This window comes from Eriocheir sinensis, unplaced genomic scaffold, assembly GCF_024679095.1.
Source record: "Eriocheir sinensis breed Jianghai 21 unplaced genomic scaffold, ASM2467909v1 Scaffold1204, whole genome shotgun sequence".
NCBI lineage: Eukaryota > Metazoa > Arthropoda > Malacostraca > Decapoda > Varunidae > Eriocheir > Eriocheir sinensis.
In genome coordinates this window covers 13,391-85,000 of record NW_026110524.1, presented here as the reverse complement: position 1 = coordinate 85,000, position 71,610 = coordinate 13,391, and the positions used below count along the sequence as shown (strand labels likewise).

The window sequence follows — 71,610 nt, the reverse complement described above, 5'->3', positions numbered from 1 at the left end:
CATTTAAAAACCCATACTCTGATAGGGAAGTTTTCATTTTAGCAGATGTTCCTCACATAATGAAACTAATGAGAAATAATTTTATTGATTCAAGCTTCATTCTTCACACTGGAGAACGTGTTTCTGACTGTGCCATTAGGGAGATGATGTCAATGCAGAAGACAGAGCTTTCCTTGGCCCATAGAATAAATGAAATACACTTAAATGTTCAGGGTCAACAGAGACAACGCGTAAAATATGCTACTCAGCTTTTGTCTGAAAGTTGTTCAAAGGCACTACTGTTTCTTGGGGAAAGAGGTTTTCTAAAGAGTTGTAATTTTAAAGAAACAGCAGATTTCCTGGCCCTTGTTGACAAATGGTTTGATGTTATGAATTCTTCTCAGAAATTTGGGGACAAACTGTCACGTAATGCTTTTGGAATTAACTTGGATGAACAAGGAAAACACTACAGAACATGATGTATATTACAAGAACAATGAAAGTTGACAATTCACGAAGGAAAGGCTTATATCAGTTTCAAAAAGGGATATTGTTATCCTCATTTTCTTTGATAGGCCTAAGTCAAATGCTTTCACAAGTATTTGGTATTTCCTACATAATGACTAGGAAGCTGAATCAGGATTGCCTAGAACATTTCTTTGGGTGCATAAGACAAATGGAAGGCACTTATGAGCACCCAAATTGTATCACATTCAAACATCGTTTAAAGAAGTTACTTCTAGGGAAAGAGGCAAAGTTACTCGCCCCCAAAACCTGTTGTAATGAAGAAGAATTTGAGCCCTTTGCATCTGTAAGGTTTTATGCTGGCAAAGGAAACTCAAATGAAGACCTTTCTTACGATCAGTCCGCGTTGTCCCAAGAACTCTGTTTAACTGCAATGATTTTTAAAGATATAGAGTTGGATGAAAATGAAGTTGAAGAATATCAAGATGAGAAAGACAGTAGTTTGTTGAGTGATGAAAATACGCCACAAAATGTAATGGAAGAGGAATCACTAATGTATATAGGAGGGTATATTGTAAAAAAATATATACACAAGTATCCTCATTTGGGAAACAAGGCTATTAACAGAGAAGCTAACTCTCTACAGCCATCATGGATTGATGTAAAAAACAGTGGTGGCCTTTATTTCCCTTCAGATTATTTTATGCTAGACTTAAAGGTAATGAGAAATAAATTTAAGGCAATGCATGGCTCAGGTCTTATTGCAGGAAAGAGATGTGTGCAAAATATTGTTGAAGAACTCAAAACATCTGTGCAAAATGTTCCTCAAGATGTCATTGTTTTTTTTGCTAAAATATCAGTTTATTTCAGAATGAGACAATTAAACAGAAATCTAAGAATGGAGAGGAAAAAAGCAAATATCTGTAGGAATGAAGACAAAAAAAGAATTTTTTTTTTAAATAAAACACCTGTTCATATGGTATCTTTACCATATTTTTTTTCACCCTTGGTAACTATGATCCTTATTGGTTATTAGTTATCTTCAAAACCATATAATTATAATTATTATTTGTATTAGTATTTTTATATTTTTCATTCCAGAGTCAGTTGCATTGTAAAACTATAGGCTAATGTATTATTTTTCATTAAAATATTTACCACTGACCATTACATGTATTAATCTATAACCAAACTATTAAAAGGTATTGGGTAGTAATATATATATATATATATATATATATATATATATATATATATATATATATATATATATATATATATATATATATATATATATATATATATATATATATATATTCAGTTGGATAAATACTTATATGAATAAAATTGATTTTAATATAATCGCACAGTCAGAAACTGGTGAGTAAATTAAAAAAATGAGAGAGTGAGCGAACGTGGGCCAGAAGGCAGGCAGGGCAGTATCACCCATCCATACCTCACGCCGGTCAATCCATGACTGAGGCACACACGACACGAGCGCCGTCAAGCGGTCAACAAACGAGGTGAAGCGAGCTGGGATGCTCTGACGTCCCCCCAAGTTCCCACCATTTTGTCCTGCTTTCCGTTTCCATCACAGCTCCCGTTTCCATTATTTTATTATTTTATTTATTTATTGGAGATACTGGATAATTCTTCATGTCCGATTCTTTTTCTTTTTTAGGTTGCTAATAAATATTTTTATTGTTATTAGACTATGATCGAGTAGTCGAGTACCCATATCACCGAGATATCCACTCACTGAGTGGTGATCTCTCTCTCTCTCTCTCTCTCTCTCTCTCTCTCTCTCTCTCTCTCTCTCTCTCTCTGAATGAAGTGAATATTTATTTTTTCGATAAAAAAATAGCATGTATAGTTATTATGGATGTACTCGATCATAGTCTAATAACAATAACAATATTTATTAGCAACCTAAAAAAAAAAATCGGACATGAAGAATTATCAATAAATCCAATAAATAAATCCGAGCAACTGGTACCGGTACCGAGCAATCTGGTACCGGTACCGTACCGTTTAGCTGGTATCGTTAGTACCGGTACTGGTACCGGTACCTGCCCACCCCTACTCCAAACCGGGAGTTCTTCCGGATAGGTCTCCATGCAGGGCAGAATCTATCGACTTGCTCAATCCACGAACCCTGTGGACACCTTAGCAGTGTCGAGTTCTGGGTAGGGTGCTACATCCCCGTAAAGCCGGAGCTGGTGTTCACGGAGTATGCAGGTAATAAGCTTCGAATCAGTTTCACGGAGTTATCACCGCTTCGACACCTTGTCATTCAAGCGATATCCCATGCTTCTGAATAGGCACTTGTTATCAAAAGCATATCAGTCCGCCTCTTCCTCACAGCCATACAGTAAGACATGGATGGACACATGTAACTAAGAGATTTGGATCTTTGTCCTTATGCACAGTTAACTATCGATAACGCCATACACCCGTGCTGAGCGAGGCAATGCGTGGCAAAGAATCCGTCGTAGATTTGACGAGACCTGCTGTAGTTCTGCACTGTTCTACCAAGGTATGTGAACCTTTCAAGACCACAATGTCCTCACCATAAGAATGAACAGACTTTAGTTTCATCTAGTAAGCCTCCTCACCTGTATCTTGATCTTGGCCCAGGGCCCTTCTCAAGAGTTTCGCCTCCTTGTGCAGTGCCTTGAGAGCCATCACGTACCTAGACCTCCAGTGACTCCACAGAAGTGTGATACTGCAAACAGATGCTCCACAATTAGGCCTACTGATCCACAACTCTGCCTAATAAGCAATTCATTTAAGTGTTGAAAAGTAATGGGGCAAGGACTGCGTTCAAGAGACAGTAGCTGGACCCCCACACACACACTCGCAGGAAGCCTATGGAGTCGATAAAGATCCCAGAGTGCCTCGTAATGCATTGCATCAAATGCCTTCTTGAGACGGCAACAAGTATAATATCTCCTGCCGAAACTCGCGGCGGCCCCACCACCAATTAAGAGATTCGCTGAATTTATTAAGTAATTATCCACTTATCAGGAAATACAAATATATTAAGCAGGCGTATATGTAGTGTTGAGTAATGGCTATGCTGTCATGAAACCCATTTATTTCATCATTTCTAGCTGCAGCTCATAAGATCGAACGTCTGCGTTAACTCTTCTGAACTTATCACCAAACTCGTCAAAGCCAGCTCTTACAGCTACTAGTCACAGAAGTGAAATCATCACACAGCGGCTTGCTCACTACTGTAAGGAACAAGATGTGAGACGCAGGATTTCGAGGCAGTGTCATCTGTGACCCCGGTCCCACACAGGATGGAAGGGTACCAAAACGTTTGGTAGTGCACGAAGACCAAATTACAAGTTATGTCATACAAATTAGTGACTTGAACTAGCAGGATACCACTCAACGCTTAACTATGTGATTGCTGAGACTATTCCATTCCCCCACCACCCTATTACTAAACCAATGCTTGCCTATATCTCTCCTAAATCTATACTTTTCTAATTTAAATCCATTACTGCGAGTTCTATCCTGCTGGCTAATTCTCAGTACTTTACTTATATCGCCATTGTTGTAACCCTTGACCCATTTGAATACTTCTATCAGATCTCCCCGCACTCTTCGTCTCTCTAGTGAATGTAAGTTTAGATGATTCAGCCTATTTTGATATGGGAGGTTCCTCAGCCCCTGAATCATCTTGGTTATCCTCCTCTGAACTGATTCTAGCAAGTTGATGTCCATTCTGTAGTGTGGCCACTTTTTTTTTTTTTATAGCAGTTGCAGCCCGGCCGCCCCTTACGGCGGGAGTCGGCCGTTCTCACTATCCCAATAAACGTGTCTATTCATCGCTGACCTCTGATTCCACCTTTCACCCCAACAGAATCTCAGTTAATCTCTCTCTCTCTCTCTCTCTCTCTCTCTCTCTCTCTCTCTCTCTCTCTCTCTCTCTCTTACACACCCTCTTTTTACTTTTTTATTAATTTTTCCTCTCCTTCGATGGCATCTTTTCCTTTCATACGTTTTCTATCCCATTCTTAATATTATTTTTTTGTATCTACACAATTCAGTTTATACTCTTTACCGTGTTTTATTCTCTGTCTTATTTTTTCACATTATTTAGTTTTCGTTTACGCTATTCATTCGCTGTGGCATTTATCATCTTTAGTAATCTTTATCTGCTTTGTATCTCTGTATCTTGTCTGCTGCATCTTTTATTATTTACATATTTCAAACGTTTATGAGATTATGGATGCGAATATTTCTGTAGTCTTATTGTAGTACCTTCATCTGTTTCCTCTTCTCCTTTAATTAATTCCTTCTCCTCTCTCTCTCTCTCTCTCTGTTTTTCATTCTTCTCTCGATCTTTCATTCCTCTTTTGTTTCCTCTTCTCCTGTCTCGTCCTATACTCTCTTTCTGCTTTTAATTCTTCCCTCCCTTTCATTCTGCTCTCCCTCTAACTCTTCTTCTCTTTCTCCTCTTCCTCTTTCGTCCGTCTTTCGATCCCCGTTCATGCTCTTCTTATTCCCGTTTTGTTTGTTTTTTTGTTTGTTTCTTTTGTTTTCTGAAGTGGCCATACTCAGAGCAACTTTCTTTTGTTGGTCAAGACGAAAACAAAAGAACAAGCATGCACACACTCGGAGAAACGTTTTACCCGCTGCTTGTGAAGTGTCTGACTCATCGATCCTAGCTCATTTAAATTATTATTCTCGATTATCCTCCGGCGCCTCCTCCTCCTCCTCCTTCTCCCGGATTTCCTTGCGCTTCGTCTCATCAGCTCTCCTCCTCATACTGATAGTCTTCTACCTCTTAAATTCCGCCGCGATGTTGCCTCTCTTTCTATCTTCTATCGATATTTCCACGCTGACTGCTCTTCTGAACTTGCTAACTGCATGCCTCCCCCCCTCCCGCGGCCCCGCTGCACTCGACTTTCTACTCATGCTCATCCCTATACTGTCCAAACCCCTTATGCAAGAGTTAACCAGCATCTTCACTCTTTCATCCCTCACGCTGGTAAACTCTGGAACAATCTTCCTTCATCTGTATTTCCTCCTGCCTACGACTTGAACTCTTTCAAGAGGAGGGTATCAGGACATCTCTCCTCTCGTATTTGACCTTGCTTTCGGCCACCTCTTTTGTTTCTTTTTTAGGAGCAGCGAGTAGCGGACTTTTTTTTATTATTGTTTTTTTTGTGCCCTTGAGCTGCCTCCTTTGTTGTAAAAAAAAAAAAAAAAAAAAAAACGTGAATCATGAATCATGAATTAAGGAATCATGAATGGACGTCGTAACAACGTCGTTTCGACATCGGCTATGATCAGCACTCAAGGGGATGGACTTACGATGGTCGTTACGTACGTCCGGCAGCGCGACATTCCAAAACTGGCAGCGCGTGGTTTGGTGTCGTGACTCGTGAGGACGCCGGGAGGCGGGAGTGTTTGTCGTGAATGTGTGACTGGGACTTAAGAAGCTGAGTCGTTCGTTCGTTCGTTAAGGATTTACCCCCTAAAAAGGGGGAACGGGCCTTTGTCTACTGACCGCCAACGGAAAACGACGTTTAAGAGAGTGGCAACCCGGGACCGGCAGTGCCCCGTGATCCGTCATGATAAGAGCAAGATATCGCACCGCTCCTTCATCATGACCATAGCCGGGAGTAGTGATCTCGAGGGACAGCAGCGAGGGGCGATGCACGGGAGACGAAAGTGCCTGTTCCTGATCGTCGTGGTGCTCGTCGTCGTGGTGCTCGTCTCTTTGCTGATCCACAAATACAACACCGACGGAGAGCCTACCAACGAGGCCCCGCACCCCAGCAGTACCGTCGGTCCCCCCATTATCCTCGGGACGGGAAAGCTCCAAGGGAACGTAAGTGAGCTGGACCTTGAGGAAGTGTGGCGTAAGCAGAGGGAAGAAGCGAGGAAAGCCGTGAAGTGTGAGCCGAGACTTCGGTACGTCTTCCCGGAGGAGGAGCTTATACATAATGACGAATATGGAGTGCCCGTGAAGAAGTGTCCCCGGGGGTGTGGTACATGCTGGAACCCCCATCACACCTGTCAGTCCACGGGGAGCAGGAACGTTACGAGGATGGCACTATTCAAGGAGAATCCAGACGACGATAGCTTCCAGTCCTACGGATACGTTACTGTTGTTGAAGACACTGAGTGCGAATGTGCATTATCTGGTAATTCATAAGTCATTGGATAAGAGATATATGCTTCGTGTGGACTTAATGTTAGCTGAAAAAAGCATAATGGAGACGCAGCAGACACCGAAGACTGCGTACGTGGTGGAAATTAAGTCTGTCACCCACCCACAGGAAGACGAAAGTGATCGACATTAATGGTGATTTTACGTATACCGAAACAGAGAATTACATGTGTGGTTATTATTATCGTGATAAGAGACGAATCCAGTAGAGATGGAGGAGTGTGGACACTACAGCTTCCCCCAAAGACCTAAGACGCCGAGAAAGAGGAAATAAAAGGAAGCAGTGAGAGAAGTAGGAAAATTAACATACAGAAAAAAAAAATATTGTCTGACGTTTTAATCATGTATAAGCCATTATGTGCGTGCCTGTTGCAGCATAACAAAATAATCACGTATGGCGGTTAAGGAGACAGACGAGTGGATTTTGACATATATCTGTTGCCATCCGAAATGAACACCACTGGGTGCCAGGATTCGAACTCATTGTTCATTTGGGATGTTTTTCACTGTGTTAATACAGTTTCTCTGATCTGTTGTCATGTTATCATTTTTACTCTCTGCTTTAATTGCGTTGAAATTTTGTTATGTGACCTTGACTTAATTGACTTGACCTTGTCCACATGAACCGTACTATTACTGTTCTTGGTGTTTGTGTTGTAGTGGGTGGTGGTGGTGGTGGTGGTGGTAATGATGGTGGTGGTGGTGATGGTGGTGGTGGTGGTGGTGGTGGTGATGGTGGTGGTGGTAATGATGGTGGTGACTGTGCTATATGCATTTTGTCATATCTGAAAGTTGTTTTGTCTCTGTTCACATTTTTTTTTCTTCCTCAAAAAAACCCACATATATAGCTGCCACTGCTGCTGCTGCTGCAATATGATTTTAAGTTAGTAGCTACAATAGACGTTTTGCTAATTGCTTACCAGTTTATTATTATTATTATTATTATTATTATTATTATTATTATTATTATTATTATTATTATTATTATTATTATTATTTATTTTTATTTTTATTGCATTGAAGTGTTTTGTATCTGTCTATCTTTATCTTATTGTCTATCTTATTCATTTTAACGACATCGAATTATATATACACTGTTTTTTTATCTCTGTTTTTCATTTCATAATCCAACACTATGGCAGACAACACTATATTAAGAGGTTATATATACTTTATATATACTTTTTCCCTATTCTTTCACCTATATCATTTTTCGAAGGCAGTCTCTCACCGAAAAACAAACAACCAATGAATTATATATATCCTACTTGACAGATAAGGCGTTTTAAGACAATATCCATCCACTGATTCATTTCAACGACATCAGGGCAAGGCGACGGAAATGGCGTAACCGAGGTCATACGTACCCAGCATGTCGTCTTAAGCAGAATAGTATAATTTCCTGTTACCGCCGATCAGAGAGACAGAGTGAGAGAGACAGAGAGAGAGAGAGAGAGACAAAGTGTGAGAGAGAGAGTGTCGGGTCAGTGGTCATTGGTTGATGTTTACACGTTCGCCGGTCTTATCGCTTAGGGTTAATGCAGGGTTAATGCAGAGAATGCTTACACAAGGTCCTGAGGGTGACTCACGTAAGGGGCGACAGAGGCCCTGAGGGTGAGCTACAAGGGAGAAAAGGGAGCAGACGGTGTCAAGAATTGGTACTATATATATATATCCACACGGATATCCTGTCTGTCCTAGTTTGTCCGAGTCCGAGAGCCCGAAACACGTAAGTTAACTCGCTCTCGTGTCGTATATGTATATACGTCGCCCCTGTTATGTCATCATAATGCCATATTAGTTGACTTGTTCTTTGTTCTAGTAGCCACAAATTGTGTTCCAGGTTTTGACCGAACAGGATCAAAATAAAAGTTCGTGTCGATGTGCGGGTGTCTCATTCTCCAGGTCAACATTATTGAAATCACCGCAGTTACGGTAACATTTCCCTCCCCTTATTTTCCATCCTGAGTCTTTTCCATCCTTTCTGAGTCATTTTAATCCTGGTTTTCCTATTATCCTTTATCTCTTTTCCTCTCTTCTCCTCTTTCTGTCCTCTCGTTCATCTCTATTCCTCCTTTTTCTCCTCTTTATCTCATTGTTTCCTCTTCCTTTTCTCTCTCGTTATAGCTTCAGGTGTTGCGAGAAATACCTCCTCGCAGAAATAAGTCGCTCTGCTGTCCACCACGTATATGCGCACTGGGGGATACACGACGGGAAAACATATTAATTTGCCCTTTTTGTTCTAGTTTGTGATCTTTGTGATGGTTGATATTACGTGCAAGACCAACACACCATGCCAACAGACCAAACCAGCAGGAAATGAGCGGACATCAACGTGGGGTTAATTCTTTCTAAAATCTCCCCCTATTCGGTTGTTATAAAGCCTTCTCTTGGTTAGAAGTATTTCTCTGATGTTTTCGCCATGTATTAAAGCCGAGACAGGACAAGTAACGATAGCAGTGAGTGAAATATATGTAAAGTAAGCAAGTTGAACCTCTCTCTGCCACCTATTTTGCGGCGGCGAGCTGATTCATACAACAACGAGCCTAAAATATTATTGATGGATGCTGGGCTGCCGTTTTTTTTTTTTTATTATCCTTATTTTCAGCTATTAACTTAAGCGTTGTCTAACACGAAGAAGTACAAATCTAAAGAAAGGGGCAAAGTTTTATTTCAACGGCTTTTGAGTCATATATTCGCCTCTGTCTAGTACGAATAAGGGATATTTTACCCGGCTATCAACATTTGTATTATATAGGCCTAGGTTCACCATGGATAATAGCAGATGGACTCGTAATAATAAGATAAGTAATTAAAACAGAATTCAGTAGGAGGAAGACGAGGATTGATTGATAGTTTATTGACAACAAGGGAGAAAAAGGAGGAACATGCCATCCCAACCCCCGAGCAGGACAGAGTGGGATTATACAACTAGTAGTAATACATGTAATGTAGGGAGCACCATGAAACTAAAAAGATACAATGGTAGGAATGAATGCACAACAAGGGAGGAGGACGGTACCTCCCCCGAGACAATAAGAAAATAAAATGTGGGGACGGAGAAGGACATTGCCCAAGCACTAGACGGGAATAAATACAGATAGAGTAAATAGTCCTTAAAGTAGACTACTGCAGAAATCACAGCCTAATTGTATAGCACGGCAGTAGTTCAGGCTGCCACACACCACCTTAAATTTGGTGCAAACTGAGGGTGTTCCTTGAGGATAGCAGGGAGGACATCATAGAGCCAACAAATTGTCTGGGGCAGGTCAAGGCAGTCCCGTGGTTTAAACTAATTTATAATAGCATCTTCCATTTAGCGTAACCCGTTTCTGGGTCGTGATCTGTAGAGTCCCTCATAGAGTCCCGACAACCTAAGATTTGGACGCCATTATTGGCCCTGTGTTTTCGCCGCGCTTTTCAAACACTAGCACACGGTTTCGCGGCGAAGACAGGGCCAATAATGGCGTCCAAATCTTAGGCTGTCGGGACTCTATCTATCAAGGGACTCTACAGATCATGACCCAGAAACGGGTTACGCTAAATGGAAAAGGCTATTATGAGAGGGCATGCCATGATCGACATATATAGTGATGCAGTGTGTGGCCCATCGGCCTGGCACACAGCGTGCAGCGGGGGAGTTACTAACCTAGTTGATAGATAAGATAGTAACTGTAATGGTAGGAAATGTATGTGAGGAGTTAGGAGGAAGTGTGATGGGGCGGTGAATGACAGTGAATGATGTCATGCCTCCCATAGCCTAGCCTAAGGCGCATTGCTACCACATCCTGAGGGACACTGTGTCGCCCATAGAGGTAAACACAGCGCTGGGAGACACTAACATAGTGGAGGCTGCTGGCGCTGCCAGTGTCACAGCAGTGTCTGAGTTGGGTAGCAATGCTGTCACGGAAATAATGCCTAAGTTTATTCTTAACATAGCTAAGCGTATAGTCAGTGCCAGGGTCCACGTACCGTGTCATCCTGAAGGGCACGTCGAGCAAGGCAGTCTGCCTTCTCATTGAGCTGGATGCCCACATGGGAGGGCACCCAGGTGAAGTGGACCGTGGCACCTGCGGCCTCAAGGGCACGGACGGTAGTCACTATAGTCAGGCACTTAATTAGGAAGAGGAGGAGGAAGAAAGAAAAATAAATATAACAGGAGGAAGAAGAGGAGGAGGAGGAAGAGGAGAAATGAAAGAAAGAGGAGGAAAATAAGATAATACTGAATACCGTAACAACCAAGTAATAATAAAAAAAATAATAAAAGGAGGAAGAGGATGATGATGATGATAATAATAATAATATTTAATATGAAAGACAAACCACAGGAGATAGCAGGGATACAGGTTAGGGATAAGATGAAATATCTAGGTATTATAATAAATGACACCAGAAATTTATTTAAAGCACAGAAAGAGTCTATGATACAAAAAGCAACCAGAATGGCAAATATGACTTACTCAGTTGTGGCAAGGAGCTGCTCAAGACTACTGATAGGGAAAACATACTGGAAAAGTGTGGCTCTTCTAGCAATATTGTATGGGGCCAACATAATAGATTTCACAAAGCAAGAGATAGACAGGTTGCAAAGAATAGAGAACAGTGTGTGCAGGAAGATACTGCAGGAGCCCCAAGTTATGCCCGGGTAGCAGCTATATATATAAGAGAAGTGGGAGTATGTATGTTTTGAGAGGGGAAGGGAATGAACTGCTACAAAGTGTTGTTGAAGAGATGAGAGGACAGATAAAGAAGAATGGAGGGATGAAAGGACTAATAGAAGACAGAAAAAGGGTGGGAATAAGAGGAGGCACAAAACAAACGACGAAATAAGAAAAGAAGTTAGAGAATGGGACACAAAAATGTGGAAACAAGAAATGCAAGAAAAAGCAACCCTGAAAATATATTGAACCTGGAGAGAAGAGATGGGAGGACAAGAGGAAGTGTACGACAACAGTGAAGCATCAGCCATCCTTTTCAACTGCAGAACAAATAACATGAGGCTGAGAGATAGGAAAAGATTTAACAACGAGAGTACGCCGTGCATCATGTGTGGAGACGAGCTGGAGGACCTGGCACTTCATCTTGCTCTGCCCGGCCCACGACGAGGAGAGGAGCAGCATCCCAGCGTCCATACCACCAGGACGAAGAGGACACCATTGGAAGAGCTCTTTTTGAAGACACAGAAATGGAGACAGTAAAGACAATGATATATAACTTTTGGCAAAGAAAGAGGAAAGAAAATAAAGGAAGAGCTAGGAGACGTATTAATAGTTGTATAATCACACTCTGTCCTGCCTGGGGGTTGGGATGGCATGTTCCTCCCTTCTCCCTTGTTGTTTACCTGCAACAATAAACTATCAATCAATCAATCAGGAATTTAGAAACTCAAAAGACCCAGACCAAGAAAGACCACAGACCGTTACAAAGGCAAAACTCCCGACCACCGACAACTCAAGGAAGAGGAGGAAGACAATAAGAATAATAACAATAACGTAGTAATAATAATAGTAATAATAATGATAATAATAGTGATAATACCCCTCATGAGACAATAATAAATGAAAAAACACGGCCAAATAAGGAATCCAGAGGCGACTTGAGAGCCCTCGAAGGAGAATCCAAACCCTTTACATAGAATCCGATCCTCCATAAAACCCTCTGGATTCTCTTTAAAGGGTTCGAATCCCCCTAAATCTGTCAAAACAGAACCCCTTATGGCCAGGTAATTAAAGTTCCCTCTCACCTGGACGAGCGAGGTGTATTTGGCCCTGGTTTTAGGGTATTAAAGGTATGGTATGAAAGGGAGGCCGAACACGTTTAGGACACGTTCGGGGCTGTCCCGTACACGTTCTGGACATGTTCGGGAGGGAACGAGAGGGTCAGAATACGTGTGTCCTAGTGCCAGGGTTGTTTTGTGGGTTTTCTGTCCATGTTTTGTTTTTTGCCTTGTTTTTGTCTTGGTTTGTGTTGTTTTCTTCCTTTTCTTCCTGTTTTCATTCACCATTTTTTCTACTCTTGTCTTGTCTTGTTTTAGTCTAGGTGATGTTCAGCACGGATGACTTGGGAGTCCACCGCCCCCCCCCCACACTGTGCTCCACTCCCAGTGTGGCTCAGCTGGCCAGGGGGATAGTTATTACTCTCTGCCCCCTTGGAATAGTCACGTGTAGGGCAGGGGGTAAATATGGAGATTCACTCCGCGCCTCCTCCTTCCTCTTGGCCCCCGCCATTAGAGGTTAGGTTATGTAAAGTTCGGTTTGAGTAGTATAAATCTGCTCCCCCACCCAAAAAAAACGATTTCCCACGGGTCCCCCAAGGTCATTAGGGAAAGGGGATTAGGCCTTTTTCTTTACTTCTAAGTACTTGTGCCTTCATATTATGGTTGAGGGACATGTATTTTGTCCCTTAACTATAATATGGAGGTGAAATATCGTATTTTGGAGGCGCGGAGTCGATCTCCACAATCATCGGACAGGGGCTCATCAGGAATCCCCTGCAGAAACAAGTCCAATTTTCTCTTGAAGGTCTCCGTGCTGCAGTTAGAAATGTCCCAGATGTCCCTTGGCAGGCAGTTGAATAGTCTTGGGGTTAATCTAGCTAACTACTGCATAGGATACTTCATTTGCTTCACATTTGTTAAGTTTAGTTCCTGTTTTTATTCACCTCATTTTTCTTCGTCTCTCATTTTGTCTTTCTGTCGATGTCCTCTTTCTGTGTCTTCCTCTTTCTTCTCTTGTCTTCTTCCCTGTTTCCTCTTCCTTCTTCTCGCTTACTCTTCCTGTGTCTTCTTTCATCTCTCTTCCTCCTTTCTTCTCTTCATTGCATCTGTTTCCTCCTCTCCTTCTTCTCTCTCTGCTTTTAATTCTTCTCTTCCTTTTATTCTTCTCTCTAATTTTTCTTCTTCTTCTATGCTTCCTTGTATCTTCTCTCATTCTTCTTCTCATTCTCTTTCTCCTTCCTGTCTTTCTGCGTTAATTCTCTCTAATTTTTTTTCCTTCTCTTCCCCTTTCTATCTTCTCATTCTCTTTCTCCTTCCTGTCTTTCTGCATTAATTTTCTCTATTTTTTTCTTCTTTTCTCCTTTCAATCTTCTCTCATTCTTCTTCTCATTCTCCTTCTCTTTCCCCCTTTGTCGTCGTCTATCTGCGCTCATTTTCTTTTCTTTTTAATCGGTTAGGTTAGGTTAGGATTTTCTTGGGTAAATGTTTAGTTTAGCTCTGCCACCTCAACTTACCATATACACCTTCATATTGTGGATTAAGGGGTGGGATATATCTTTAGTTTAGCTCCTCCACCTTGAAATACCTTATAAACCTTCATATTTTGGTTTCCTTTTTAATTGATTAGGTTAGGTTAGGTTGGGAATGGTTAAGTTGTTCATAGGTAAATGTTTAGTTTAGCTCTGCCACCTCAAATTACCATATACACCTACATAGTGTGGATTAAGGGGTGGAATATATCTTTAGTTTAGCTCTTTCACCTTGAAATACATTATAAACCTTCATATTTTGTTTCCATAACTTCCAATCCGCAGGCCATGATATTATATGAAGGCGTTTAAGGTATTTTGTGAAGGCGGAGCTGAACTAAACATTTACCCAAGAATAACCCAACCTAACCTAACCTCCACCCGAAATTGACCTCTTGGTTGACCACTCCTTCCTCATTCTTCTGTCAGAGCGGTATTTCTTCTTCCCTTGAGCCGCCTCCCTCACCATAAAAAAACAAAACACTAATAAAATAAATCCTGATCCTGGTCCTCCCTGCAGTGACTATGCCAGGATGGTAGACTGTCCGGGCAGTCTGCAGCAGCTGGTTGTGGAGTTCATTGCCAGCCACGTCACGGATGTCTGCACCTCCCAGCCATCTCTCACCGATGACACGCAAAGGCTACAGTTCAGGTAACTGTTGTATTTACCTAGTTTTACCTAGCAGTAATTTTACAGGGCCTGGGCTTACGCTCATGTGTAGTGCGGCGACGGCCTGATGAACGAGCCTCCCATAACCCACTTAGCCAGTGGGGTACCTCTTTGGCCGACTTGGTAAGGAGTGGCTCTCCCGTCACGCTGGTCGCGGGTTCAATCCCAGGCAGCCGGGGAATACCCTCTCCCTGTTGTGATTAATTTCTCGTGTGTTTTGATACACGCAGAGGACGTGTGGGACCGAGAGAGTAATAGAAAAAAGAGAACAGAAAATCTCGGCATTAAACTGGTGGCATAGCGGTGGGCATCCTATCCTGCGGTTCTGTTGAGTTTCCCCGAAGGGGTAACAGGTAGGATGGCCCATGCTCTCTGAGGATAATAGAAAATGGGAGAGTTGGAGGTATGTCTCTACGGGGACATTGCGAAATTGTGCACCAAAATGGGTCACTGTCTAAAGGTCTCAACACACAGAAATTAATCTACATAGGGGGGAAAGCCGTGTAGTGCGGCGACGGCCTAATGAACGAGCCTCCCATAACCCACTTAGCCAGTGGGGTACCTCTTTGGCCGACTCGGTAAGGAGTGGCTCTCCCGTCACGCTGGTCGCGGGTTCAATCCCAGGCAGCCGGGGAATACCCTCTCCTTGTTGTGATTAATTTCTTGTGTGTTTCGATACACGCAGAGGACGTGTGGGACTGAGAGAGTAATAGAAAAAAGAGAATAGAAAATCTCGGCATTAAACATGTGGTCTCGTCTACATGTCTGTACTCGTCTAGCTTTTCCTTAACCCGGTAGCAGCGAGGATCATGTTTCTTAATGGTCCCTCCAAGCGAGGAAAATGAGAAAACATCACCCCTCACACAAACCATTTCATAATATATATCAAAGCCTTTGTGATCAGATTATGTATCATCTATTTTGGGGGGTTTGTATCATGGCACAAATTTGGCCTGTCGCTGCTACACGGTAAAGCCACAAATTTGGCCCGTCACTGCTACCGGGTTAAAGTTGTGCACACTCTTCGCCGATACTACTTCCTCACTTAGTCTTTTCCAAACCTCTATGTTTCTTTGCGGGAAGCTATATTGTGTGTGTGTGTGTGTGTGTGTGGTGTGTGTGTGTGTGTGTGTGTGTGTGTGTGTATACCTAATTGTTCTTACCTAATTGTATTTTTACAGGATTGAGCAGGCTTGTTTTGACCTGACTTTCAAACAGTTTTGTCAGACAGTTCTTTAAGTTTCAGTTTATTTACCTATTTATAGTATACAGGGCCTAAGCTCAAGCTCGGGCAGTCCTGTCTCCCACTCTATATATGTCTAAAATATTGTGTGTGTGTCTGTGTGTGTGTGTGTGTGTGTGTGTGTGTGTGAATCATTCATTCCAGTTATCATGATCTTATCACACTCGCAACTTCAATTGCCTGCCAGTAAAGTGTGTGTGTGTGTGTGTGTGTGTGTGTGTGTGTGTGTGTACATCATTCATTCATTCCATTTTTTATTTTGGTCACACACTGAACTTGAATTCGCCAGCCAGTAACCTTTATATGTGTGTGTGTGTGTGTGTGTGTGTGTGGGTGTGGGTGTGTGTGTGTGTGGGTGTGGGTGTGTGTGTGTGTGCATCAAGTTTCCCACACCCATGCAGCAGTATTCAAGAGAGGAGAAGGGAGGAAGTACCCAGTGGAAACAACATTAATGGGCAATATAGAAGATATCTGCTCAACATGAAGCAGAAAAACTCAAATGCTAACTCCCAGCAGATAAGTTATCATTACGGGGAACTGCTGCTGGATTTGTGAGATCAAGATAACATGTCTCGCAGTGAGAGTAATTTTCCCCTCAATGGCATGACTTACAAAGGGACAGAGTTCCATGCCAGCGTGAATTGCCACACCTTAGTAAGTTAACTAAATCTTGGTTTCTGGCCTTGTCATGGCGTAAGAAAGTCTCAACGTGCGTGATTTGACCTTATTTTTAGTATATGCTTTTGTATCATTCGGAGATTAGCGGGATTTTTTTTTTTACACCTTTTTTTTTGTTGTTGTTGCCCTTGACCTGATTCCTTAGCTGTAAAAAAAAAAAAAAAAAGCATTCAGGGCATCTCTCCTCCCGAAATTGACTTCTCTTTTGGCCACTCAGCACTCTTTAATATAGGAACAGTGAATACCAGGATTTTTTTCATAATTTTTTTTTCTACTTTATTTCTTTCCTTTTTTTTCGCCCTTGAGCCGCTTCCTTCGCTGTAAAAAAAATAATCATCTTCTCTCTATTTCCTTTCATCCCCATTCTAATTCATTGTCAGGTTTCGTAACCTCGCTACTTAGATGAAGTTTAGGATGTTACGTAACTTCGCTCATTTCTGCAACCATAGCATTCGAGATGATCCAATTTAGTGTGTTCATAATAATAATAGGTTTATTAATGTAAGGCAGACGTCAGGCTGAAAATATACAAATTAAAAATACAAGAAACTAATAGTAAATAGGCTACAGTAGAGGGAGGGAGAGGGTGGGGTGTGGTTTGGGAGAGCTAAAAATAGAGACATAATGGAGAGGGAGGGTGGTGTGAAGGGGTAACTTAGAGGGGTAGCGGCGAGGTGCTAAACTCCACCGCGTATGACTGTCACTGGGCATTAGGGGTGGGCAGGTACCGGTACCAGTACCGGTACTAAAGGGGCTCTCACACATTCCCGGTCCCGGTCGCGACCGTCCCCGATGACTCCCGATAAGCCGGTCGCCGGTCGACCGGCTGTAAGATCGGGGATTGTCGGCGGCAGACCGCCGGTCGACCCTGAGGACCGTAGACGCAGCCGACCACCGCCGGTCAACTTTAAAATTTTCAAAGATATCGGCGATGCGCCCGGTCGACCGGCGGTGTGGAAAAATGTCGCCGGTCGACCGGCGGTCAGCCGCCGACACCCACGGCAGACCGGCGGCAGACCGCCGGTAGACCGGCGGTAGACCGCGAGTGAACACCTGTGTCTGACCTGGGGATAAGCGAGGGAGGAAGGAGGAAAACGAAGAGGTACAGGTGGGAGCGAGGGATGAAGAGAGAGAGGGAGATGAGATAAAGGAGGAAGTTGTTTGTGTGATAGAGAGAGAGAGAGAGAGAGAGAGAGAGAGAGAGAGAATATATATATATATATATATATATATATATATATATATATATATATATATATATATATTTATATATATATATATATATATATATATATATATATATATATATATATATATATATATATATATATATATATATATAGAGAGAGAGAGAGAGAGAGAGAGAGATATAGATAGATAGATAGATAGATAGAGAGAGAGAGAGAGAGAGAGAGAGAGAGAGAGAGAGAGAGAGAGAGAGAGAGAGAGAGAGAGAGAGAAGGGAAAGGAATGGAAGGAGGAACAGGTGGGAGGGAGTGAGGAAGAGAGAGGGAGGGATGGAGGAGAATGAGGAAGGAAGGGAGAGAGGGAGTGAGGAAGAGAGAGGGAGGGATGGAGGAGAATGAGGAAGGAAGGGAGAGAGGGTGGAAAGAGATGAAAAAAAGGAGGAAGAGGAATGGGTGAAAGGAGAGAGAGAGAGAGAGAGAGAGAGAGAGAGAGAGTTTTATGCACACGAATGAATTTAGGTATGAAGCTATTTATGAGGTAATTATAAATATATTAAAATGCAAAGAAAGTGTTTCCTCGTCGATGTGCAGCAGGTCTGCCGCCGGTAGACCGGCGGTCTGCCGCCGGTAGGCCGGCGGTCTACCGCCGACTGACCTGCTGCAGTCGCCGGTCGGAGAAATCGAAAATCGTATATGGTCGCCGGTCTACCGCCGGTAAACCGCCGGCTTACCGGCGGTAAGCCGCCGGTCTACCGCAGGCAGACCGGCGGTAAGCCGCCGGTCCGGGGATTATTGCCTATTTTGTCGGCGGTCAGGCCCCGATCGGCTTATCGGGAGTCATCGGGGACGGTCGCGACCGGGACCGGGAATGTGTGAGAGCCCCTTAACGGTACCAGCTAAACGGTACGGTACCGGTACCAGATTGCTCGGTACCGGTACAAGTTGCTCGGATTTATTTATTGGATTTATTGATAATTCTTCATGTCCGATTTTTTTTTTAGGTTGCTAATAAATATTGTTTTTGTTATTAGACCATGATCGAGTACATCCATAATAACTATACATGCTATTTTTTATCGAAAAAATAAATATTCACTTCATTCAGAGAGAGAGAGAGAGAGAGAGAGAGAGAGAGAGAGAGAGAGAGAGAGAGAGAGAGATCACCACTCAGTGAGTGGATATCTCGGTGATATGGGTACTGGACTACTCGATCATAGTCTAATAACAATAAAAATATTTATTGGCAACCTAAAAAAGAAAAAGAATCGGACATGAAGAATTATCCAGTAACTCCAATAAATAAATCAAATAATAAAATAATGGAAACGGAAGCTGTGATGGAAACGGAAAGCAGGACAAAATGGTGGGAACTTGCGGAGACGGTCAGCGGGGCAGTGACTCAGCGTCTACACACAGGGCCCATACCACATGGAGGCGGGCGAGCGCCGAGCGTCACTAAGATTCAAACGGTACCGGTACTAGCGGCAATGCGCAGTGCCGAGTGATCATTAAGCTTCCCGGAACCCAAGTGATCATGAGGCTTCGCGGTACCAGTACCGATACCAGGTACCGGTACCTGGTAGTAGAAGTATAGTAGTAGTAGTAGTAGTAGTAGTAGTAGTAGTAGTAGTAGTAGTAGTAGTGGTGGTGGTGGTGGACAATTCATAAGTAATTTTATAGCAAACTAATCGAGGAAGGTGGGGAAATAAGAAAATATGGCTTTGAAATGGAGGTGGTGGTCGGGCGGGTAGGCTAATCGCAGCGCTGCCAAACATTAGGCTATGGTCGAGTGTTCGTAGAGGCGTCCGGAATTTTGATAGTTCAGATATGGCAACCCTACCTATGAAGGCATTCTTCATTCATCATCGTCACTGAGCAATTTTACTATATATTTCAGTGCCCATGCTTATGATGAGAAGCCACAATAGTGAATAAAAGGTGTTTAATGTGAAACCTTATTATTTGATCGTTTCTTAATCAATAAAACGCAAAGTAATGCCAGTAACTGTCCATTCGCTTCGTGTCAAACTGTGCGTGTGTATTAATAACTGCAGAAGATAATTCATGGAATGACCTATATATATATATATATATATATATATATATATATATATATATATATATATATATATATATATATATATATATATATATATATATATATATATATATATATATATATATATATATATATATATATATATATATATATATATATATATATATATATATATATATATATATATATATATATATATATATATATATATATATATATATATATCGCCTAAATCTGAACAACGTATAACAACTGTTTTGCAAAGATAAGCACACGACGAGAGCTAAATCATTTCAAGGTTGTCTTCAGTACTGAAGACAACACATGACATTCGCAGTTGCATTTTTTAAAGTAAATGAATGTATAATTGTAATTCAGGTACTACTATGTTATTTTACCGTGTTTTACATCACAACGTATTATAGATTACCATTAAAAGGGAACATTATAACATAAACAATAAATACACATCGCTTCCGTTACCTTCAATTGCTCCCGTACGAAACATTTTGAGAGCGGCGACATCACTTCATATCGCGACTCTACGTAGCTACAGCTTGTAGGAGGCTGCTCTGACGGTGTTGGAGACGTGGAGCTTCCAGTTGAGCTGGTAGTCCACAGTGATGCCTAGTAGTTTGGTGGACTGGACGACCTGGAGGTGGTGTGAGCCAATAGACAGCAGCGGAGGTGGCACATCTCTCTTGGACGTGCAAACGTGCATCACCATGGTCTTGGTGTGGTTGATAGTGGCACTGTTGTCAACCGTCCATGCCTGAAAGTTGTCGAGCGACGCTTGAAGAGGTGCATAGTCAGGATCCGTTGTTGACGGGGACGCCCAAGGTGCTGTCGTCAACATATTTCCAGCGATGCGGTGTGTCCATGAGGGCGTTGTTAATGAGCACCAAGAAGCAAAGCGGACCCATTTTGGTGCCTTGCGGGACGCCACACGTCAGCTCAAGAGGAGTGGAGACCGAGCCCTGGGAGCGAACTATTTGCTGGCGTGCGCTGAGGAAATCAGTCAGCCACGATATTAAATTAGGGTGAAGCCCCAGCTCAATGGCCTTAGTAATGACAACAGTGTGGTCTACAAGGTCAAAAGCTTTCCTGAAGTCGACAAAAGCAAGGGCAAGGGAGGTGTCTCGTTTGTCCAGGTGGCTGTGTATGAAATCTAGAAAGCTGACCAGGCAATGAGTGGTGGAGGAGTGCTTCATGTTGCCAAATTGTTGGATGTCTATGAGGCTACTAATATCATCATAAGCCCAGTTAAAAATAAAATCTTCACAAATGAGGCTGGGAATGGGCGTGATGGCGATTGGCCTTAGGTCATTAAGGGACTGTGAGCTGGAAATTTTGGGGATGGGAGTGACAGGAAGTTTTCCAGTCGCTAGGGCAAGTGTTTTATTCAAGTGAAGCATTTATTATGGAGCAAATGGGGGTGGCAAGTTCAGGGGCAAATTCCTTCAGTGGGCGTGGTAGCTTGTGCGTCCTTAATTTCTTTAATTTATTGAAAACGTCAACCTCCTGGACGGAGGGGGGTGGGGAGGGGGATGGTAGGTAAGCGGGGAGGGCGGTGAGATCAAGTTTTGGGAGGCTTTGACAGATACCCGCGAAATGGGTATTTATCTCCTCGGCCGCCCGGTCAGGTGATAAATGTGAAGTGCAAGGGAAGGAGGGTGAATGTTTGCCGAGTCCACAAAGAGACCTGACCTTGTGATACCACTGTCTGTTGTTGGCCTGTTTTAAGGGGCTCTCACACATTCCCGGTCCCGGTCGCGACCGTCCCCGATGACTCCCGATAAGCCGGTCGCCGGTCGACCGGCTGTAAGATCGGGGATTGTCGGCGGCAGACCGCCGGTCGACCCTGAGGACCGTAGACGCAGCCGACCACCGGTCGACCCTGAGGACCGTAGACGCAGCCGACCACCGCCGGTCAACTTTAAAATTTTCAAAGATATCGGCGATGCGCCCGGTCGACCGGCGGTGTGGAAAAATGTCGCCGGTCGACCGGCGGTCAGCCGCCGACACCCACGGCAGACCGGCGGCAGACCGCCGGTAGACCGGCGGTCGACCGCGAGTGAACACCTGTGTCTGACCTGGGGATTAGCGAGGGAGGAAGGAGGAAAACGAAGAGGAACAGGTAGGAGCGAGGGATGAAGAGAGAGAGGGAGATGCGATAAAGGAGGAAGAGGAATGGGTGAAAGAGAGAGAGAAAAAAAAATATATATATATATATATATATATATATATATATATATATATATATATATATATAGAGAGAGAGAGAGAGAGAGAGAGAGAGAGAGAGAGAAAGGAATGGAAGGAGGAACAGGTGGGAGGGAGGGAAGAGAGGAGGGATGGAGGAGAGTGAAGGAAGGGAGAGAGGGTGGAAAGAGATGAAAAAAAAGGAGCAAGAGGAATGGGTGAAAGGAGAGAGAGAGAGAGAGAGAGAGAGAGAGAGAGAGAGAGAGAGTTTTATGCACACGAATGAATTTAGGTATGAAGCTATTTATGAGGTAATTATAAATATATGAAAATGCAAAGAAAGTGTTTGCTCGTCGATGTGCAGCAGGTCTGCCGCCGGTAGGCCGGCGGTCTACCGCCGACTGACCTGCTGCAGTCGCCGGTTGGAGAAATCGAAAATCGTATATGGTCGCCGGTCTACCGCCGGTAAACCGCCGGCTTACCGGCGGTAAGCCGCCGGTCCGGGGATTATTGCCTATTTTGTCGGCGGTCAGGCCCCGATCGGCTTATCGGGAGTCACCGGGGACGGTCGCGACCGGGACCGGGAATGTGTGAGAGCCCCTTAAGATGGTGTATTTTTTCAGGATAATAGTTTGCTCTGGCGATTTTGATCTCCCTGATGACTCTGTTCCTGAGCTGTCTGTAGCGGGCTGGGTCTGTGTTGTGGGCCCTGTCTCTCTGCGAGATGAGCCTCTTGACGGTGGGGTTGATCCAGGGGGCATCAGATGGATGGACTGGGAACGTCTTGATGGGGAAGCAGGTGTGATAGGCGTAGGTAATAGTGTGCTGGTATTGCTCCCATTTGTGGTTGACGGCTGGCTCATTTGTCACTTCAGTCCAGGGGTGCTGCGTAATCCACTGCCCGAACCGTCTGATGGCCGAGTCAGTCAGGGGCCTGAATGACCTGGCGGAGGATGACTGAGGCAGTGAGGTGGTGTGAGCCAGTTCCCACAGGACTGACAGGTGTCCGCTGCGTCCCATGGGGAGGAGAGGCTGGGGGGGTGAGTACTGCTGGCTCAGGTCGGTCATGATGAGGTCGAGAGTAGTTTGTTGGTGGGTGGGGAAATTTACGACCTGAGTGAGATTCAGTTGGTGCATCGTGTCGTTGACGTCCAGGCGATTAAAATTCCCACATATGACCAACTTTGCAGAGGGGAATCTCACTCGAAGCGCGTCAGCTGTGTCGATGATGTGGTCAACCAGCAGCTGTGCAGTGGGCGCGGGGGGGGGGTATGCCACACAGTAGATGATGGAGGCAGTGTGACCCTCACCCACAGGGCCTCCACTCCCACGGGGGTGTCGACCTGAAGGTGTGAAGAAGTGAGGTCGGAGCGGCAATACAGGGCCACTCCCCCTCCCCTCCTATTAGTCCTGAGATGGTGAAATAGTTCATAGTCATCGATGTTGCAGATCTCAGGAACTATTTGCCACGCCTCCGTGATGGCCACCACACCAGCACCAGTGGACCTGACCGTCACCATTAGTTCCTCGATCTTGTTGCTAAGGGAGGTCACATTGGAGAGGAGTAGAGAGGGCAGACTATACCACGCTCGCGGCACCTCAAAATGTTTGTACGTACTCCTTCTCCGCCACTGGTTTGTTCTGATTCACCCTCGTAACGATGACAGGGATGTTCCTCGCCACTCGTCTGCCTCTCCTTCTGCTTCGATTGCGGAAGAGTTTGGTGTTTTTCAGGCGTGTAATAACGTCCGGCGGAGGGTGGCCGCTCCCTCGCCTTAGTTTAAGCAAGTCACAAGGGCGGTAGCGATAGGTGGGTGGGGCGCACATTATTCAACACTGGCAGCTGCAGCACGCACGCACGAACACACGTATGTCACTCGCAGATGTACAGGATGGTCACTGTTGCGTACGTACACTGTTCAGCTTTAGCAGGTGTGGTCCTTGTTAGTGGAGTGATGAGCGCTTACAGCTACGAAAGGAGTGAAGGGGAAAAAGGGGCCAACAGACTGACCCCGGGCTGCTGCGAGAGCGCCGAGCCGTGTCTTGACCGTGTGAGGTCAGGGACACAAGTGTGTGTGTGTGTGTGTCAGTCTCATTAGGGTAAAGGGGCTCTCACACATTCCCGGTCCCGGTCGCGACCGTCCCCGATGACTCCCGATAAGCCGATCGGGGCCTGACCGCCGACAAAATAGGCAATAGTCCCCGGACCGGCGGCTTACCGCCGGTCTGCCTGCGGTAGACCGGCGGCTTACCGCCGGTAAGCCGGCGGTTTACCGGCGGTAGACCGGCGACCATATACGATTTTCGATTTCTCCGACCGGCGACTGCAGCAGGTCAGTCGGCGGTAGACCGCCGGCCTACCGGCGGCAGACCGCCGGTCTACCGGCGGCAGACCTGCTGCACATCGACGAGCAAACACTTTCTTTGCATTTTCATAATTACCTCATAAATAGCTTCATACCTAAATTCATTCGTGTGCATAAACTCTCTCTCTCTCTCTCTCTCTCTCTCTCTCTCTCTCTCTCTCTCTCTCTCTCTCTCTCTCTCTCCTGTCACCCATTCCTCTTCCTCCTTTCTTTTCATCTCTTTCCACCCTCTCTCCCTTCCTTCCTCACTCTCCTCCTTCCCTCCCTCTCTCTTCCTCACTCCCACCTGTTCTTCCTTCTCTCTCTCTCTCTCTCTCTCTCTCTCTCTCTCTCTCTCTCTCTCTCTCTCTCTCTCTCTCTCTCTCTCTATAAAAAATATATATCAATATATATATCTATATATATATATATCTATCTCTATCTATGTATCTGTATCTATCTATTTATCTGTATCTATCTATCTATCTGTATCTATCTATCTATCTATCTATCTATCTGTATCTATCTATCTATCTATCTATCTATCTATCTATCTATCTATCTATTTATATGTATCTATCTATATATCTATATCTATATATATATATATATATATATATTTTTTTTTTTTTTTTTTCTCTCACCCATTCCTCTTCCTCCTTTATCGCATTTCTCTCTCTTCATCCCTCGCTCCTACCTGTTCCTCTTCGTTTTCCTCCTTCCTCCCTCGCTAATCCCCAGGTCAGACACAGGTGTTCACTCGCGGTCGACCGCCGGTCTGCCGTGGGTGTCGGCGGCTGACCGCCGGTCGACCGCCGGTTGACCGCCGGTCGACCGGCGACATTTTTCCACACCGCCGGTCGACCGGGCGCATCGCCGATATCTTTGAAAATTTTAAAGTTGACCGGCGGTGGTCGGCTGCGTCTACGGTCCTCAAGGTCGACCGGCGGTCTGCCGCCGACAATACCCGATCTTACAGCCGGTCGACCGGCGACCGGATTATCGGTAGTCATCGGGGACGGTCGCGACCGGGACCGGGAATGTGTGAGAGCCCCTTAAGTTCTGAACCATTTTGGAATTTGGAGCTGATGTTCTTTTCTCATTAGGGTATAAGTTTTGAACCATTTTTGAACTTGAACCTGATGCCCTTTTCTCATTAGGGTAAGTTTTGAACCATTTTTGAACTTGAACCTGATGTCCTTTTCTCATCAGGGTAAGTTCTGAACCACTTTGGTACTTGAAGCTAATGTTCTTTTCTCATTTGGGTAATTGATTGCTCTGTCAGCCACCTCTTCGAATTCTTTACAGGAGCAGCGAGTAGCGGGCTTTTTTTATTGTTTCCTATTTTATGTGCCCTTGTGCTGTCTCCTTTGCTGTAAAACAAAAAAGTTCTGAACCATTTTGGGACTTGAAGCTGATGTCCTTTTCTCATTAGGGTAAGTTCTGAACCATTTTTGAACTTGAACCTGATGTCCTTTTCTGTTTCAGGGACTCCAATGCGTTTTTTCACCAGAAAGTTGCGAATCTGCTTCTCCTGACACTGGACCGAAAGGGTTTGCTCAGCGACCTGAGCATGACCCTATTTGACCCCGTGGCGGTCCGACTGAGCCAGGTCAACCTCCACAACGCCGATAATGTGACTTGTAAGGGACTGCGGATGCTTAGGAGTCACCAAATACAGTCGGTGGAAGTGAAAAACCTATCCAAGGTGTCTGTGGACGAACTGATCAGCTGTTTCGGTGAGTGGACTCTGAACAACATCCAGGAGCTGAGCGTGAGCGGGTCGTCCTTCTCCTCGCCGCAGTCGCAGAAGGGTGCGGCCTCGCCTAGGCTCTACGTCGGCCTCAGCAAGCTCAGGAACCTGCATGTGTTGAACGTCAGCGGCACGAAACTCGCATCGCACGCCCTCCTCAACATCTGCACTGACCTGAAGCACCTCACCTCGCTGGACATCTCAAACTGCAATGAGCTGGAGTCGGTGGAGTGCCTCAGGATACGCGCCAAGACCCTACGCTCCCTCAACATGTACAACCTTAAGGTCCTACGCGTTAAGGAGACCGGGGAAGTTTTACGAGACCTCCGGGAACTCGTGCATCTTGACGTCAGTGAGAATAAGAACAACCACGACCTTCTGACGCGCCTCATTCCCTCCTGCTCTGTGGTCCCGGCGCTACTGCGAGATCCGTTCTTCGGCCCTAAGCTGCGGTCCTTCGATATCTCCGGCCAGGACCAGACCCAGCCCGAGGATCTTCACTACTTCCTTAAGGGTCATCCGAACCTTGAGTTTTTGGGGCTGATGCTCACGTCTCTCTGCCTCGACACGATCTTCCTCGACGGGTTTAATATTACCGTAAGTTGTTGGGTGGTTGCTTATTTAAAAAAAATTTTTTTTTTTATTGTTGTTGCTTCCTCTGTTGTTTTGTTTGTCTATCTCTTCTTTGTTCTCCTTCTTCTCTACGTCTTTCTTCTTCATCTTTTTTCTCCTCCTCTTTCTCAATCTTTTTTTTCTCCTTATGATTTTCTTCCTCCTCCTCCTCCTCTTTCTCAATCTTTTTTTTCCTTCTCATGATTTTCTTCCTTCTCCTCCTCCTCCTCCTCCTCCTTTATCTTTTATGTTCTCCTCCTCATTCTTCTCCTCCTCCTCCTCCTCCTCATCTTCAATCTTTTTTCTCATTCCCATTCCTTTCTCTCCTGTCCTCATTCTCAATCTTCTCCTCCTCCTCCTCCTCCACCTTATCTTGGAAGCCTAAGGTAGATAAGAAAGTTGAGGTTTAGGTCTATCTTGATCCTCTTCCAAATCCCAAACATTAATATTGAAGGGTTCTAAGAAGTCTGTTACTCAACCTCCTTCATCCATCTTGCAACCTCTTCCTGCCGGTGTTTTCCGTTCCAACTTGCCACCAACTTGACGTGTACTTGTTTGTGTCTTCATTTGCATCATCATCATCATCATCATCGTTTAACGTCCATTTATTCTCTATGGTGGGGTTGGACGGGATATGAGCCTCCTCCACTGTTGTCGGTCCATAGCCATTTCTTCCGTGATGTTCAGCCTCCTCATATCTTCCGTCTTCATTGGCATTGGATTCTCTTGACTGATTTGACTGATGGAAGAGAGTATATGGTTGTCAAGAGAGGGAGGGACTCGTAACCCATGTGACCCTATTAACCCGTCCACTGTTATTGCCCAGGGTCATAAAACTACCCCTGGAAATATCCCAAACTGCTGCGAAAACCTTGTCAAATATATGTACTAGGGTCAGACTATCACCAGGGTCATAAAACTATCCCTGGAAATACCCCAAACTGCTGCAAAAGCCTTGTCAAATATATGTACTAGGGTCAGACTACCACCAGGGTCAGACTACCACCAGGGTCACAAAACTACCCCTGGAAATACCCCAAACTGCTGCGAAAACCTTGTCAAATATATGTGCTAGGATCAGATTACCACCAGGGTCATAAAACTATCCCTGGAAATGCCCCCAGAATTGCTACAAAAGCCTTGTCAAATATATGTACTAGGGTCAGACTACCACCAGGGTCATAAAACTACCCCTGGAAATGCCCCCAAAATTTGCTCCGAAAGCCTTGTCAAATAATTATGTGTCCTAGGGTCAGACTGCCACTAGGGTCATAAAACTACCCCTGGAAATGCCCCCCAAATTTGCTCCGAAAGCCTTGTCAAATAATTATGTGTACTAGGGTCAGACTACCACCAGGGTCATAAAACTACCCCTGGAAATGCCCCCAAATTGCTCTGAAAGCCTTGTCAAATATGTGTACTAGGGTCAGACTACCATCAGTGTCATAAAACTACCCCTGGAAATGCCCCCAAAAACTGCTCCGAAAGCCTTGTCAAATACGTGTGGGCTACTTTCAAGAGGAGGGTATCAGGTCACCTCTTCTCCTGAAATTGACCTGTCTTTCAGCCACTCCTCTTGACTCTTGTAGGAGCAGTGAGTAGCGGCCTTTTATTTTATTTTTCATTTTTTGTTTCCTTTTTTTTGTGCCCTTGAACTGTTTCCTCTTCTGTAAAAAAAAAAAAAAAAAAACAACAACAACAACTTTGGGGTCGAAATGTTCAAAAATACGTCCCTCTCTCTCTCTTCACCTCTGCGCAACCCCCTTCCCTTCCCCAGTACCCAATAGCCCACCTCCAAAAATGTGACCTTCCGTGCAGTGAGTTTGAATGCACCCAAATTGACCTCCTTGAGCCATTCAGACTGACTTTTTTTTTTTTTTTCTTTCCTTTTTACTTATTCATCTATTTATTTTATTTGTTCATTTTGGCACCTTTCCCCGGGCAGGTTACGGGGGTGGCGAGGGCGGACCAGCTGGTGGAGGCGCTACGCAGGTACCCGTCCAGGATAGAGTACGTCCCCAAGATCCTCTACAAGATCTTCATGCTCACTACGCACTTTGAGAACCCACGCCCCGATGTGATAAAGGTAAGGGGCGGACGTCTTTTTGTTTTTATTTTGTGTCGTTTTTGTTTTTGTAGGAGTAGAAATGTCTGCGTAATGGGGGACTTTAATTATAGGAACATAGACTGGGAAGACCTAGTGGGTGACCTGGAAGTCGAGGACTTTCTTGAAGTTATACAAGATAATTTCCTTAAGCAGGTAGTTACTGAGCCTACCAGAGGAGATAACATATTAGACTTAGTCCTAACCAATAATGGGAACTTGCTACGTGAGTTGGAGGTGGGCGGAGAGTTAGGAAATAGTGACCACAGAACGGTTCGTTTTAGCTTAGACAGGGCGGTAACCCGCGAACCAAACCCAGTGTTAGTGCCAGATTTTAGAAGAGCAAATTACGAGGGGCTTCGAAGACATCTTGAAGGGGTAAACTGGGATAATTTAGGGATTCATGAGGGCCAGAACTGCGGATTGGAGAGCCAGGAAAACCAGGTAGAAATGTCTTACAATAATTTAGTTAGAGTAATAGTAGAGGGGCAAGGACAGCATATACCACAGCGAACACTTAGAAAAGAAAACAATGATCCTAAGTGGATGACTCGTGGACTAAAACACGAGATTGGGTTAAAGAAGGGAATTTATCAGAAAATAAAGAATGGTGAAACACATCTCAGGGGCCGGTATGTCGAACTATCTAGATTAGTTAAGAAAAACACCAGGATAGCAAAAAGGAACTATGAGATCAAAGTAGCAAATGAGGCAAAAAGTAATCCTAAGGGCTTCTTTCAGATGTATAGAACAAAAACACGGGAGAAAATTGGACCGCTGAAAACAAACACAGGGGAGCTAGTAGAAAATTACGAAAATATGAGCACATTGTTGAACGACTACTTCCTTTCAGTATTCACACAGGAGGATTGAACGACTATACCGGAAAGAGTTCAGGTGTACGAGGGCGGGGATGGCGATAAATTGAGGGATATAATCATTACCAGGCAAGTAGTTCAGGATGAGATAGATAAGCTTAAGAAGAACAAGTCGCCAGGTCCTGATGGGATATTTCCGAGGGTATTAAAGGAATTAGCCGATATACTCAGTGACCCACTAACCGACATCTTTAAGATGTTGGTAAATACTGGCTATGTGCCGAGCCTATGGAAAGTAGCTAATGTGACGCCGATTTTTAAAAAGGGGGACAGGTCAGTTGCTTCAAACTATCGCCCAATTAGCTTAACATCGGTTATAGGCAAGATGCTGGAGTCCATAATAGCCAGGAACATTCGGGAGCATTTAGAGAAACATAGCTTAATTCACGACTCGCAGCATGGGTTCACAAAAGGTAGGTCATGCCTCACCAATCTCTTGTCCTTCTACAATAAAGTATTTGAGGCGGTTGAGAGAGATGAAAATTATGATGTAATCTATCTTGATTTTAGTAAAGCGTTTGACAAAGTTCCTCACCAACGACTGTTGCTTAAATTACAGGCTCACGGAGTAGAGGGTAAAGTTTTGAACTGGGTCAAGGCGTGGCTTAGCAATAGGAAGCAAAGAGTGCAAATCAATGGTAAAAGATCTGACTGGGGATGTGTTACGAGTGGGGTCCCACAAGGTTCGGTATTAGGTCCACTTTTGTTTATTATTTATATCAATGACTTAGATACAGGAATTAGTAGTGATGTTAGTAAATTTGCAGATGATACCAAGATCGGTAGAGTAATTGAGTCGGATCAGGACGCTAGTATTCTCCAAGGTGAACTCAACAGATTGTATGACTGGGCAGATAAATGGCAGATGGAGTTCAATGTAGGGAAGTGCAGTATTCTGAGTGTAGGTAGGAACAACCCCTCACTTAACTATTGCTTAAATGACACTCTCATAAGTAGGTCTGGGTGCGAGAGGGATTTAGGGGTCTTAGTGAGCTCTGATCTCCGTCCAAGGGCACAATGCATTCAAGCTAGAAATCGAGCTAATAGGGTACTGGGATTTATTTCAAGGAGCGTAAGCAACAGAAGCCCCGAAGTCTTCCTCAAACTATATTTAGCATTAGTTAGACCTCATCTTGACTATGCGGTTCAGTTCTGGTCACCTTACTATAGAATGGATATCAAAATGTTGGAATCGGTGCAGAGGAGGATGACTAAGATGATTCAGGGGTTGAGAAACTTGCCATACGAGGGAAGCCTCAAACAGTTAAACTTGCATTCTCTAGAAAGGCGAAGGGTACGTGGAGAAATGATCGAGGTTTATAAATGGATGAAGGGCTTAAACTGGATAAATTCAGATTCAACAGGGACATTGGCAAAAATCGGTTTACTAACAGGGTGGTGGATGAGTGGAATAGGCTTAGCAGTCATGTGGTGAGTGCCAATACAATTGTCACATTCAAAAATAGACTAGATAAATTCATGGACAGCGATATTAGGTGGGGTTAGATACACGGGAGCTTAGGGTCAAAGGAGCTGCCTCGTGCAGGCCTACCGGCCTCTTGTGGACTCCTGCGTTCTTATGTTCTTATGTTCTTATGTTTTGAGAAGAGAGTAAGATTGAGGATGAAGACGAGAAGGAGAAGAATGAGGAGGAGAAAAAGGATGATGATCAGGAGGAGAAGGAGATGGAGGAGGAGGAAAAGAATGAAGAGGGGAAAAAAGATTGAAAATGAGGACGAGGAAGAGGAGAAGAAAAAGAATGAGGAGGAGAAAAGAGTTGAAGATGAGGAGGAAGAGAAGGAGGAGGAGAAAAAGATTGAAAATGAGGAAGAGAAAAGAGATTGAAATTGAAGAGGAGGAGGAGGAGGAAAAGAATGAGGAGAAAAAAAATTAAAAACGAGGAAGAGAAAAGGGATTGAAAATGAAGAGGAGGAGGAGGAGGAGGAGGAGAAGAAGGAACCCTATCTCTCCTTTCAGCTAATCCTGCCCATAATGAACCACCTCTTTCCTCTCCTCCGCCTCCTCCTCCTCCTCTTCCCTTGCATGTTAAGTCATCAAAATCACCCAAACATACCGACCAAGAAATTGACCCTTAGCTTTGCCTCTTATTCCAGCTGATCTGTCTATAATGAACCACCTCTTTCTGCTTTTCCTCCTCCTTGTCCTGTGTGTTCTCTTTGCATGTTAACTCTTTAGATCGGACACACTAACCAACCTCACCAACCAACGCTCATCCCTGCCTCTCCTTTCAGCTGATCCTCTCTTCCTCCTCCTCCTCCTCCTCCTCATCCTTCTCCTCCTCCTGTGCATCCCCTTTGCATGTTAACTCTTTAGATCGGACACACTAACCAACCTCACCAACCAACGCTCATCCCTGCCTCTCCTTTCAGCTGATCCTCTCTTCCTCCTCCTCCTCCTCCTCATCCTTCTCCTCCTCCTGTGCATCCCCTTTGCATGTTAACCCTTTAGATCAGACACACTAACCAACCTCACCAACCAGCGCTCATCCCTGCCTCTCCTTTCAGCTGATCCTCTCTTCCTCCTCCTCCTCCTCAGCCTTCTCCTCCTCCTGTGCATCCCCTTTGCATGTTAACCCTTTAGATCAGACACACTAACCAACCTCACCAACCAGCGCTCATCCCTGCCTCTCCTTTCAGCTGATCCTCTCTTCCTCCTCCTCCTCCTCCTCATCCTTCTCCTCCTCCTGTGCATCCCCTTGCATGTTAACCCTTTAGATCAGACACACTAACCAACCTCACCAACCAGCGCTCATCCCTGCCTCTCCTTTCAGCTGATCCTCTCTTCCTCCTCCTCCTCCTCCTCATCCTTCTCCTCCTCCTATGTGCATCCCCTTTGCATGTTAACTCTTTAGATCAGACACACTAACCAACCTCACCAACCAGCCCTCATCCCTGCCTCTCCTTTCAGCTGATCCTGCCCGTCATGAACACCCACAGTAGTCAGAGCGCCATCCAGCTTGCAGGGACGGCTTGCCTCTACAACCTGACGAAGGCGCACGTCGGGGAGCAGATCCACCCACACCTCCTGCGGGATATGGTGCACACAACGCTCACTGCCATGAACAACTTCCCCGAGCATGCTCAGGTACGTGTTTCTCAGCCCTCAAAAATCAGAGGATATAACTGCGGAAACTACTTAAAATTGACCTCTCTCTCTTGGCCGTTCGTCTGCAGTACGCTCCGTTATTAGCAGGCATTTTTGTTTTTGTTTTTTAGTGATGTTTTTCCCCATGAGATATTTCCTTTACCATAAAAAAAGAGAAACATCACCATATGCCTGAAATTGACCTCTCTCTCGGTCGTTCGTCTGTAGTACTCTCTTCTATTACAACCGTTATTAGTAGGCTTTTTTATTGTTTTTTAGTGATGTTTTTGCCCTTAAGATATTTCCACATATACAACCTGAAATTGACCTCTTTCTCGGCCCTTCGTCTGTAGTACGCTCACTTATTACAGCTGTTATTATTTTGCTTTTTTTATTGTTTTTCTGTGATGTTTTTACCCATGAAATACTTTCGTTTTTTCTTCAACGCTTTCCATTTTTTGCAGTTCCCCTTTTTTTCTCTCATTTCATCTCTTGTTTTCCCCCTTCATCTTTCCTTAGTCCCTTTCCGTTTTCTCCTTATCTCTGTTTCACTTCCATCTGACTTTCGTTTTTTTCTTCATTGCGCGCCATTTTTCGCAGTTTCCCCTTTTCTTTACCATAAAAAAAAGAGGAACATCACCATATATGAGCCACCTTCCGTGACGTATAAACACAACAACAAAAAGGGTGTGATAGTAGATGCCTCAAACTCACATCCCCCCACACCCTCACCAGCACCTCCCTGCCTCCACAGCTCCAGAAGAATGGCCTCCTCACCCTCTGCTGTGATCGCATCCTACACGAGGTCTCCTTCGACAAGTACTGGTGTGCCCGCCTCGTCCTCGACTGTCTCCTAACCTTCAACGACCCCTCCACAGACCGCATGGCCGTCGCTATCTGCTCAATCATAGCCGCCAAGATATCTACCGCCCAGACCACGCTTCTCGGTGCCAAGGTGAGGCTCAGGGGTGGACGCTGGTGTACCATGTTTCCCTATCTCTATTCTCAAGACAGGGTTGAACTATAAATCTCGTTATTGCAGCCTAGGAGACGTTTTTTGGGGTCGGAAATCAGAAAATACAAGAGACTGAGGGTCATATTTTAAAACATTTCGTCGCCCAAGTTTTAACACGGCTTTTGAATGAGGTTAGGGCATTTCGAGGAGTACCTTTATGACCCTGGTGGTAGTTTGGCCCTTCTTCAGTAGCATGAACCTAAAAAAATACTCATTAGAATCCAATTGATCCCCTCTTTGACCTTTAGAAATAGTTGATGTGAGAAGCAAAAGTGTCTTATAATGCCGACCTGAGTACATAGAAATGAGGAAGATGAGAGAGGAGTTTGGAGGAGTGATTCAGGCACTGGATGAGGTTAAAAGGAGAGATGAAGAGCCAAGGAGAAGTGATGAAACTGAGTACGACAGTATGGCAACGCTGGGTAGAAGTGTTACCCGTTTATGTTAGGCATTTGGGAGATAGTTTGTGTCTATTTAGGGTAACGTGTATTGTGGGATTTGGTACAGTCCGAGTGTGCTATGGGGGGCTTCGTGGTGCAGTGGTTAGCACACTCGGCTCACAACTGAGAGAGGCTGGGTTCAATTTCCGGGCGGAGTGGAAAAATTTGGGTGGCTTTTCTGATACCCTACACCCCTGTCCACCCAGTAGTGAATGGGTACCAGGTATTAATTGGGGGTTGTGTCCCGTCTCCTGGGATCTGTGCCCTTCTCCTATAGTTCCTTCCCCTTCTATCTCTCTCCGGCATATGACCACAGATGTTGCGCCGGCTAAACGAAACTTTCCAACTTTTCCGAGTGCACTACCAGTAACGTCTTTTCCTCTCCCCCCCAGAATGAATACATGCAGAAGTTGCTCACTCTAGTCAAAAGGCGGATGGAGGAGAAGACGGTGGACATGACCCTTAAGTTTACCCTCTCGGCCCTGTGGAACCTGACGGGTGAGTTGTGGATCGTCTCTGGGGATACCTGGGGAAGGCCAATGTAATGGAGATGAGCGCTGAGGCCATGTGCACCTGTAGCGTATGCCCCTGACTTGACCTTTGCTTTAACCCTTTTGGCACTCATCTTTTTGGCACTCATTTTTTTGGCACTCATAATTTTGGAACTCATCTTTTTGTTAGTCATCCTTTTATTACTAATTTTTGGCACTCATTTTTTTGGCACTCATTTTTTGGAACTCATATTTTTGGTACTCATATTTTTGACACTCATATTTTTGACACTCATATTTTTGGCACTCATTTTTTTGGCACTCATTTTTTTGGTACTCATATTTTTGGAACTCATATTTTTGGTACTCATATTTTTGGAACTCATATTTTTGGTACTCATATTTTTGGTACTCATATTTTTGGTACTCATATTTTTGGTACTCATATTTTTGACAGTCATATTTTTGGCACTCATTTTTTTGGTACTCATATTTTTGGTACTCATATTTTTGGTACTCATATTTTTGGTACTCATTTTTTTGGAACTCATATTTTTGGTACTCATATATTTGGTACTCATATTTTTGGTACTCATATTTTTGGAACTCATATTTTTGGTACTCATATATTTGGTACTCATATTTTTGGAACTCATATTTTTGGAACTCATATTTTTGGTACTCATATTTTTGACACTCATTTTTTGGAACTCATATTTTTGCCACTCATATTTTTGACACTCATATTTTTGGTACTCATATTTTTGGAACTCATATTTTTGGTACTCATATTTTTGTTATTCATCCTTTTAGTACTAATTTTTGGCACTCATTTCTGGCACTTATTATTGGCAGTCATCTTTTTGGCACTCATTTTTGGCACTTATTTTTGACACCTATTAACTCATCTTTTTTGGGCACCTATCAGTAATCCTCCATTATTATTCTCTTCTTATCCGCTTACGTATTCATTTTACCTTCATTATTACTACTCATCATTACTTTCAACATCTATATACTCGTCTTTCTGTCAACTTACTCATGGGATCAGAGCACTGCCGTACTCATGACGTTCCCCCCTCAACAGACGAGTCCCCGGCTACCTGCGAGGTGTTCTTGAAGGAGAATGGCCTTGAACTGTTCCTGCAGCTGCTGAAGGTGTTTGCCAAGGACGCTGCCGTGGAGACGAAGGTGCTTGGTCTCCTCAACAACATAGCAGAGGTGTCCCCGCTTCGTGGTGCGCTCATCAACAAAAGCTTCCTCACCCAGCTGGAGTGAGTTCAGCGCGACAGTTTTTTTTTTTACAGCAGAGGAGTCAGGTCAAGGGCATAAAAAGGAAACAAATGTGAAAAAAAAGCCTGGTGCTCACTGGTTTGTTATTTTGTCTTCTGTCTCTGTTTTCGTATTATCTTCCTGTCAGTGTTTTTGTTTTTTATCTTCTTATGTTCTTATCTCTGTCATTTTATTATTTTTTCTTCCATCTCGGTTTTTGTGTTATCTTCCTGTTAGTATTATTGTCTTTATCTTCTTATGTTCTTCAGGTTGCTACTGTAAAAGGAAGGAGAGGAGGAGGAAAGAGAAGGAGAGGGAAGAGAAAGAGATACAAAAAAAATAAGGAAAGAACAAAAAAAAACCTGCATACATTTCCCACCGTCGAAAACATAACTCCATTCTCTGTTCCCCCTTCAGGTTGCTACTATAAAAGGAAGAAGGAGAGGAGGAGGAAAGAGAAGGAGAAGGAAGAGGAGATACAAAAAAATTAGGTTGCTACTGTAAAAGGAAGGAGAGGAGGAGGAAGAAGGAGAGGAGGAGGAAAGAGAAGAAGAAGGAAGAAAATAAAATAAGAAGAGAACAAAAAAAACTGCATACATTTCCCACCGGTCAAAACATAACAAACATAACACCATCCTCTGTTCTTCCCCCTTCAGGTTGCTGCTCTGGTCCCCTAACGTTGATGTGAGTTACTTCGCTGCTGGAATCGTCGCCCACTTGGTGTGTGCTGGAAAGGACTCTTGGAAGGACCCCACAACCGGCCGAGAAAGCCTCCTGGAAGAGCTCGTAAGTCCTGCAGGAGAGCTTGATATGAGGGAGAGAGAGAATATGATACAAAAAAAAAATTAGTAAAGAAACAAAAACATTAAGAGAGAAAGTAAAAAGAGTAAGAGAGAGAGAAAGATAGAAAGAAAGGAAGATATAGAAAGTGTGTATGTATGTATGTATGTATGTATGTGTGTATGTGTATGTATGTATATATGTATGTGTGTGCAGTATTGTTGGTGGAGCTTGCAAGTCCACCAAAAGAGTATACCATAAGAGAGAGAGAGAGAGAGAGAGAGAGAGAGAGAGAGAGAGAGAGAGAGAGAGAGAGAGAGAGAGAGAGAGAGAGAGAGAGAGAGAGAGAGAGAGAGAGAGAGAGAGAGAGAGAGAGAGAGAGAGAGAGAGAGAGAGAGAGAGAGAGAGAGAGAGAAATTGTACTCATAATTTTTTGGTATTCATTGTTTTGGCACTCATAATTTTGGTACTCATCTTTTTGGCACTCATATTGGCATTCATGTTTTTGGTACTCATCTTTTTGGTACTTATATTTTTGGGACTCACATTTTTGGCACTCATATTTTTGGCACTCATTTTTGGTACTCATAATTTTGGGACTCGTACTCATAATTTTGGGACTCATCTTGGTACTTATATTTTTGGTCCTCATCTTTTTGGTACTCATCTCTTTGGCACTGATTTTGGTGTTCATATTGGTACTGAATGCTTTGGTACTCATTTTGGTACTCACATTTCTGGCACTCATTTCCTCGGCCCAGGGCAAGGTGGTCATCAGTTGGGAGCAGCCGAAGGAGGAGATGGTGGCCTACCGTTCCTTCCAGCCCTTCATCCCCCTCCTGACGGCCCTCAACATGTACCAGGTTCAGCTGTGGGCCGTCTGGGCACTGCATCACGTCACCACCAAGAACAGTGAGTGCCGGTCCGCTCCTTGTTGTGCTTCGCTTCATTCTGATGTCTCTGATTTTTCGTTTGTCGTAGTTTTCCGTTTCTGTCTCTTTGCTTCATTCCGACTTCTCTCTTTTTTCGTTTGTCGTAGTTTTCCATTTCTGTCTATCCGCGTCATTACGACTTCTATTTTTTTGTTCGTCATAGTTTTCCATTTCTATCTCTTTGCTTCATTCCGATTTCTCTCTTTTTTCATTTGTCGTAGTTTCCCGTTTCTGTCTCTTTGCTTCATTCCTCCTTTCTGACTCTGGTTTTCCCTTCTCATTTTCCTCCATTCCTCTACGTTTTCAGGCCTGGTTCTTTATCTTTCTTTGCACATACAGTTCAGTAGCTTCTCCCGTTTCCCTTTTGTCTCACCATCTAATATATCTTTCTTCCTTCATCCGTACTTCTCCTTCCCTCTTCTGGCCAGCTAATCTTTCCTCCATTTCCTCAGGCAAGCGTTACTGTCACATGTTGGTACGGGAAGGAGTTGACGACGTCCTACGCAAGCTAGTCAGCCTCCCGGACTCTAATGCCTCAGTCCGAGAGTTGGCTGGGAGGGTAGTGGACGTTCTGCAGGAGAACGGCTTCACTAAGGACCTATAATGGAAGCTTTGACCCTGCTAGTACCCCAGGATCCTCACTCAAGGGGTATCGTGCGCCCCTTCTACCTACCAGCCAGCCGACCCATCACTCAAGTCCTCATCGTCATCATCATCCCTCTCGGTGTCCCTATCTTCTTTCTTGCTCCTGATTATGTTTTCTCTCGACGGTGGCGGCGGTGTGTTTCGTGTCATTTGTGTTGCGTATGTTGCTCGTCGTGTTGTGTTGTGTGGGGGGGGGGTGTCAAGCGTCATCCCCGAACATGCGTTGTAACAGCACATCAGGAAGGGTGTTTTTTGACCTGTGACCTTGTTGCGGTGTGGGATAGACCAGCCCGTGTCATTGGGAGGCTGTGATGGAGTGGACAGAATGGAGAGGAGGAGGATAATTAATAAAGTACGAATTAGTGATCCAAGAATTGTAGACCTGACAGAAGGGAAAGGAAGGTTGTCATGGTGAGTTAGAGAGTGAACGAAGAGAACGGAATTGAGATAGTGGATAGAAGGGAGAGGAGGAATTATTATCAGAAGAGGAAGCATGTATTACAGACCCAAGAATTATATATGAAAAGACCTGACATACGGGAGAGGAAGGTTGTCATTGTGAGTTAGAGAGTGAGTGCAGAGGTTGTGGTTGTAGGAAATTGAATGAGAGAGTTGCCAGGAGGTGTTGATGCTGTGGTTGTGATGTCGAGGATGGCATAACACACTGAAGTCACACCAGGGCATTATACATATTAACCCAGTAGGAGCAGGGATCATGTTTCTTAATGGTCCCTCCAAGCGAGAAAAATGAGAAAAAATCACCCCTCACACAAACCAGTTCATAATATATATCGAAGCATTTGTGATCAGATTATGTATCATCTATTTTGGGGTTTATATCATGGCACAAATTTGGCCCGTCGCTGCTACACGGGGAAGCCACAAATTTGGCCTGTCGCTGCTACACGGGGAAGCCACAAATTTGGCCCGTCGCTGCTACCGGGTTAAGGGAGGTGGAAAAGTATGATGATGTTGTACTTTCTTTTATTTTTTGTATTTGTGTTTGCGATTCAGCATCAGCATCACCCTATTATCACACTCGGAACATTGCACCAATCACTCAGGACCCCAAAAAACCCTCGTACCCACAGAGTTAACGATATTCTGTTAAAGTCATCGTTAAAATCGTTAATTATCGGTGTCTGTTTGCGAGAGTTATGAGTTGGAAACCAGAAATATGTTGTTTGACTGACTAAAGTGCAGGGGACAGTGATAGATGGTGGAAATTGTTGGTAGCAGGAACTAAATAATAAAGGAGATAAAGATGAATTTGGTTGATGGCAAAAACAAAATAATAAACAAGATGAAAATGGAGACAAAATTGGATGATAGCAAATAAAAAAAAACTATGAACAAGAGATAGATAAAATTGGTTGATAGCAAAAAAAAAAAAAAAAATGATGAACAAGATATAGATAAAATTGGTTGATAGCAAAAAAAAAAACAGAATAATGACAAAGATAAAATTGGTTGGTAATGTTGCAAGGAAGACCCAAGGGAACATACAAGGACTGTGTGTTGTTATATAGGCCCGGAGAAGCTAGATAACATAACATCATCATCTCTTAACACAAACTACATTCTCATTCTTGTAACCGTAAACAGACAGGAAGATAACACACTCGTAAACCCAAGGGAACATGCTGGACTGTCGTTATGAATGCCTTGAGAAGCAAGATAACATAAAAACAGCATCTCTTAACACAAACTACGTCCTCATTTTTGTAACCGTAAACAGACAGGAAGATAACGTACTTATAAGCCCCAGGGAACATGCAGGACTGTCGTTATGAATGCCCTGAGAAGCTAGATAATAGATAACATAACAACAGCATCTCTTAACACATTTCACTGTCGTTATAAATGCCTTGAGAAGCTAGATCACATAACAACAGCATCTCTAACTCAGTAAGATAACGCACTCGTAAGCCCCAGGGAACATGCAAGACTGTCGTTGTAAATGCCCTGAAAAGCTAGATAACAACAACAACAGCATCTCAACACATTATACTACATCCTCATTCTTGTAACCGTAAACAGACAGGAAGATAACGCACTCGTAAGCCCCAGGGAACATGCAAGACTGTCGTTGTAAATGCCCTGAAAAGCTAGATAACAACAACAACAGCATCTCTTAACACATTATACTACATCCTCATTCTTGTAACCGTAAACAGACAGGAAGATAACGCACTCGTAAGCCCCAGGGAACATGCAAGACTGTCGTTGTAAATGCCCTGAAAAGCTAGATAACAACAACAACAGAATCTCTTAACACATTATACTACATCCTCATTCTTGTAACCGTAAACAGACAGGAAGATAACGCACTCGTAAGCCCAAGGGAACATGCAGGACTGTCGTTATAGAGAAGCTAGATAACATAACAGCATCTCTTAACACATACTACATCCTCATCCTTGTAACCGTAAAGATATAGGAATGGAAGGCTCCAGGAAGCACCCACCACACCTCCGCCGGCCCCGATTGAACGTACGGGAATGTGTGTTGTTATAAAGACCCCCAATAAGCCTTTCGCATATTGTTTGGCATATGAGAGGAGATACAGCTGGTTAACTTTTCCGGCATCTTTGGGTATAAGTTGATAATCCTAAATCCAGTCATGTCAGTTGTTTTCCATCATCTGTAAAGGCCGCAGTATCTTATTTTTTTGTATTTGTGTTTGTGAATTGGTGTACAATTGAAGATACAGCTGGTTGATATTTGCGGCGTCCTTTGGTGGAAGTTAAAATCGTCAACCTCAAAATGATGTGACTGCAAATTGTGTCGTATCTGTAAAGGCCTTGGTATCTGATTTTCTTTTTTTGTATACGTAAATGTGTTTGCTAATTGACGTATGATTGAAGGTTCGGCTGGTTAACACTGCCGGCATCTTCTGGTATAATTTTTGGTATAATTCTCTCGCCAAAAACGCTGTAAATGCTGCAAATCGTGTCTGTTTTTTCCATCGTCAGTCTTGGCCTCTGTATTTTTTTTCATTTTGTATACTTTTGTTTGTGAATTTGCATATGATAGAAGATTCAGCTGGTTGATATTTTGGCATCTTTTGGTATAAGTTAAAATCGTCAAGCCAAATATGCCATTAATGCCAATCGTGTCTGTTGTTTTCCGTCACCTGTAAAGGCCTCAGTATTTTTTATTTTTTTATTTTGTACACTTTTGTTTCTGAATTTGCATACGATAGAAGATTCAGCTGGTTAACATTTGGCATCTTTTGGTATATGAGTTAATAATCGTCAAGCCAAATATGCCGTTAATGCTAATCATGTCCGTTGTTTTCCGTCGCCTGTCCACGATTGAGTGCCGACACCGCTGTGGCCTCCATGCGTCGCTGTGAGGGCTGAGGTGACTCCGCATAGCGCCTCAGAACGGTCCGTTGAGTGTCCCATTGCTGACTCTTCCTGTGAGCTATTTTTCAAGAGATTATTTTTCCTATTTATATTAATGAATTAGTTAGGCTTGTAAATACTATACATATATATATCTATATTTATGAAGATGTTTTACTCTTAATAATATTTTAACATGGCTTTTTTGGCATTATATGGAAAGGCATTGTTCATATCTTTCACACACACACGTACACACACACACACACACACACACACGTACACACACACACACACACACACATGCACGTATACACACACACACACACACACACACACACACACACACACACACGCACACACCTTCCTTCCCCATCATCATCACAATCATCATCATCATCACTAGGTATTAATATATGTACACTTTTACAAGTTGTGATCAAAACTGCATGTTACTGAGCCTGTACTATATTTATCCATCTCTCCGGTAACATTTTTCATTTGAAGTTTTTACTTTTCAGGCGTTTAAACACTAGCGTCAAATGTGTTCCGTCATGTCTGTAGTTCCGTCAATGTGTATACGGTTTTATCATAACTAGTTACTGCAATTTGTATTTTTATTTATCTTGGGAACTTGAGGCAGCCGTCGCTATACGATCACCCGTTAATACAGTCTTGAACTCCCCTTGCTGTATATCTACACTCGCTCCGCAACACTCGGCTATACTATATGTGTCTCCTCTTTCTGACGTTCTTTACCTTGTGAAAACCTAGACTACTTCACTTCTCTTTTTACTGGCACTGAATATCTACAAATGCTCCCCTATATTCAGCTCTACAGTCTTTTCTTTGATGATATTTACCTTGTGAAAACCTAGACTACTTCACTTCTCTTTTTACAGGCACTGAATATCTACAAATGCTCTCCTATATTCAGCTCTACAATCTTTCCTTTGATGATATTTACCTTATGAAAACCTAGACTACTTCACTTCTCTTTTTACTGGCACTGAATATCTACAAATGCTCCCCTATATTCAGCTCTACAATCTTTCCTTTGATGATATTTACCTTATGAAAACCTAGACTACTTCACTTCTCTTTTTACAGGCACTGAATATCTACAAACGCTCCCCTATATTCAGCTCTACAATCTTTCCTTTGACGATATTTACCTTGTGAAAACTCAGACTACTTTGCTTTTCTTTTTACTGGCACTGAATATCTACAAATGCTCCCCTATATTCAGCTATACAATCTTTCCTTTGATGATATTTACCTTATGAAAACTCAGACTACTTAGTTTTTCTTTTTACTGGCACTGAATATCTACACTCATTCCCCTACCCTCAGCTATACAATCCCTCTTTCCTTTGACGATATTTACCTTATGAAAACCTAGACTACTGTACCTCTCTTTCTACTGACATTATTTACTGCTATACTTACAAACAGTCTTGAACTTCCCCTACTAATATCTACACTCGCTCGTCTGCACTCAGCTATACAATCCCTCTTTCCTTTGACGATATTTACCTTATGAAAACCTAGGCTACTGTACCTCTCTTTACCGGCACTACTTACTACAACTTACCTCCATCTTGTCCAGTAGTGGTGACAAATATACTCCATGGCAGCGAGTGTAGTGAGAGGGGTGAAGCCGTGTCATAATAATATCTCTTTATGATCAACCTTCATATGACCACTTTTTTATGAATGGAACCTTTTTTTGTCAGAGCAGCGTCTCTTGGGTTGTTTTTTGTTGCTCGTTGTTTTTTGCCCTTCAGCTGCCCTCCCTTACTGTAAAAAAATAAATCTGTAAAATATATCGTGTAGCGAGGGTTGCCCGAGACTCACCAACTTTGAGGTTTTTTAAAGGTGATCGTCGTACTTTTCGTCGCCGTGCATAATAATTGTTTTACTTGAGGAGGAAAGTCTGGCGTGTTCCCACTCTGAAGTATAAGGTGTACGTGTTGGCAGCTTACAGTGTGACCCGAAGCCTTGAACCCTTAGACGACGGTGGAACTGTGTATAGATGGTCCATAATTCAGTCAGTTTTGTACAGCAGAAATCTAACAACACTTCCAGATTGCAGTTGATTCTATATATAAGCGATAGTTAAACCATCTCTTATGCTGTGTAACGATATTTATGCTATGGTCCTAAGGTTGGCAGTGACTATAATGGTATGTCAGAGGGATGCTGGGGATGGTTTGGACAGGTGGGGAAGAGGAGAGAGATGCTGGCTTTATCAGGAGAAGGACACTGGAGATGGTTTGAACATGTGGGGAAAGAGTGCAGACTCCTTACGTTTTTATGTTCTTATGTTCTTACGTGTGGGAGAGGAGGAAAGGATGCTGGAGATGGTCTGGACATGTGGGGAAGGGGAGGAAGATGCTGGCTTTATCAGGAGAAGGATGCTGGAGGTGGTTTGGACATGTGTGGGAGAGCAGGAAAGGATGCTGAAGATATTGACGATTTATTTTACAGGGAGCTAATCTTTAAATACTGCTGCCGTCTAAGGGTTAAGGGTATCGGCGCCGCAGTTCACCCGCTCGAAAAGCATCTCGGAGAAGTTGGTGGGATATTCATGGAGTGTTTTGTGGCACACCGAGAATTACAGCGCCAACATCTACTATAAAAAGAATAAATTATACAGCTCTAAAGGTAACTCTTCTGATTACAACACGCGCCAACATCTACTATAAAAAGAATAAATTATACAGCTCTAAAGGTAACTCTTCTGATTACAACACTAACGGCTAACTAGGATACCAACAATTGACAGTTCTGAAAGCCTACGTCAGAATTAGAATCAGGACAGAGGAGGATGGATATGATTCAAGGCATGAGGAGCCTATGTTAAACCTTGTCTTGATCATGTGGTCCAGTTCTGAAACCATAGATAGAGAGATGGTAAAGGTAAAACTATTCCAGCACAACTTTAATGACCGGGAAGCTTCATACACAGATCATTCACCGACATATAGGGATGGCCCGAGCAGGGGGGGTGGGGGTCACCCCAATGTTTGGTCGGAGTTGGTCAAAAAGTCTTAGTGAGTTGGTCAAAAATTTGAGTTTTTTTTTTTTTTTTTTTTTAGGCAGGAATGGCCACAGGCGGGGAGGGATCAGGGAGCATGGATGGCCCGACTGCGTTTTTCGGAACTGTATACTGGCTCAGTATCATCACTCTTGAACCAGCCTCCTGCAGGGGTTAGCGCTGGCTATGTTTGGGTGATCCTCCAAATCCTTCCATGCACATTATGTGCTCCAGGTGGAGTAGATGGTGACATGTGGATAGCTTTAAGACACTCGGCAGTGAATAAGGGTTTGCCTGTAGACTGTAGTAGGGCTGGAACTCGGCACCCGAGCGTAACCACAACACGCTCACCACTCACCTCACTGCTTTTATTTGACCATCTGAGGTCACCTCAGATGGTCAAATAAAAGTTTTCTTTTTATTTAAGAGAGTGATGGTCCAGGAGGGAAGCCCGGGGAACAGTGGGAAGGGATCAGATCAGGGTCCATTCGGAGAGCAGGGATGGTCCAGCCGGAGCCTCAACTCCGGAGCAAGTTCACCTGCTCCACTAACGACAAACCCTTGAGCCATAAGCCATTACTGGCAGTGGCAGCAACACAACAGTAATAATATCAACAAATGACACTTTAGACAAGGTGCAGAATGACTTAATGACCCTGGAGAGCAGCCGCCCCATGACCAAAATTATTATACTCTTAAATGCAAATGAAAAGCATCTGAGACTCATAAATGTCCCTACTTAGGCCTTAAAAATGCCCCTAAAAAAGGTGAGTTTTAAAAACCCCCATAAATGAGCTTAAGCTCGCCAGTTTGGAGTTGGTCATAAAATGACTGAGTTGGTCATAGTTTACCTTACCCCCCCCCAACTGCATTCCCTTCGGGCCATCCCTGCCGACATTACACAGTGTCACTTTGGGCAGGGGCGTAAAAAAGAAAAAAAAGTGTCAATATTGTATTATTCTTTGGCAGGCAGAACACTGACTAAGAACACACTTGACACATATGGCATGATACAGTGATTTGTGACCTTTGTGTGTACAGTGATAACTCAACATCAAATCTAATATAAGTAAAATGTGAAAAGAGAGATGGTAAAGTTTAAAGAGGTGAAGAAACCATTAACTATTCCAGCATAACTTGAATGACTGGGAAGCTTCATACACTGAGATCACTCGCCAACATTACGGTGTCACTTTGGGCAGGGGTGTAGAGATCAAATCCGTCACCTTTCTCTTTAAGAGCTTAAAAAAAAAAAAAAAAAGTGTCAGTGTTGTACTACTCTTTGGCAGGCAGAACACTGACTAAGAACACACTTGACACATGGCATGATACAGTGATTTATGACCTTACTGTGTACTGTGATAACTCAACATCTAATTCATTACTATTCCAGCATAACTTTAAGCATTATCGTCATGTGAACAACCCACACCAAAACTACAGTGACTTAAAGATATCCCCAAGTCAACAGAGGAGAAGGCTGTGCAGATTTCAGACTTAAGAGGAAAATTCATTGTTAACAAGGAACGTATCACACCAAATGGGAAGAAGGAAAGTTTCGTTTAGTCGGCGCAACATCTGTGGTCATTAAAAAAAAATATGACCACATGTTGCGCCGACTAAACGAAACTTTTTCTTCCCATATGTTAACATTGAATTTCCTAAGTGAAAAAATTATGCCGGAGAGAGACAGAGGGGGAAGGAATTATCCATATGGGAAGATACTGACCACGTTAACAGTGTAATAAGTTATGTTATGTAATGGCCGGTGCAAGGGTTACTGAATGAGCACTATTTTCACGCCTCACTTCTGCATCCTCCACGTATTCTGGTGCATGGTTCAGGCAGGAATAAACCACCAATCAGTCAATCAATTAGACCGTCAATTCACCATCCGTGTCATGGGCTTCGGTTTCAGGACGGAATTCGAGACAGGCTTCGGCAAATAAAAGCAAAGTTAGTCAATATGTATCCTCCCCGTGTTCTTGATAAATGGTACAGGCAGGAATAAACCACCAATCAGTCAATCAATTAGACCGTCAATTCATCATTCGTGTCATGGGCTTTGGTTTCAGGACAAGATTCGAGACATGCTTCGGCAAATACACGCAAAGTTACTACGCATTTCAGCAGCTGAGAGAGAGAGAGAGAAGGGGGGGGGTGGGGGAGATGTTGAAGGAGGGAGGGGGTAAAGAGTGATAGAGGGAAGGGGGATCATACAGGTAGGGGGAGAGAGGTGGGCTGGGTCTAGGGAGTGAAATAGTGATGACGTGTGTCCAAATACTGTCTCTGGATATCGGGAATTTCTTTCAATTGTCAAGAGTATGTAGCTTACTCATACACTTCTGGTAATGTACTATGCAGTCAGAAATTAGCGCAAGATGTGAAATAAACTGTGGCAAAGTATAATAGTGATACAACACTTCGTTACCGAGAAAATCCAGAAAATCGAGGTAACACAACTGCTGAAATGCGTGGTCAATTTGTATGCCTCTCCAGAATCCATTGTTACCTCCCTGCCGGGGCTCACGGGCATGGGCTCGTCTGTAAAGTGACAGAAGAATAAACTGTTCCTGAGTTACTTGTTTTGTCATTGTTCTCGGCCTTTACGTTGATTCGAAGCTTTTCTAGTCGGATTCTAAGCTTCTTTAGTCGCATTCGAAACTTTTCTAGTCGGATTCGAAGCTTTTCTCCGATTCACAACCCATTACTGGATACGTACTGACGAATTAGGATATAACATGAAAGCAATCTGTAAAATAATAAAAAAGCCTCACATGGGTCAAGGGTTACAACAAAGGTGATGTAAGTAACACTGATCGAGAATTAGCCAGCAGGATAGAACACGCAGTAATGGATTTAAATTAGAAAAGTATAGATTTAGAAAGGTAATAGGCAAGCATTGGTTCAGTAATAGGGTGGTGGGGGAATGGAATAGACACAGCAACCACATAGTGAGTGCAGGGACGATAGCTTGTTTTAAGAGTAGACTGGATAGCTACATGGACGAGGATGACAGGTGGTAGTGGGGGGGAATCTGGAGCTGCCCTGTGTAGGCCATTCGGGCTCTTGCAGTTTCCCTGTGTTCTTATGTTGTACGGAAAGTTTTGCTATAGTCTGCTGTGAAGAAAAAGTTAAATTTGCTTAGTAATGATGGTAATGCATGGGCAATACAGATGAGTGTTATTGCCTGTGACTGATTCTGATTGTTCTTGAAAATCTATTGGAACCAGTAATTATTAGAATATTTTCTTATGATGATGCAGCAGTCTTTTTCTCTCCTCTTTTTTTTTTACAAGGGAGGCAGTTTAATGGCAAAAGGCAGAAACAACAACAACAAAATGCTAGATCGATCGCTGCTTCAACAATAGAAAAAAAAAAAGAACGAGGGGCTGAAAGTTTACATGGACAGAAGGAAGATCATACACGACAAGTAAGCTAACACTACTTTCTGTTAGACCGGAGCAAAATAGCGGGTGTTCGGGTTAGCTTCTAAATATTTGTCTAGTCGGTTTTTCAACGTGCAAATAGTTTCGCTTTCGACGACGTTTTGAGGCAGACCATTCCATACATTGATGACACGGTTGAAGAAGTGTTTTGATTCATTTGAGTTGAAACGCTTCCTCGTTATTTTGTATCCATTGTTTCTTGTTACACTTGATTGAGAGACTAAAATAATAATGAACATTAACGTTGTCGAATCCTTTGAAAATTTTAAACACTTCTATAAGGTCACCTCTTAGCCTGCGCTGTGATAAGCTGAATAAGGTAAGTTCTTTTAAGTCTGTCTTCGTACGGTTTGTTTCGCAGTCTAGGGATGATATTCGTGGTTCGACGCTGCACCCTCTCGAGTTTATCCATATCCTTTCTGTAATAGGGAGACCAAAACTGAACGCAATACTCAAGATGTGGGCGAACTAACGACAGACCATTCATACATTGGTGACACTGTTTATCAATATTACAGTATCAATATTATTTTTGATTTGTGTTCAAATGTACAACCAATAAATCCAATCAATTTGTTGACAGTTATTACTACTGTGCAATGTTGACTCCGTTTAAGATCGTCCGAAATTATTACTTCAAGATCTTTTTCTTTGTTGGCTTCAGAGAGTTACACTCCGTTAATTTGATAATGAACACGATCGTTGTTGATTCCGATATGCATAACCTTGCACTTTTCAATACTGAAATTCATTTACCATGTTAGTGCCCAACTAAAACGTTCAAGATCAGCTTGGAAGTGTTCTTTATCCATTATCGTAGTGACTCTGCCGGCTATTTTAGTGCCGCCTGCAAATTTCGATATTGTCATTTACGTACACTAAAAACAGCAGGTCCCAACACCGACCCCTGTGGAACACCGCTTTTGACATCTTGCCAGTCAGATGATATACCATTCATAACAACTGTTTACGGTCGGTAAACCAGGCTTTGAACCACTTATGAATATTACCAGTTATACCGTGAGCTTGCAATTTACTAAGGAGGCGGTTGTGAAGGACTTTGTCAAATGCTTTCCGAAAATCCAAATATACAATGTCTACTGATTGACTTTCATCGTACACATTAAAGATGTAGTTGAAGAAATCGAGGTTAGTCAAACAGGAACGTTTGTCATATATTATAGTTGCAGGGAATATGTTTGTCTTGTTTACAACAACACGCGCCTTCAAAGCACAAAGGCATGGAGGTATTATGGGAGGAGCCGCCATGACGTCACGAACGCGAAGCCAACGCGCTATTGGTCCGCTGTCTCCCCACCCCCCTTAGACTCAAAACATATATCAGCTGATCCAGTAGACGCATTGAAAGTGCATACAATCCCTGCCTTTTCTGAGTGTAGGTAGGAACAACCCCTCACATAACTATTGCTTAATGACACTTTCATAAGCAGGTCTGGGTGCGAGAGGGATTTAGGGGTCTGAGTGAGCTCCTGATCTCCGTCCAAGGGCACAATGCATTCATGCTAGAAATCGAGCAAATAGGGTACTGGGATTTATTTGAAGGAGCCAATAGAAGGAACAATAGAAGCGCCGAAGTCTTCCTCAAACTATATTTAGTATTAGTTAGACCTCATCTTGACTTTGTGGTTTAGTTCTGGTCACCTGGATATCAAAATGTTAGAATCGGTGCAGAGGAGGATAACGAAGATGATTCAGGGGTTGAGAAACTTGCCATACGAGGAAAGACTCAAACAGTTAAACTTGCATTCTCTAGAAAGGCGAAGGGTGCGTGGAGACATGATCGAGGTTTATAAATGGATGAAGGGCTTTAATAAGGGGGATAATTATAAGGTTTTGTTGGTAAGAGAACCGGGTAGGACACGAAGTAATGGGTTTAAACTGGATAAATTCAGATTCAACAGGGACATAGACAAAAACTGGTTTACTAACAGAGTGGTTGGTGGATGAGTGGAACAGGTTTGCAGTCACGTGCTGATTGCCAATACAGTTGTCACATTAATAAATAGATTAGATAAATTCATGGACAGCGATATTAGGTGGGGATAAATACACGGGAGCTTAGATTCAAAGGAGCTGCCTTGTACAGGCCTACCGACCTCTTGCAGACTCCTACGTTCTTATGTTCATATGTTCATATGGCTGCACGAAAAGGGAACGTAGTGGTTCTACATCATTTCACAGGTGAGTTGAGAACTGTATAATCAGATAGGGCTACATATGATAGAAATCTGCAGTTCTGTTGTACACTGACATTGAGATTACCAGGCGGCTGCCAGGGTACCTGTCCTCGACCCGGGCTGAGCTGTATGCCATACTTGAGGCTCGCCACACTGTAGCAGCTTTCCGCAAAGATGTATACTTGTTTGTTGATAGCCAGGCTGCATTACATGAACCTGTGTCCTCCTCCCCTACAGACTGTGATCTTGTGACTAAGTGCCTGACTGCCCTCCGTGCCCTTGAGGCCGCAGGTGCCACGGTCCACTTCACCTGGGTGCCCTTCCATCCAGCACAATGAAAAGGCAGACTGCCTTGCTCGACGTGCCCTTCAGGATGACACAGTGGACCCTGACACTGACTATACGCTTAGCTATGTTAAGAATATAATTAGGGATTATTTCCATAATAACATTGCTACCCAACTCAAGACACTGCTGTGACAATGGTAGCACCAGCAGCCTCCATTATGCAAGTGTCTCCCACCACTGTTTACCCCTATGGGCGACACAGTGCACCTCAGGATGTGGTAGCAATGCGTCTTAGGCTAGGCTATAGGTACTACTGGGAGGTTATTAACTCCTGTGTCTGCACGCTGTGTGCCAGAAGGGGACACACACTGCAACACTGTCATGGAATGCCGGGGCCCTTTCATTGTTTTTTTTTAAGCCACGGGACTGCCTTGACCTTAAATGTCGTTGATAATAGATCTACATTAAATATATAGGAAAATTTTATGTACTTTTCATAACTCAAGCCATCAATTCTTTTTTTAATTTTTCGTCTAGATGCAAAAACAAGTGGTAAATTCCCTTAGTTCCGCCCAGGAGATCGCAATGTTTTGGGTCTATCTGCCGATTGTAAGCTCCGCCCACATACTCTGTAAGCTCCACCCACTGGCTTCACTCGCCTGTATGGGGACGGCGCGGGAGGGCGCCTCCTGTTATAATACCTCCATGCACAAAGGTACCAGCCCCGGGAACCTTCGTGGCTCACATTCTCCAACGATCTATGGATTTTCAAATTCTTTCTCATTTCAGTTAAGACATCTGGCTCTGCAAGTGCATTCAAAGAGCATCTTAATTTACTGCATGCAAATAACGATTAATAGAAAATAAACATGAAATAATAACTTAATGCGATGCTAGGCTATTGCGAATATATTAGGCTACCCACGTTATTTATACATGCAACATCAAAATTCCTCATGTATAGACACTTGTAGAGTTGTATGTCACTTTATCTCCCTTAATGAGATGAAATAAGAGTATCAGCAATAGATCATTCGAGTATGACCAAACTAAACTGATATACAAGTTGTTTCTTCGTGTCCGTGTATGGTATATTACCGATGCAAATCTTCTGTTTGCGGTTCATATACGATGGTTTGAGGATTTTTTGGATACAAACATTCAAATGATCTTTACGCAATCAAACTCACAAAGCGCAGGTGCCACATCTACGTTCATGAGTGGACATACGAAAAAAAAAAAACTGACAATATTATGGCTGTAATAGCACCATGGAGGTATTATATCTCCATGAATAGCACTGTGTTGGTATGTGTGCGTGCATTATATCTGGTAGGTGAAAAGTAGGCTGCATTGTGTGTATGTGAATTTACCTTCCCGAGCGACTTGTGGTAAGGATTGAAGGCACGGTCTGAGGCCGTGCCTTCATTGTCGAAGGGAAGGTACGCGGCTCGACCTTCATGACTCTTGGTACGGGCCTATGGTAGTCTCATCAGCTCTCCTCCTCTTGCGGATAGTCTTCTACCTATTAAACCCCGCCGCCATGTTGCCTCTCTTATCTTCTATCGACATTTTCACGCTGACTGCTGTTCTGGACTTGCTAACTGCATGCCTCCCCCCCCTCCCGCGGCCCCGCTGCACACGACTTTGTACTATTGCTCATTCCTATACTATCCAAACCCCTTATGCAAGGGTTAACCACCATCTTCACTCCATCCCTTACACTAGTTAAATCTGGAACAGCCTTCCTTAGTCTGTATTTCCTCCTGCCTATGACTTGTCCCCTGTAAAGGCTTAGAGATTGCGAGAGCTACGCTCGCCTCCAACGCCAAAGGTTCAGGATAGAAAATTACGCTCGCCTCCAACGCCGAAGGTTCAGGATAGAAAATTATAGGTATCTCAGGAAGCGGGAAGGCAAACACTTGCTAACTTAACCTTAAGTTTATTAAATAACAAGTTAATAACACTGACATAACTCCTCCAACACGTACAGTAATCTAACCGTCTAGCATCCTCTCCACTCTCAATGATACTACCTAAATAATAATCACATTACAGGCAGCTAAAAAAAAAAAAAAGAACACGAATAATCACGGGAGAGGAATGATAGAGAAGGTTAGACTTACCTGGTGCGGAGTCGTATACACGGAAGTCAATCAGGACATCCGAGGAAACACTGTGCACACAATCACCACAAAGGTGTAACAAACATCAATAATGAACTCCCCCAAACACGTAACAGTGATAAAACAGTCTATTAAAAGTCACTATAGTACTTCAAGTATAGCAACAACACAGCCTTTAGGCCAACACTGTGGGGAGGTTAAATAGAACAAGGTCAAAGATCACCTGGTGTGGGGTCGTGACAGTAGCACAGATGTAACGTAGCACAGCTCAAGACGAGACCAGAGGCGGCAGGATAAGAGTTCCGTCCCCTCTCTATACAGCGGCTTGAACAGGCAGAGAGAGAATCACTTCAGCCCACGAAAGTGATGTCTTCTAAATGAGGACCTCGGCAGAGGGTGGTGTTGATGTATGTTGCCGGCAGAAGGCTGGAGGTCACTGGTGATAATAACAAGACGGAGATCAGTCAACACCACCGATTCTCCTCGCGGGTTCGAAGCGTGCATCGGCAACTCACGTGAAGCATCACGCGTGGATAAGTGGCAGTTACGGTGGCGTGATGTTCCTAAGCACACAGAAACACACACACACAGTTATGTGAGGGCTGCCGGCGTCCCTTACATCCTCTCTCAAGAAGAGTGTATCAAGACACCTCTCCACCTGAAATTGACCTCACTTTTGGCCACTCTACTATTTTTTGTTGTTGGGAGCGGCAAGTTGCGGGCTTTTTTTATACACTGTTTTTGTTGCCGGCTCTTTTGTTGTAAAAAAAACGGTAACGCTTCATGAAACACACAGGTGGATTCTTAGTCGAAGTGAATTGATCTGTGTTGTATGTAGCTATAATATTGTAGTGTTGGGGTGATGAAATTATGCTTTAACACCTCACAAACAAGTGAAGAGATAAGAGTTCGTCCATTTAGGAGGCAAAATGATAAACACCTTGCGGTGATGAGTCACTCAGGATTCGGATGTAAGAGTGAATCCCACTGACTGATCGCCAGTGAAACCCCAGCACTCCGCGGGCGGGGGTCCTTCTGCGGCGGCGTGGTTGACCAGCCTGGTCATCCTCGCCTTGGGCCCCCCCTCTGCAGTCAAGTCGACCGGTTGGCAGACGCGGGAGCCTAAGGGAAAGGTATCATCCGCGGCTGCATTACACACATCTTCGGAAGGTGAGAAGCTCCTTTGCGGGTTTTGCAGCAAGAAACATGCTTCTGAGAGATGCTTTGAGACCCAGAGACTTAGTGGAAAAGAACGCGTTGAAAGAATTAAGACTGATGGAATGTGTTTCAAGTGCTTAGGCAAAGGACACATTGCTAGAGGGTGCTATGCCAAGTGTCAGAAATGTAGAGGCTATCACCACCATCTCATTTGTGGTGTCAAGATAGATAATAGTAAAAGTGAACCTGTAAGAAGTGAGTCAGTAAAGGCAACTCAAGAGCTAGCTGCTGATAATAGTAATGGAGAAACAAGTAAGAGTCAGGCTACTAATTTTGCTGGGGTTTCCTTGTCTAATATATCATTTAATAAGGAGACATGTACTATACTGCAAACTGCTCAGGTGAGAGTTGCAGGAGCAAATGGTGTTCTTCATAGGGCCAAATTGTTGTTTGATAGTGGCTCCAGTAGGACATATGTCAGCAGTAAACTTGTTAAGAAATGCAAACCCACATGGAACTCCAGCAAACTCATTTCTTATTCAGTATTTGGAGGTAATAATTCCTCTAATATAAAGCAGTGCAACCTGTTTGATCTGAAGGTTCTTGATTGCAGTGATGCACCACACAAGTTAACAGCTGTAGAGATTCCAGTGATATGCCAACCCTTAGTGAGAACCACTGTGCCTGTAGGTATAATATGCAAATTTCCTGTGCCTCTTGCAGATGACTATCAGAGTGATTCCTATATGGATATAGATATACTAGTGGGTCAGGATGCTTACTGGAAATACATAATGTCTAATGAGTCTGTGCAAGTGGGAGGCGTAGTGGCCCAAAGATCATTGTTTGGCTGGGTATTGTCAGGGGCTTGGAATGCTGACACTAGTTCTAAGATACCAGTAACCTCTCCACAGATGTTATGTATTTCTAAAGTGTCTGATTATGATGTAAGCAAGTTTTGGGACTTAAAGACTATAGGGATACAGTCCAAGGAATCAGATCATAAGTTTGAGTCAGATGCTGCCTTGCAAGAGTTTTCACAGAATGTTTCATATGCTAAAGGCAGATATGAAGTGTCATTACCTTGGAAAAGTAACTCCTTGAAAAGTGCCCTACTCAACAATGAGAAACTTGCTATGAAGAGACTAGATAAGTTACATGCCAAACTTGATAAAGATGTTGAGTTGAAATCTGCATATTGCAAGGTTTTTGAGGACTTTGTGCAAGAAGGTATTGTTGAGGAAATTCCTAGTAATGAGATAGTCTGTGAGAATCCTACCTTTTATATGCCTCACTGTCCGGTGGTTAAAGAAACTAGTAACAGTACCAAGGTGAGACCTGTCTTTGATGCTTCAGCCAGTGGGTATAATGGAATTTCACTGAATGATTGTCTCTTGAAGGGTCCTTCACTCAACCCAGATTTAGTAGAAGTGATGATCAGGTTTAGAAGATGGCCTATTGCTCTTACTGCTGATGTTACCAAGGCCTTTCTACAGTTGTGTGCGAAAAGACGAGACAGAGATGTACACCGTTTCTTGTTGAGAGATGAGGATGAGATTAAGTACATGAGATTCCTGCGGGTTCCCTTAGGAAACACTGCCAGCCCATTTCTATTGAATGCCACAATAAAACATCATTTAGAGAAGTATCCAAGTACTGAAGTAATACAAGAACTGAAAGAGGATATGTATGTAGATAACTGGCTGAGTGGTGCTGACAGTGTGGAGGAAGCTGCCTGCAAATTTAGAGAGGCTTGTGAAGTTTTGGCACATGCTGGCATGCCTCTGACTAAGTGGGTTTCAAACAGTAAATTAGTAACTTCCATGTTTCAGGATAAAGTTGATCAAGTACATGGAGAAGAAGGTACTAAAGTGTTAGGCCTACAGTGGTGTAACACTTCTGATGAGTTTTCTTTTGAAGGATTATGTAACGGGCTTGTCGGGGGGCGTTTAAAGGGTGTTGATTAAGACTTCAGCTTCCTTAAGGCGAATTATATTCGTAGCCTTTATGTACAAGAAGCGACGGAGCGAGAGCGACTGTCGTTGTGTGTCAGTCGGACTCTCGTGAAGGAGTGGCGAGTTACAGGTTGGAAAATAATGGTTACAATTGGTCACGTATGTCAAGGTGACCTCCACGCACCATCGGAGTGCTAAGTATACAAAACTGAGACGGTAAACACTGACGGACGACATTCCTATAAGGTGGCGTGATCTATCTGTCGTGGGGTTTTTCCATTGACAATTGTATGCCTAATTCGTGGTGATATTAAATAATAATAATACATTGATATCCTACTATAACACTGCTCGGTCACCTACCAGTGATCGCGACCTCGCGATATATAAAAATCGAAATAGCAGTCTAGGTACCATGAACATACATAGTGGGAGTTTGTCAAGCAGACTGCCTATGATACAATTATATTAAAACACTGGCTATGTAAGAACAGATGTGGAATTATAATATAAATAGGGAGAGGGAAACCACAACGTGTGTGACATGAAACATAAGAAACCTCTCAAAAGATAAATAGAAGGACACATGTATAAGAAACTAACAACTGGCATAGTTACAGACAATGAAACGTTGATCTAGCTCCTAAAAAAAAAATACAGTAGTGAAACACAGTACAATGTTAAGTATAGGAGCAGCCAGGTTTCTGTCCCCTGACTTGTCTGAGAAAAGGAAAAACTACCTTGCCAGTGGCCTCCCTGCATCCAGTCGCCGCGTCTGCACAACCAAATAATCGTGCAGGACAGAGTTTCTCCTAATAAGGTAGCACATGACGACGAGACTGACGAACATCAGAAACATTGGTACAAAAAATCCAGGGTACAGGTAGGGGAGATGCAAAAATCAGGCAGCGTTTCCTCCAGAGTTTCCGCAAACTCTGTTTTGTTCGCGAAAGACAATGAATTAAGGGAGTTAGTCACATACGAGATGCTGGAGAAATGAATGTCATCGAGAGACCGTAGAGGAAACACTCGATGGGAAATATTGGCCGTGAAAACCAGACGAATCCGGGACGGGTACGTTGTTATGTTAGTGGAGCGGATATAGCATGCTTCCGCTATGGCATAGTGACCAGTAACCCGTTGATAAGTGGTACCCTCCGGGCAGATGACCGATACATAGAAGGACTGAGGGAAATAAAAATAATGCAGACCCTGAAAGTTCTTATGGAAAACAGGCGTTGGTGTTAGCTGCTTGTAAGGGCACAGGGAAAGAGCGTCAGACGCGTTCACGCGGGTGAGGGCGATCTCGCAAACCCCTCCCCGAACTGGAAGGAAGGCAAAGAGACGCAGAGCAATAGAATCGCCCGAAGACCGTCTCCTTGCAATACTGCAAGAGTGAGTAGCTACCCGTTGAATACAGAGCGAAATCCTTCGCGATTAGAACAAGAGACGGGGACGTGTCCAGGGCCAACACACTGTCCTTTGCCGAAAAAGGGAACGGGACAATTTCGTGTGCCTCAAACACGTCCGCCGTCTGAAAGGGAACATGAATGATTATGGCATCAGGGGTGAGGCTGGACTCAATCAAGGGGTAAAAATATTGACTCATGTCCGGGGTGAATAAAGGCGTCAGGCTATAATTTTGATACCCGATCTGGACAGTCGTTCTCAAATCGTGTAGAGGGAACAAGGCAGGTGTGACTCTACCGTGCGCTGCATCAACCATGTTGCTAATAACCTGCTGATTAGCCGTTGCGACGGAGTTAATGACGTTTTCCAATACATGCAAGGCCTGATCTAGGAGGAGAAACTGATTCACCTGGTCGATCTGTTTGACAACTATGTTGATAACCTCTACCATCTTATTTGTCTGCTCTAGCAGTTCGTCAATGTTAGTATGCAATTGCGCAAGTTTTCTACAATTGGCGTTGATCACCCTGCGATTTCTAGCAGCAAAGGAAAGTACATGAGCGTAGTGGTCCCGCAAATCGCGAACGTCCTCGTCGGTAGCCGTACCGAAAAGGAACTTTGAGGCGGACCCCACGATGTTGAGCAACCCCCTCTTTACCCGAGTTTGAACTGAGTGAAAACTATAATCCATGTTTACCTCATCAACTTTTCCCCGTAAGAACAGAATCCTATCCTCCAGTAGTTGAAAAAGAGTCAGAGAGTTGGTACTAGAAGGAGCCTTTGATTCCCTAGTCTTGGTAGCCCGGATGGCGTCTGCCATGCCGAGTAGTTTTTCTGAGACTATCCTGATTATGTCCGTGCTGTTGGTCAAGGAAGTATATGGATATTTTACGAGGAGCACATCTTCTATGAGGAAGACCTCTCCTATGTGTGCCGTGAGGGCACCAGGCTTCAGGTGGATGGGTGTTGTTGCAAGCAGGGAGCCAAGGGACAACAAGATGGTCAGAAAACGCAACATCATGATCTGCAAGTGGTGGGAATGAAGTAATTAAACCCGTGGTCTCAAGTTATAGCTATGGGTGTTGGGATTATCTTGTTGAACATTTGACTCTGAGGTTGAAGTACCAATATCAAGGTCCAAAGGGGAGGGAATTACTTTCAGACGATCACTGTGAACTTCTATACTGACTCCACTATTCGACTCGAGAACCTCGAACCGATTACCCCTGACATTCCGAACAACTCGGTAAGGACCCACAAATTTAGCCCCCAGTTTCGAACTCCTTTCCGCTTGCTTAATCATGACTGTGTCACCCTCTTTGAAATTCACCGGGACGGCCTGTTTGTGTTGTTTTGACATCATTTCAACCTTCGTAGCTTTCAACGTACACCTAACTTCTGAGTGTATCTTGGAAAACATATGCATCTGCTGTTGTGCGTACCTATCAATGTTGTAGAGAGGTTGTTGTGGGATTGTTAGGAAGTCGTACGGAAGACGTTTCTCCACCCCATACAAGATATAGTAGGGAGACTTCCCCGTAGAGTCGTTTACCGACGTATTTATGGAAGCGGCTATATGCGATAGCCAATCCTCCCAATCATCGTGGAGATCGTTCACGATAGGCCTGAGGACCTGTAAGATTTTCCTATTAGCCCTCTCCGCCAACCCATTAGCAGCTGGGTGGTAAGCTGTGATGAAGGATTGCGTGATGTAAACTGAGCGCATATTTCGCTCAATACTGAGTTCCTAAACTCGGTGCCATTGTCACTCAGAAGAATTCGAGGAGACGCATGTGGACACAACACGTGAGTCACGAGGGCATGGGCCACGCGGGTGGCTGTCTTGTCCTTGAGAGGCGCTAGAACTAGAAACCTAGAGAACTGGTCGACGCACACCAATAAGTAGCGCGAGCCATGTTGGCTCTGGGGGAGCTGTAGTAAGTCTATATTAACAACATCCCATGGCGCCTCTGGTACTGGGTATTGCAACATAGGTGCTGGCCCTTTGACGGACCCCTTGTGCTTAGCACAAACGACGCAATGTGCGACATGTTTTTCTACATCAACCCGTAATGTGGGCCAGTAGAATTTTCGTCTGGTGACAGATAGCGTCTTGTCTCTTCCTGGGTGACCCGCAATGGGTGTGTTATGGACCAGCTTAAGCGTCACGGGGACGTATATGTCTGGGATGACCAGTTGGTCTATAGGTACCGGTTTGGTTGGCCATGACCTACAAAGGAGGTTGTCCTCTGATAGGAAGAATTGTGAAAAGGGAACTGGCAATTCAGGAAGGTTTGATTCGTCTCCCGACTCGAGGGCGTAAATTAACCTCTTCCACACAGGGTGGTCACGCTGAGCAGTGTGTAGCTCAGGTGAAGTGAAGTTGTGGATGACCTCTGGAGTGGTAATCGCGCCTATCGGAATATTTCGAGATAAAGCTTCTGCGACCACATTTGTTTTCCCGGTGATATATTTTATCTCCGGATTGTATGCTTGGATCGTTAAGAACCATCTTGCCAGACGACCGTGTAGGTTTTTTCCCTTGAAAAGATCAGTTATGGCCGCGTGGTCCGTAAACACCACAATTTTGTACCCCATCACAATGTCACGAAAATGCTTCAGAGCCCACACAATGGCAAGAGCCTCTAGGTGGGTAACAGAATAGTTCTTTTCCGGAGCTGTAAGTACTCGACTGGCGAACGCTATCACATGCTTTTTGCCGGACATATCTGTTTGCATCAGCGCGGCTCCTACTCCACTAGCCGAAGCGTCGGTACAAAGCTGAAAGGGGTCCTTGAAATCCGGAAAGACAAGGACCGGAGCCCGTGTAAGCGCTTTCTTTAAATCCTCAAAACTCGTTTGTTGAGCTGGGAGCCACTGAAATGGTACGTCTTTCTTTAAAAGATGGGTTAGGGGACTCGCGCGAGCTGAGAAGTCCTTAATGAAAGGCCTGTAATAACCTGCGACACCCAAGAAAGACCGTACCTTGTCCGCAGACGTTGGCTGAGGGAACTCGGCAATAGCCTTTATTTTGTCGTCCACTGTATGGATGCCGAATTCGTCCACGACATGCCCCAAGAACTTGATCCGAGGCTTTAAAAATTCACATTTGGTGATTTTGAGCTTTAATCCGACCTCTTGAAGTCTGTAGGACTGCTTTAGTGTTTCCATGTGTGCATGCACGTCCTTACTTGCTATGATGATGTCGTCTAAATACACATAGACAGAGTTGCCCAGCAAGTCACCAAAAATACTGTTCATTGTCCTTTGGAAAGTCAAGGGAGCTCCTTTGAGCCCGAACGGCATCCTCGTCCACTCATAGTGGCCATGAGGCGTGCTGAAAGCCGTTATTGCACGTGACTCAGGGGCCATGGGCAGTTGCCAGTAGCCACTGACCAGATCAAGACTCGTAAAGACTTTATTTCCTCTACCGAGACACATCAGAAGATCTCTAAGAACGGGAAGCGGAAAATGATCATCCACGGTCGCGGTGTTCACGCCGGAAATCAATCACAGGACGATAAGAGCCGTCTTTCTTTGGAACCAGGAACAAGGCGAATTCCACGGGAATTCGATTCTTTGATGACACCTTGTTCTAACATTTCAGAGATAAATTTTAGCACAACCTCCCTATGACTGTTGGGGAGATTGTACTCATTGATATATACATGATTTTTATTGTGTTTTAACTTAATGTGGTGTTCAGCACACTGCGTAACTTCAAGCGGCTCGCCTGGTAGAGCAAGCGCCCCCCGATAATGTTCCAGAAGCTGGACTAAGGTTGGCTTAATTTCGGAATAGTGTGCAACTTTTAGGAATGCCTCGAAATTAGCTGTGTCTTGTTCGGGAGAAGCCTGACACGCCGAGGTTATGCCTGAGACTTGGGCTGAAGGGTATTCAGCTGGTTCCGGGGCGACATTTCTCCCATACACTAGACACTGGCATAATCGAACACCGTGTTTTAAGGATACAGGGGATCCAGACGTGTTTATTACCAATGCCTCTGCAAAACCTCCCTCCTTGACTGTTGCAAGAGTTACCTCCACCGTCACGCGGTGTACGTGAGGAACTCCGTCGATACACATCACTGCCCGCCGGAGGGCGTTAGGCAAACGGATTTTAACAAGTTTTGCAGCACGATCCGGAACCATATGAGGACCTTCTACGACTGCCGTTACTGTCCGCCACAAGTCTGCAATGGTTTCGTGTGGTTTGACCGTAAGAGGGGACACTTGGGCGGTGGCAGTCCCTGAGTCTGTGGTGGGTTGGTCATTTTCCACCTCTGAGGGTGAGATTACAGTTGACAGAGGCGATGGATTGACCATCCCCTGTATGCGTCGGCCTTGATACACGATCGCGTTGCTTACAGGGTTTATGGCGATGTGCAGGTCTTTCATGGCGTTCAATCCTAAGATCCCATCCACAGGTAAAGCAAACCTGCTAGAGACATAAAAGAAATCTCGAAAAGGACATACTTTTTCATGTAAGCTGACTGTTAGTGGTACTCGCCCAAGGATACCCAAAGTGGTGCCCGTCACGCCTACCACATTCAGGTCGTTCTCTTGGAGCGGCCAATTTTCCCCACTCGCTTGTCGTGTCAGTGACCTGTAAGCGGAGTCGGATATGACATTGACTGTGGCACCTGTGTCAACCGCTAAGGTGAGTGAAGTGTTGCCCACCTTGCAAGGGAGGGCAATTATGCTTGTCCGTCCCAAGGCGGCAATGACGGAGTCAAGTTGCTCCCAATTAGTATTTTCCGTAAGGGACACTTGGATGTAGGCCTCGGGGCTGCCACGAAGTCATGTCTTTTTATTCTGAGAAGAGGAGTGTGGTTTACTGTCCGCTGAGGACTTGTACTTCTGTTCCTCCTTGGCCTTTTGTATTGCAGAACAACTGTCTGAATCATGAAAACAATTCCCGTGGATATGGCAAAAGGCAGCCTTCCGCTGATGGTTTGGCCTAGGGTTCCTGTGTGATGAATGATGCCCGCCCCTGTAACCTCCTGACCTCCTATCTGAGCCCCGTCTTGAATGTCTTGATTCCGTACGTTTCGCGAAACAAGAATGTTCAGGTTGTCCTGATTGCTTGCAAAAACTACAGGTGAGAGAGACCTTACTTTGAGCCTGTAATACTGCGGCTGGTGCGAGGGGATGCTGGTGAGGGTGTCCTTGAGCCTTGAGTGGGTTGTAAGTATGCAGACGAACCCGGGGGTGAACGAATTCTGCGGCCTGTAATTGATAAATAATGAGTGCCTGAACATAAGATTACCTTAGTAAAATCACCGGTTGTGGTATCGTGTTCCAGTCCCTCTTCACTTGAAGGACGAGCCAACTGGTTAAAGGTGTAAATCATTTACAAAATAGGAGCATATGTTGATAGCTGTAAATATGAACCAATAAACGGAACGTGTATGAATGAATAGTTTGCGTTGAAACCCTAAAAAGGCAAGAAAGAATGGATAGCAAGGTGCCTGTTTAGACGTAATAGAAGTTAAGGTTATAATGGAATGCCCTAATGATATGGGTATATATAGAAAGAATAACTATATAAACAAAGTGGTATGTTAAGTGAGTATACCATTGAAGCTCACGTTTTCTCTCGAGCGGTGAAAAGAAAACGGAGGCAGGGCACACTGATGAAGATTAAATTTGATCAGGGAACTCACACTATACTCAATAGACTCGCTAGCAAACAATAAGAAAGAATCAATATCGTATGCGAATGAACGTTACTCTCACAATTATGACTGAAGAACAGTGTTAGGAACACAGAAATAAAAAAAAATCGTGCCCCTGCACGAACAATAATGAAAATAAGCCGAGTCGGCATATTTGGACAAGAAGGGAATATCCACAAATACCAAGATTAGTCAGCAGATGTAGTGGAGAGGGCGACGGCTTGTGATGCCCTGGGTGACGTACAGTCGTTGTAGGCGCGTCAGGAAACCTCGGCCGCGGCCACAGCGGCGATGAGAGGTGAGGGATGGGCTGACATCGGAGGACTCGCAATGGAGGTTGAAAAACTGCTGACCCAGCAAAATGAGCGGCCGCGGTGCGGGAGCCGGTACACTGCCGCCAGACGTATGATGGCCGCGTCGGCCTTGTTATAGTAAGAGATGGGCGGCTGTGGCAGAGAAGACGACTTGGGTGTGTAACCTCTTGAGAAGACGCCTTGCAAGAAACGGTAGTGGGAACAGCTTGCAGTCACCGGGAGATGTCCGCGGGTACCCTTGCTGACTGTTTGCCGGAAGAGGTTTGGGCCGATGCTCCCGGCAGCGGCGGTGGTGCCGCCAGCTGTGGAGCGAGGGGCATGCGGGGTGTCCCAAGGTCAGCGGGGCGTGCCTCCTCGTTGCAGGTGTGAATACCTCTGCCGTATCGTGGAGTGGCTTGCAGGGTACGTAGCAGTGCTGGCTTGAAGCGGGGAGCGGCTTGTAGATTGTGGCCCTCGCTATCGGCTGCGTAGGCCTGTGGGTGTGCTCGGGGCTTGTAGGCTTGACGCCTGTAGAGTTGCTTGAAGCTGGTGTGCTCGAGGCTTGTAGGCTGTAGAGCCTGTAGGCTTGTAGCTGGTGTGCTCGAGGCTTGTAGGCTGGACGCCTGTAGAGTTGCTTATAGCTGGTGTGCTCGAGGCTTGTAGATGGCGCCTTGTGAGTTGCACGTAGGTGGCGACTTGTGAGATGCTTGTAGCTGGCGCCGTGTGAGTTGCACGTAGGTGGCGACTTGTGAGATGCTTGTAGCTGGCGCCATGTGAGTTGCACGTAGGTGGCGACTTGGGAGATGCTTGTAGCTGGCGCCTTGTGAGTTGCACGTAGGTGGCGACTTGGGAGATGCTTGTAGCTGGCGCCGTGTGAGTTGCACGTAGGTGGCGACTTGTGAGATGCTTGTAGCTGGCGCCATGTGAGTTGCACGTAGGTGGCGACTTGGGAGATGCTTGTAGCTGGCGCCTTGTGAGTTGCACGTAGGTGGCGACTTGGGAGATGCTTGTAGCTGGCGCCTTGTGAGTTGCACGTAGGTGGCGACTTGGGAGATGCTTGTAGCTGGCGCCTTGTGAGTTGCACGTAGGTGGCGACTTGGGAGATGCTTGTAGCTGGCGCCTTGTGAGTTGCACGTAGGTGGCGACCTGGGAGATGCTTGTAGCTGGCGCCTAGTGAGTTGCACGTAGGTGGCGACTTGTGAGATGCTTGTAGCTGGCGCCTTGTGAGTTGCACGTAGGTGGCGACTTGTGAGATGCTTGTAGCTGGCGCCTTGTGAGTTGCACGTAGGTGGGCGCCGTGTGCGTTGCCGCGGACGGCAGGTGCGTTGACTCCTTCTTCCCTTGTACGCCTGTCCCCGGAGTTTGGCGGTGAGTTCTCGTGGCTTGGAGGAGAACGAGGTAGCGAAGGCACAGGCGCGGGGTGACCGCTGCCAACCAAATGTAACGGGCTTGTCGGGGGGCGTTTAAAGGGTGTTGATTAAGACTTCAGCTTCCTTAAGGCGAATTATATTCGTAGCCTTTATGTACAAGAAGCGACGGAGCGAGAGCGACTGTCGTTGTGTGTCAGTCGGACTCTCGTGAAGGAGTGGCGAGTTACAGGTTGGAAAATAATGGTTACAATTGGTCACGTATGTCAAGGTGACCTCCACGCACCATCGGAGTGCTAAGTATACAAAACTGAGACGGTAAACACTGACGGACGACATTCCTATAAGGTGGCGTGATCTATCTGTCGTGGGGTTTTTCCATTGACAATTGTATGCCTAATTCGTGGTGATATTAAATAATAATAATACATTGATATCCTACTATAACAATTAGAATTGAACACCCAGACTGAGTTGACATATACCAAAAGAAGCATGCTGAGCTTGATTGCCAAGATCTTTGACCCTCTAGGTCTTATCAATCCCTTTGTGATGTTTGGCAAAATACTTTTTCAAGATATTTGGAGGCTGGGTCTTCAGTGGGATGATAAATTGCCTCAGGATGTGAAGCATAAATTTGAAAGATGGGTCCTGAGTGCGGCATCTCTCAGGGATTGGAAGATGGACAGGTGTTATTTTCCTTTTCTTAAATGGAATAGCCTTACTGATGCAGAGCTTCATGCCTTTGGAGATGCTTCAGAGAAAGGTTACGGTGCCTGTGTTATATCCGTACCTGCTTACCAGATGGTGCCTACAGGGTTGTATTAGTCACTTCAAAGTCTAGAGTGGCACCTATTAAGACCATAACTCTGCCCAGATTGGGGCTGATGGGGGCTTTATTGTGTGCTAGATTAGTAAGCTTTGTGAAGCATGCCCTCCAATTAAACATGAATGCCAAGGTATTTTGCTGGACTGATTCACAGATAACTCTAGCTTGGATCAAGGGTGACCCTGTGAAGTGGAAAATGTTTGTCGCAAACAGAGTCACAGAAATTCAAAGCTTAACTCCACCAAGTTCTTGGCATCACTGTCCTGGACATGAGAATCCAGCTGATTTAGTTTCTAGAGGTGTCTTAGGTGATCAGATTGTATCAAGTAAATTGTGGATGTGTGGACCATCTTGGCTAGCTGAACCTCCTAGTATCAATATAAAGGAAACAGAATCAATTTGTACAAATGAGGAGTACAAGACTACTGAGGCTCTAGCATGTGTAACTGTAGACCCTACTCCACCTGTGTTTGAGTTTGAGAGGTGGGGTGACTTTAGTAAAGCTCAGCGTGTTGTTGCTTGGGTGTTGAGGTATACACATAATTGTATAACACCTGATAATAAGATTTCTGGTCTATTTTCAGCCAAGGAGTTGGATGATGCTAAGGTAAAGATGTTTTATCATGAGATTAAGGCTCTGCTAAGTGATAAGCCTCTTCCTAAGGGGTCAAAGTTGATTAATCTAGATCCCTTTCTAGATGATAAAGGTTTATTGAGAATCAGAGGTAGACTGGAAAATGCTGAATTGAGCTTTGACTGTAAACATCCAATAATAATTCCAAAATGTCACCTAGCACAGGAGTCCTCAGATTCTAGTCCACTTCCTGAGACAGCTGCTGAAATTCGTACTCGCTCTGGTAGGTCTGTTAAAGTTCCTAGAAAACTTGACTTGTAACTTCAGTTGAAGTTCAAGTTGACGGACTAGTTTCTGAGGCTGTGAATTGTATTTCGTAAGTGATATGTATGAATAATTTAAGGTTGATGCTTTATACTCAGGAATACAGTTGTCAAATGTAATAGGAGTGCTAGACTCCTATGGTGGGGAGTATGTTGATGTTAGTGAAGTTATTTAAGTTTCCCATGAAAGTACAGTTTCTTTAATTACTCCTCCACATATTTTTATAAATCCAGAAGTTTAAGCTGAAAATACTGAATCCATTATTTTCCTTTATTATAATTAATTTCATTTAGTTTCTGTAAATCAAGTTTTGTATTCTTAGTTGAACTGAGATAGGTATATATTTGCCTTTCTCGAGTTTTGTCTGTACAAGTTCCTGTCGTTGAAAATAAACACGTCTTAGCAAGAAGAGCGAGACCAAGCCGCCACCAGCCTGTCTCTATCCTCCGTTCACTGCCAGATCTTAGCCACGGTGTTGATAATTTCAACACTGGCTGTTATCTTGGAAAGATGACAGTGTTGTGTGATATACGTACTTCACCAGCGGCTTTTTTTCAAGCCACTACTGATCATGGTTGCTGTGCTGTACAGTAGTAGCTTAACAAGAATGCTAAGGGTGAACTCATCATATAGCAGTGGTTCTGTTGGAATTCCTCCTATTGTTCTCAGAGACTGTGGCTCTGTGCCTGCATCCTGCCTGGTATAACATTTTCTGACACTGTCTATCCACATACACATTTCCTTCTTGCTGCAGGTTTGCTTACATTCAACCTGTTAAATTACTAAGAGTGACACCTCTAATCCTTCAAACTATCAACCTATAGCTTTAACTTGTTGCCCCTCTTATATATCGGCATCTATCTATCTATCTATCTATCTATCTATCTATCTAGAGAGAGGTAATTTTATTTATTTATTTTATTTCTTTTCTTTTCTTCAGAGCAACAACACAACATGGAAGAGTCAGCTGCTCCCGGGATGGAACATTCTCACCCATCAAAGGTATTATTGACAACTGTGGTAACTGTTGACTTTCATATTTATTTTCTTTATTTTGTGAAAGGTCTTTGATTATCATTATTGTCAGGCTGTAGCGGGAATGAGTAACTTGACTCACCTGTAACATTTAATTTATTAGAGTTTATCGTGCTTACCTTGGTAAGATTACAGGTAACTCGATTTACGCGAGGGTTGCGTTCTTGAAGAGGTCGCGTAATTCAAAAAACAATGTAAATCAAACAAGAGGTAGGTTTCTGTCGAAAAATAAATACCGTAATTTTCGGCGTATAGCGCGCATTTTTTCACATAAAAAATGCCTGAAAGTTTAGCCCTGCGCGTTATACGCTGAATGTACAAATTTTTAATGATTTTTTTCTTCTTTGAGATGTTTTTAAGGGTCCGTTTTTCGTGTTGTCCAATAACAACGGCAAACTTACCTTTATTATTGTTTATAATCCTTCATAGCCCGTCCTATAATATGTTACTATAGAATACAGGGCGATCTAATAACTACTATACAAAGACTAAATCGGTGGAAGATCGTCCATGCCTTGCTGTTATCCCGTTTTTCTGTCGGGCGCCATTTGTATGATCTTGATCTTGATGTCACAGGTGGCTTATGATTGTATGACTAAGGAGCAGTACAAGCTACATAAAAAAATCATATTGGAAAAAAATGTCCATGTCTTCATTATTAATTATTAATATTAGTGAGAATAATGGGGTGAATATGATATCAGAAACTGTACATCATGAGTCTTGTACGAGAAGTTATTTCACGCAATCCCAGCCCGGCCGCCATTTGTATTGTTTACAAACCACACAACCACACCCACACAACAAACAGCTGCATGCCGCGTGTCACCAGAACCGAGATATCCACTCGGGCACTCATTCTCAGCCTCTCTCGTGTGAGGAAGAAATGAGGGACATCATGAGGGGCTGGCTAGTATTGGTACCGGTACCGAGCAGTCTGGTACCGGTACCGTACCGTATTGCTGGTACCGTTAGTACCGGTACTGGTACCGGTACCTGCCCACCCCTATTGTTGAGTAGCGTGGCAGCGTGGGTACTGTATTGTTGTTCAAGTGGCGCGCGGGAAGAACTGAGCTCAGCTGTGTGGCCGTGTGAGTCCAGTTGCGTGAGACATCTGGTGGCCACTCCATAAAATATCGCGTATAAGTGAAAAAAACGCCTAAATTAAACATTTATTTGGATTTTGGACCCCGCGTTATTTAAAAAACGCGTAAACCAAACTCGCGTAAATCGAGAGTTACCTGTACATGATGTCCTCATTGGTGGTAACACTGGGTAAGTTAAGCAGATGGTATAAATATAGATGTATCATCTATTCTATCTATTTATATACCTGGCACACTCCCCCTTACGGGGGTAGCCCAAGACAAGGCGATCACACACACATGCACACCACTCTCTTAGCCCACTTAACCTCCAGGCAAGTAGGAGTGAAGCCAAGTTAACTAGTCCAGCCATTTTCCAATATCAGAAACCCTTAAGCAACATGGTGGGACGGTCCTGAAACGAAATCGCCATACCGCTTAAGCAACATTGGCGACCTGATTGGCGATTCCCCAAACTAACCCGCCAACTGGTCTGATATTGTTACCTTCGGGTGTCAGGCGTTACTTAAGGCGCTTCACCCGACGGTCACCCGTTTGCCCGTAGCAACTAGAGACTAGACCGTCCCATTCTGAGCTGATATTCAACTCGCCCGCCCCGCTGGAGCGGGACTTGCCTGAAAGAGGACCGTGACAGAGCTGAAACCATGATTGGTCACTTAACTTGGCCGGCTGAGCGCTCGACTCTATTAGATGGCTTAACATCGCAAATGCTCGGGAAAGAAGCACAACGGTTGGCCTTGGCCACCAAAGTGTCCCCATGAGGCTCAGACACTCAGAAGGACAGAGAAACACGGACAGAGAGGCACCGAACGGCACAGAGAGACGGACAGAGAGTCATTGACAGACAGAGAGATGGACAGACCCAGCTTGTCCATCACCCAGAAAGATAGAAAGACAGAAGAACAGCCCAACGACTCTCTTTCCTGCCGGAAGCTTTTCCGAACTTGACCCTTAATAAGGTAATCATGTTTACACCTAGTCTTAGAGCTGCCTCGCTGTCTCAAGGGCGAGCGCGTGAGCTGATCGACGAAAGGTTTCGGGAGATGGGCTGCGCTGCCTCAAGGGGCACTTGAGATGCCTTTCTGCCTCAAGGGCTTGCGCTTGAGCCCATGCAGTCATGAAATGTCCTCCAATATTAGATATAGCCACGCTACATAAGCCTGTATTTTATGTGTTTTGAGTGTCAAGTTTGACGGTGCTAATTATTTGAGACAGGCCGCGCTGCCGCGCGATTTGCTTGCCTCCCTGCCTCAGTGTGAGGGCAGGTGAGTTCCTTACAGTCATAGTTCTTTACCCTAGTGTGTGTAAGGGTATGTGCATCAAGGATACTCTTCTGGGTGGATTGTTTCCCACATTCTACTTACCACCAAGGTCAGTCGCCCTTCCGGATGAATCCCACACTCCTTACATTCATAGTTCTTTACCCCAGTGTGTGTAAGGGTGTGTGCATCAAGACTACTCTTCTGGGTGGATTGTTTCCCACATTCCTTACCTTCATAGTTTTTTACCCCAACGTGCCTCGGGTAGTCTCTCTCTCTCTCTCTCTCTCTCTCTCTCTCTCTCTCTCTCTCTCTCTCTCTCTCTCTAATTAACCATACATACATAATGTATAGCAGAAATCAAAGTATTACTGGAAGACAAACTATATCACGGATGGCTTTTATCACGCATCGGGCAGTCTCTCTCTCTCTCTCTCTCTCTCTCTCTCTCTCTCTCTCTCTCTTACACACACACAAACTAACCATACATACATAATATGAAGCAGAAATCAAAGTTTTACTGGAAGACAAAATACAGTACCATCTCGAGTTTCGCGCTATCCGAGTTTCGCGATCCTCGAGTTTAGCGCTTAGTCCTAAATTCTTACCATCACGACTTTCGCGCATTACCGCCACGAGTTTCGCGGTGCTTTGACATGTTCGGGTCACGTCTACCTACCGTCGGCGTCATGCGTGCTACCTTAAAAGGCGGTGTCCAACCATTGGGGCTATGGGCAACCGCGGTTGCCCGTATGCCCAACCGGGAGCGAGTTGTTGGTTGTCCTTATGAATGGAAAACGGTTGTGAATACGAGCGTGGGTGCGTGGGTACCGAACGGCTGCGTGTAAACAAACAGACGACGGCAGTGGCTGAGGAGTGAGGAGCAGTGGAAGATGGACCACCAAGAGACTCGTAAAATGGACTGGCAGAGCTGCTTTGCTTACTACGATTAATAAGATAAGAGAACACCCCGTGCTGGGGAACCACAGTCCAAAAATCTTTTTCTCAAATCTATGAAAATTGTAGAACTCTCGATGTTGTTTTCCTTTTCTTCTTCTTTTTCTTCTTTTGACCTGTAATGCATGGCAGCGACGGTGAAAAGTAATAGTGACAAAATAGCAAAAGGGCATAGAAAAGCAAAATCAGGAAAAGAAAAGGACAGAAAAACACCTGAGTTCAGGGTGAAGTGTATAAGTGCGCACTGTTAAGTAACTAAGGGCCGCTTTCACAGTCACTTTGTTTTGATCGTTACCAATGGCGGCGATCGCCGCTTAGTACTTCACGTGAAACTGGCCGATGGGGTAGTGGCGGCTGACCCCGCGGCCGCCACCACCCCATCGGCCAGTTTCACGTGGAAATACTATAGCGGCGATCGCCGCCATTGGTAACGATCAAAACAAACAACATGACTGTGAAAGCGGCCGTAAGTGCATGTTGTGAAGTATAAAAGTGTGGAGATGGAGGACCTAATAAGCGATACAAAGCGTTACAGGTACAGAGTTATATACATAGAGGGTTCCCAGAGCCTGGATTTTGAAGCAACTGGCGGCCATCTTAGGGTGACGGATGGCTAGACAAAGAGAATTTTAACATCACATATAGTTATGTCTGCTGCTGCTATTATCAAGTTACCACCGCCTCGGCGATATCTTCGGTCAGATAGACTTGTTATTTTCTTGTCCATTTTTTACCCCCTGATTATTGTTACATTGGTACATGTCATATACCATCTGAATCGAAAAAATGTGCTGAAGTTGAAACTATAAACGAAAATTTAATGCAATAAAAAGTGCATGAATGACAAGGAGTTGAATCCAAAAAGGTGAGCAAAAATGTTTATACACTACCATAATTTTTTCTTATTATTTTATTGAAGGTA

At 44.1% G+C, this 71,610-nt stretch overlaps 1 protein-coding gene and 1 long non-coding RNA gene across 4 annotated transcripts; one reads left to right on the top strand and one right to left on the bottom strand.

Moving 5' to 3' along the window:
* Positions 1 to 12,324: 12,324 nt before the first annotated feature.
* On the top strand, positions 12,325 to 39,242 carry LOC126989539 (protein zyg-11 homolog). Of its 3 annotated transcripts, none has more exons than XM_050848110.1 (11): positions 12,325 to 12,425; positions 14,403 to 14,534; positions 25,755 to 26,616; positions 28,577 to 28,717; positions 32,542 to 32,718; positions 33,473 to 33,673; positions 34,566 to 34,671; positions 35,752 to 35,938; positions 36,593 to 36,722; positions 37,478 to 37,628; positions 38,101 to 39,242. In XM_050848110.1, exons 2-11 carry the CDS (start codon positions 14,416 to 14,418, stop codon positions 38,250 to 38,252), a joined length of 2,226 nt encoding a protein of 741 aa, XP_050704067.1. In that variant the 5' UTR covers positions 12,325 to 12,425; positions 14,403 to 14,415; the 3' UTR covers positions 38,253 to 39,242. The 3 variants fall into 3 exon arrangements, with proteins under 3 accessions (XP_050704067.1, XP_050704068.1, XP_050704069.1); XM_050848111.1 differs by lacking the exon at positions 12,325 to 12,425 and adding an exon at positions 12,850 to 12,869; XM_050848112.1 differs by lacking the exons at positions 12,325 to 12,425; positions 14,403 to 14,534 and adding an exon at positions 22,755 to 22,961.
* A 3,147-nt stretch (positions 39,243 to 42,389) lies between these two features.
* On the bottom strand, positions 42,390 to 43,052 carry LOC126989538 (uncharacterized). The gene is made up of 2 exons (XR_007743415.1): positions 42,923 to 43,052; positions 42,390 to 42,818 (listed from the first exon to the last, which is right to left on the bottom strand). It is a non-coding gene; the product is annotated as an uncharacterized LOC126989538 (long non-coding RNA).
* Between the last annotated feature and the right edge of the window lie 28,558 nt (positions 43,053 to 71,610).

Coding starts and splice junctions, on each gene's coding strand:
- LOC126989539 (XM_050848110.1), top strand. CDS start 14,416: ATGGTAGACTGTCCGGGCAGTCTGCAGCAGCTGGTTGTGGAGTTCATT. Junction 14,535..25,754: donor ACGCAAAGGCTACAGTTCAG/GTAACTGTTGTA, acceptor TTTCTGTTTCAG/GGACTCCAATGCGTTTTTTC. Junction 37,629..38,100: donor TCACGTCACCACCAAGAACA/GTGAGTGCCGGT, acceptor CCATTTCCTCAG/GCAAGCGTTACTGTCACATG.